Source organism: Natator depressus, chromosome 6 (assembly GCF_965152275.1).
Source record: "Natator depressus isolate rNatDep1 chromosome 6, rNatDep2.hap1, whole genome shotgun sequence".
NCBI lineage: Eukaryota > Metazoa > Chordata > Testudines > Cheloniidae > Natator > Natator depressus.
The window spans coordinates 89416110-89475764 of record NC_134239.1 but is presented as its reverse complement, the minus strand read 5'-3'; the positions used below and the strand labels follow the sequence as shown (position 1 = coordinate 89475764).

Genomic DNA, 59655 nt, shown 5'->3' with positions numbered 1-59655 from the left:
CGCGTCACGCGCCCAGTATGTGTGCCACTCCGTTCTGGAACCTTCCCCCAGCCAAAGAAGGGGAGGAAGAACAAGAAAGGTGCCAGAACCTCCCATATATGGGCAGCGTCGGAAGCATTTACGTCATGGCGTCGCGTCGTAGCGTGTCTGCGGGCCGCGAGCGGAACGTGACAGCGTTGTGCCCTGCACAGCGCCCTGGAAACCAAACAGTAAACAGCTCGCGGGGGAGGGGCGGCTCAGTACGCAGGCGCACGGGGAGCTTGTCGCCGAGGGAGGGCTGCGAAGCCCTCTGGTGAGGAGTCGGGTGCCAGTTGGGAGGGGTTCGGGAGCCAGCTGCCCGGCGCGGCACGTGAGGCGGGGCAGGGCTGGGTGAGCTGCGGGTCTCTGGTCAGCAGCGTCCCCAGCAGCGCGGGGCAGGCCTGGCCTCTGCGAACAACCCTCCGTCCCAGGGAGCAGCGCCCAGGGGCGCGCCCAGGTTTAAACCCCTTTGCGGGCCGCCCCTCCGCGCTGTGACCCGAGGCCAGTGCCAGGGAGCGATCCCTCCGGGCCTGGCGCCCTGTGCCTGGGGTCTGTACCTGCGGGCCCCTGCTAATCCCCTGCTGCCTGTGCCCGGCCGCCACGCACGGAATAAAGGGCAGGCCGCAGCAGCCAGAGGCCGGAGTGGGCAGAGCAGCTCCCCGGCGGCTGCAGCCGCGCACGCCCCCTGCGTTTGCTTAGAAAAGAGAGGGGTGCTTCTCCCGGCGGGGACAGCGGCGCTGCCTGATTACCCTGTGAAGAGCGGTTCCGTGGGAGAAGGAGTGGGGCGGGCTCGAACCTTCCCTCCTCCGGCAGAGTTATTGTGTGTCCATGAACCATCTAGTGTGATCAATGACCCGGTTGCCACTGGGAAAGCTCCCAGTCTCAGGCTGTTATTTGGGAGTTTACCTTTGGGCAGTACTAACTTCTTGTCATGGCCGTAAAGCTGCTGACACTGAAAAGTGCCTTCTCCTGTTGGTTTCTTCTGTAAGGTAAAGCCGGACGCAGAGGAAGAATAAATCTGTCAAATCCTTCTGTTTTTCACAAGCACAAAAGTCACATGAATTTATTGATGAATAGACGATTTCTACCTTTTCCCAAAGTTTGGAATTGACTAATACTGGAAACCTCTGTGATTACCTCAAGCTGCTCAGTAATTACACAAAATAAAAATAGACTTATGGATAATGAATTTTCAAAACTGTATTTAGAAATATCTATCACTCCTCTTTGATGGTGAATGATGCTGATGTCTCTACCATCAGACTCTGCCATTGTACCCATACTCTAGCAGTAGGTCTAGTCTGATGATGTAGGATAGGGCTAAGGAATGGATCTCATTTAAATGCAAGTCTCAAAATTGTAATTTCTCCTACATTCAAATAGAATCTGCATCTGTGCAGTCCTAATCTAGATGCCAGATTGTTAGGATAACTAATTCATATTTGACTGTTAATTCTGATTTAAATATATTTAAAACTCTTTGAACTGTTTTTTTGTGATTTACTGTTTGTAATTAGATATAGTGATTAGACTTTTTCTTATACTGCTATGCAGTTTCCCCCTAAGAATTAACTAGAAGTATTGCAGTCTATCGCATCAATAATTCAAGAGCAAAGAAAGATTCACAATAGGCCAATAATACTCAGTTTTTCAATAATATTCTGTTTTATTTTTACCAATATCTGTGTAATGTGAGTACCAAAATATGATTGATAATTGAGGAATATGTATGTATTCCAAGTGTAGATTTGCATGCTACATAACACCCTCCCATGGAAATATTCAAACAGAAATAGTTCTTCCTCATGCAGTTAATCACATATGCCCATGTAGTCCCATGGAATGGAACAGTAAATAAGATCAGACTATGGCTGTGATCCTGCTGTTGGATCTTTGTGGGCATACTCTTGTTCCCACATAGACCCCCCCTGTAGTTCAAGCATCTGCTTGCAGATCCAATTGTAAGACAGGCACCTACGTCTATACTATAGACCAGAGAATCAGGACAAACAGATTGCTAGGGATTGCTGTCTGGTTTACCTGAATTAGCTACTCATCCTGGGTGAAATCCTGGCTCTACTGAAGTCAATGACAAACCCTTCTCCCCATTTTGCAGGTAGTACATGGCAAATAAATCAGACCCAGGATGTGGCACTATCGCCCTGCCGCCTCCAGGTGAGGGATGGGGGTGGGGGGGAACCTGAGCCTGGGCTTCCTTCCAGTGAAGGATTGGGGGATGGAGAGCCCAAACCCAGGTAGGGGTCTGGCTGTCCCCTTTATTCCTGCCAGGTGTGCATGGCCCTGCTGCCCGAGCCCCAGCCACCCAGAGCTCGCAGCCGGAGCTCTTTTAAAAAACAACCCACATAGCTCCTGCCTCCCTTGGGAGGCCCGTCGCAGAGTTTGAGAACCTTTGATCTATGCTTTGTTAGGTACTTCACCAAAATTCAGCACCTCACCTTTGAGGAGAGTTTAGATTGTAAACTCAGATCCATGGACCTCACCTTGATACTTGCATGTCAAACACCTTGCACAGTATTAGAGCTATATCTATGTGTCACCTCATGGTTTGGTACTGCTGCCCATTACCATAGTGTTGGGGGCACTTTTCATGTAAAATGGCTTGGCAATATGAAAGTACCAGTTTCTAAGTGTTTAATGTCTGAGAGTAGGACCTAGGATCAATGCTTGAGATCTGTGTCATATTCTGATAATGGTAGATTCCTGTTTAATGTTGTAAAGCAGGAAGTTACATAAATATTATCTTCACACAGTGTGGGGCCTTCCTGTTGAGAGGCTGTGAAGCTGCAATATGGATACAAAGTATGGTGCACTCTGTATATGCCTGCCCTTGTATATCAGTTTGGGGGAAGAGGCAGAGCATACTGTGGAAGCCAGAAAAATGAGAGTTAAATTAACTAAACCCAGAATGGCTGTAGTAGCTTCCAACATTTAAAGCATTCCTGCAGGTGCTGCATTCAGTGCATACTGAAAGAACTCCAGCATTTTCAGTACAGGTAACCAAATGCTACTGGGGCCAGGAAGACATTCCTGCCTCAGGAGCTTTCCTAGTGCTCTCTAGAAGAATCACCAGTCACCTTGGGTTGGAAGCTACAGATGATTTAGTTGGTTTCACGCATCACTGCCCAGGACAAATGCAGCAGCTGGGAAGCATGTCAGGCTTCTTTCTCTGCAGAATTTCTAGAGTTACCTAAGGGACATGGGTGGCCCGATTGGGCTTTACACTCAGTTAGAAATAGCAGTCGTTTCTTATGTGAAAGTAACTGCTGGCCTGAGGAATTGATTCCTTGAAAAAACCTTTAACAGGTGACCCTTCTAGCTAAATCTGGGCCTCTTAAGACATTGACATGGCTTCTGAGCCTTCTTTGTTGCCCTTGCTCATTCACCACTGCCATCAGGTTTTTAAACTATCTCATCACTGGATTTTAGGGAGACAGTAGAACAGCCCTCCTACATCTAAGCCCTCTCAGTGCTGAAACCTGCTTAATTCCAAATTACTTTTAATAGGTTGGATATTCCCCCTCAGAAGAGCTGAGTTTCTATACCCAAGCATAGAAGGGGGGTGGGGGAATAGAGAGAGAGAAAGACACCTTAAGTAGAGGAGGAAGTCTATTTTAAAAACAGGCCTACAGCAGTTGGGCTCTTCCACCTCATAGAAAATATATAACCATATCCATCTTAGCAGGTATATAAATAAGGCTAATGGAAAGTGAGGGAGGGAAGAAAGTAAAAGGGAAGTGTTGAAATTGCTTTAATATACAAACATTTACTGCCATTAGAACTGTGGTATAGGAGACACTTATGTTTATGCATTCTAAAAACATGTGATAGGGAGATGCTCAGATTTTGCTACACCAGTATTTGTTACAGAAGAGGGGCATCAGACAGGAGTTAATGGTTTCCTGTAGTATTTAGGTTCTGCAGAAACTAGACTGCCTTGTAAGAGTGAGTTTCCAGCACTCCTGGTTAAAGGAAATATGGTAAGTGTTTACTTAACACAAGCCAGGGTGTGTTGTTTCTGACAGCATGTTGTTTCAAAATACTGACTCAAGTGTCAGCTTCCCTCCTCAATCTGTTTGGAATATTTACTCTGATGCAGTGATGAGGCCACTGTTAAATACATACTGGTATTGCTGATCATTTTTGATGAGGGAATGGGAAAAGGCCATACTTGGGGAGAAAGATGAGGAAAACAGGAAGGAGAAGAAGTTACTGCAGAGAATAAAACATGCTGCAGAGGGAAGAACAATGTCCTTCCAGACAGACAAGATGAGAATCAGTGCAAAAAAAAAAAAAAAAAAAAAAGTCCTTGTATAATTTAAGTTCAGCTACCCCCTAAATCACTCTAGCCTTGACTTTGCTTCTGTCTGAAATTGGTAGGTGTCTACTAGGCATCTTAGATTTTCACTGACCTAGACCACAGTTGAAGGCCAGCAGAATTTATGCCTGTCTGCAAAATGAGGGGACAGGCAGCATATGAAAGGGAGATTAGAGTGTTTGTATATGGAAGTTAGGAAATAGCACATTTAAGCCCAAGGGTAATTTGTATCTTCCCTATTAAGTAGCCAGTGTAACATTTCACAGCACTTGGCTGTTATAGAAGTTCCATTAAAGATCCTAAAGCAGGTATAGCATTCAACTTAAATGCTTTTATTGACAATGTCTCTGAACAATAATAAGCAAACAATGCTTAAGTGTCATCCAAATTCACTTTCCACATGTCAAAAAGACCTCAAGGTAGAAAAAAATAAAATAAAAATATAAATATCTGAGAATCCATCTTAATAAATAAAAGACACAATAAAAACGTTTTCATGGAAAACTTATGTCAGAACATTCAGACCACCTCGACGACGCATGATCAGTACAGTTACAATGAACATTGATGTAGGAGAACTACAGTACATGGATATAGCTATTTATCTCTATCTACTAGAAAATAAGATATAGTCTCTTTTCCCCAATTAAGATGGGTCATTGCTAAAGTCATCAGAACACGATATTGCCAGGAACACAGTAGTTATTGTTAAGTCAGCTGCACTAGATACGAGTTGGAGATACCCAGCACCAGGTTAAATTCCAATCATTAAACCAAGAGATTAATTAATGCTAGTGAATACTAAATAGGGAAGGGGCGTCACCAACCCAGCCATGTTGGACATGCTACAGACTACCAGCTCTCATGGATGGGTCACTGGGGGACAAGACAAACTCCATGCGATTTGCTACATCTCTGGAAGAGGTCTCAGGCCTGGCTGCGGATCGCTCCGCAGGGTCCTTTAGCGCCGGACCGGCCTACGCACGCCCAGGGGGAGAAGGACTCTTTGCCCTCCCCAGGTCTGGGGTGTCGGGCTCCGGGAACCCCCCCAGGAAGAAGGTGGATCTTTTGCGGTGAAAGGCCCCCCACACATAGCAGCAGATGGGAGGCTCAGGATCCGCCGTGTTCGCCCTCGCCCTGCAGTCAGTGCCCTGGGGCTGCAGCCCCTCACAAGGCCAGCAGGGTCGGGGAGCTGAGCGAGTCGGAGGAGGGCTCGTTGCTGCTACTGCCCTTCCTGTGCGCGGCTGCACAGCTGGGGAAGGAGTCGGCCTCAGGGTAGGTGAAGACGAAAGTAGAGGTGTAAGTGCTGGGGCAGGGGGTGCAGGTCACCACCGGGGTGCAGAGCGGCTCGAGCTCCCCGCAAGCCCCGGCCGCCAGGGGCTCCCAGTCCGCCGCGTAGAAGGATGAGGAGCCGGCCAGGTCCATGTCGGGCACGGAGCGGGCAGTCTCCCGGGTCGAGTGCGGGAAGAGGAATTCATCCAAGGGCTCGGGCTTCAGCTCCAGGCTGCTGCTCGCTTTGGAAGGCTCCGGGAGGGGCTCGGGCTGAGCTGCCTCCTGCAGCATGGGCAGGGCGAAGGCGGCCTCCTCGGACTCCGGGGGGCTGGGCACAGGTGCCTCGCCCAGGCCGCTGAGGTCCAGCGAGGAGACAGCGAGCTCCTCGGAGAACTGCAGCTCCTCGGGGATCTTGCAGGCTGGCCGGTGCGCAGCCAGGATGAACTCGAGCTTCTCCTTCTCCTTAAGCAGGTTAGCGATCTCGGTCTGCAGCGTGGACTTCTCCTCCTCCAGCTGATCGGTCTCCTGCGGGCACAGCGAGAGGGGAGTGAGACACGGAGCATCAGCCGTGCCAGGGGCGGACAGGTACTTCGTGCCCGGCTTGAGATAGGGATGGGGTCGGGGTCTGAGGGGGGCGGGGTAAGAGAGGTGGAGGAGAACTTACCGCTTGCAGCGTGTCTGTCAGTTCTCGCCTCCGGTTGCGGCACTTAGCTGCTGCCATCTTGTTCCTTTCCCTTCTGATCCGTCTTTTTTCCTCTTCCTCCGGGGACAGCTGAGGAGAGAGAATGAACACCGTTAATATCCACTGCCACCCCTTGCCGGCGAGCCCTGGCAGCCCCGCCAGCCCCAGACCGAGCTCCCTCTCCGGGTCTCCGCCGCCGGAGCCATATTGAACTTGCTCACAGACTGCGTGTGACTTGCATGTCAAGTTAGGTCCTGGGCAGGAGAACAAAGCGAACTCCGGTCCCTCGGACTGTCCTATTGGAGCTGAGCCGGGTTATCCCTGGCTGTCACTCTCCTCCCTCAATTCAATGCAACTGCCGGGGCAGTGTCTCCTTACAGCTCTCCGAGAGCCACTAAGCAGAACTAGCCCCTCCCCTCCCCCCCCCCCGCCTTTGGGGTGATCGCAGAGAGCTGTGTATTCACCTGTTCGATTTTGCCCCTTCTGCCAATGCTTTGCCCTCTGCCTCCTGTATTTTTGACAATTCCAGCCCTCGAATAGGCGCTGGCTGGAGGAGTAGGGACCCCATAGGGATGGGCCCGGTTCTGGGACGGTGCCACTGAAGAGCTTAAGGTGGGCTGCACCAGCCATTGCAGATCTGGACTTGTGGAGATGGCAGTCACTGTCGGTACGAAGTTGGCACTAGAGACAGCTAGGTCCGTGCAGAAATCCTGAAAACACAAGGGAACTGATATTAGGGAGAGAAGTATAGAACTAGATGAGAGGGAACCCCCTGCCCTGAACCCCCTCAGCAGGCTGTATCCGACATAGTGCCCCAGAGGCTTAGTTCTGTGCTATTTTAAGGCAGGCCTGCAGCCCCCGGAGCCAGGCTGGCTCAGGCGCTGCGCTACCATCGTCAGACTCCACATGAAAAGGGGGTTTGTTATAAATATCCCTGACGTCTGCACTGACGCAGGCGCCGCTCCGGAGTCTCCTCAATGAACTCTCGTTTTATCAATGAAACTGCTTTACACACCCGCTGCAGAGCTGAGCCTAGGCCACAATCCCCTTCCCTGGGCAGGGCCCGGCGCCCCACTGCGGCCTCCCCCACATCACGGGGTAGCTCCTCCCCCCCCCCCCCACGGCAGGGGCCTAGATTGCTGTCTCCTCCCCCAGCCCCGTGCACAGACAGCTGGGAGAAAAGGTGCACCCCATGCAGGACAGACCCTTCCTGACGTGTGTGTGAGGGAAGATTGTCTCTGCACCTGAGCTGCCCCGTCTACCCCTGTGCGATGGTTGGAAGCGCAGACAACTTCCCTCTGCGACTCCCCCACCCCTCAGGCGTCAGGGGCCCATAAGCAATCACCAGCCAGTGTCCCGGGCCCTCACCTGCTGGTTGACAGGCGAGCCCATGCTGGAAAAGGAGTCCGCCGGGGAAGTGTAGTAGGTGAGGCTGTCCCCGGCCGGAGACGCACTGCTGCAGCGCGAGGAAGACGCGTCATAGTCGGTGGTGAAGCCCTGGTACATCATATCGGCTAGGCTAGGGTTGTCCAAACCCCGTCTGGGCGGTGAGGCTGTCCCGGTTGATTGTCTGTGTGTCTATCCGTGCAGACGGGTTGTCTCTGTCCTCAGCCGTATCGCTCGTCTCTTTCCCAGCTCAGTCACTCAGATGCTAGCTCTGCTGCTGGAGTAGAGTGCGGCGCCCCAGCCTTTTAACCGCTCTTTGCCTGAATGGCTCCTTTGTCGTCACTGGCAGACCCAAAGCCTGTGGGGGGGGGCGGCGGTGATACGCCGCCTCTAAGCTTTTCCCATAACTTCCGCCTCCCTTCCCCGCCTTTTACGTACTCCACTGGCCCCAACACCATGTCAAGGTGGTTACACTGAGGGTCTCTGGGAGGGCTGGGTCGTTCAGGGGCGGGGAAGGCTGCTGCTGTCCCCCCCTTCCACAATGGTACAGTCCCAGCTCGGGAACCCACTGACGCAGATATCCTTATATGGGATACATCCTGTGCAAGGGGGTGTGACTGACGGGAACCGCTCCAGGCTGCAGCCAAGTGCGGCGCGCGCGCCTCTGTGTGTGTGTGTGTGTGTGAGAGAGAGAGAGAGAGAGAGAGAGAGAGCAGATTGTACAAGGAGAATCGTGTTAGGTTAGTTACAGAAGTCTCCGCAAAGTTCATTCACCTTTCCAGAGATGACTTTTTCAGCTCAGCTCCTGCCATATGCACCTGCTTCCTCCCACCCCCATGCAAATAGTTCTAAACAAGTTCGGCTGTGGCTATGATCACATGGTATTAAATCCCCCTGCCCCGGGGGACTCAGCTGTCTTAATAGACAAAATACAAAGGAAGGCTGGGAAAGGGGAAATGCGGCACGAAAGCAATGTGAGTGAGCAGGGATATAAGGCCAGTCTTGTTAGTCCCATTGTCTTTATTTTAATGTCACAAGGTAAGCTAGTTGCACCCGATGAAGTGAGCTGTAGTTCACGAAAGCTTATGCTCAAATAAATTGGTTAGTCTCTAAGGTGCCACAAGTAATCCTTTTCTTTTTGCGAATACAGACTAACACGGCTGTTACTCTGAAAGGTAAGCTAGGTAGCTTTCCTGATGCTTTTTGAAGGTGGATGGAAAACAACAATTGTCTTTACTATTATTTGGGGAAGAAGGTTTGTTGTGTTTTGTTGCTTGTTAGGGGACCTTTTAAATTATAGTTTAGAGGTTAAAGAGTTGTTGATCATAAAGAAAAGAATAGTTGAGTTGGGAGAGTTGTTTTGTTTTTGAGGTGACAAGCCCATATTTTGTGTTGTATTTTTATCCAGCATATTTAAGGATCTGATGTTGTTTTAGTTGCAATTTATCTAACATTTCCATTTTGGAGTCCATGTTTGACTTTCTAAATTAATATGTGCATTCCATATAATGAGTCTGTTAATGGTATACAAAGTGTCATAAACTAAGTAGATTTCTTCACATCTGTATAACAGTTTTCTTTGTTGTGTGGTACTGCCATTGCAGGGAGCCTGATACTGTGCCTTTCACTTTTATGACATTTTAAAGTATTTGGAAAAAAGTTACCACATTTTTTGTTAATCTTTAATGCTTTTATATAACAAAACTTGGAACTGGAGGAACTATGTTTAATAAATATCACACTCATTTTCTGCATTTAGTTTTATGAGCACTGTAAAAAGAGTTGTGTTATCTAGTGATTATCTGTGCAGTGGGCCTTATCCAAAACCCATTGAAGTCAACTGTAAGACTCCCATTGACTTTAATGGGCTTTGGATACAACTCATAGCATGGTCCAGGTTTCCAATCCATCCACGAAAATATCATATCTCTTGCAAAGATTTAAATAGCAATTATACATCAGTTTGTATCCAAGCAGACAGTGGTGCAAGTTATACCTGCTATGTGAACATAGAATAACTTAGATCATATCCCTATCGAATTCTTTCTTAAAAACAGTATTTATTATACAACAAAACCCAACAAACTTAACTAAAAAGTAAATCAAAGCTATGATGTGTATCCCAGTTGGTGTTATGGAGCAGTCACTCACTGAAAGAACACCCACATTTCATTGTAAATAAATCCCGATCCTTGGCACAGAATTATTTCTGTCTATACTTTGGGATTGGAATATTACAGAATGTACATGTGGAAAATATAACCTCCCCCACTTCCTGCAGTGAGGAAAATGTTACACTCCTGCAATTATTATTCATGTTGTTATTAAATATGCAGAATGAAAACGGAGTATTGGGTTAATAATAGACACCGGGAGGAGTAGTTAGTTAAAGTCTGTCCAGTGCTGTGAAGGAGTAAAGTGCTACCTGGGAGGTTATTGTTATTTATTGTACATTGAACTTCCCAGAAAAGCTGCATACAAACAGAAGTGCGAGGGAGTTGCTGAGATGTGCCATGGTGTGCAGACAGGGGGCTGCTGGCCTGGGGCACTGCCAAACAGCGGCGGTGTTAGGCAGGGGAGGTTTCTCCTTTCCCAGAGTTTGGGTCTGATATAATCTTTGTGGCAGTGAAGTTCAGAGACACCCACCCACGGCGGGGATATCAGGCAGCCCTGGCTCAGGTCAGGCCAAGCCAGGAGCCAGACCGCAGACTCGCCGAGCACAAGAGCCAAGAGATCGCGGCTATACATAGTAACAGGGAAGCTCTGAGTCTGTTTACAGCAACAAACAGAGCCTCGGGCGCAGTCTCCAAGCAGGGAACGTCACAGAGCCAGGCTGGGATGATCCTGCTGGCAGCAGCTCCTGCTGCCTGAGCTCATGGGCTAAAAGCAGCGCCTGATGCTGCGGCGCGGTCACCTCCATTCTTAGAGATCTGGGCCACGGAGGCGGGGGAACCGGGCCAGCGGCGATGTCAGAGCAGCAGTACTGGTGGCCCCATTACATCGATTCTTCCCGAGGGTGGAGGGGAGCTGCTCTGACCTCTTCTGCAACCCCTGCCCCGGATAATCTTGCTCTGTCCCTGGGGGCTGGGCTCCTCCAATCGTGCCCCAGCGATAGGGTAGCCAGAGACCTGCAGCAACTCTGGATTACTACCCCGGCAGTGTTCGCAGCTGACCTGGCTTCTTTCAGGCAGAGGGAAGAGCTGGAAAAGCCCTTTAGTTTTAGTCCCACTCCCATCTAGTGTATGACAGGGGCTCTGGGCAGAACTGGGCCCGGCAAAGTGGGCTGAACATCGTTGCAGACTGGTCTCTGCTGTGCAAGGAGCTTGATCTTCATTCTTGTCCGTAAAACAGCTGTAGCACCAACAGGCCAGTGAAAAGAAAAGGAGTACTTGTGGTACCTTAGAGACTAACCAATTTATTTGAGCATGAGCTTTCGTGAGCTACAGCTCACTTCATCAGATGCATCCGATGAAGTGAGCTGTAGCTCACGCTCAAATAAATTGGTTAGTCTCTAAGGTGCCACAAGTACTCCTTTTCTTTTTGCAAATACAGACTAACACGGCTGTTACTCTGAGGCCAGTGAAAGATCATCAAACCCAAACCTTGGTCTCATTAGCACAAAACTGAGCAGCCAATGTAAATATTTGCTGCTGGGTCCTTCCTCTATTGGGCTCCCAGCCTGACTCCCCATCTATTGCCAAAGAGAAGTCTATTCTATTCTGATGTTTATATCAGACCAATCCCCATGGTATCTGAATGCCTCTAATGTAGATACTTTGAAATCCAAGTTCAGCTTCTGTGTATTTAGAGGAGTCTTTCTATCAGCCCCACTACTTTCTGAGATGTATCTTTGCTGTAAAGTATCAAGAGATGCTCACTAGACAAAACAAACCATCAAGGAAGGGCCTGGAAGGGGAGGAGGGTTCACTTAGCTGAGATCACAAAATATTTGTTGACAAGACGTGTTTGGTACCTGCAGATGGAAGCTGGTTCTTCCCATCTCTAACAGCTACCGTGTGTACTCTGTTTGTATCAAATGGAAAGTACTCAGAAGCCGCACATATCTAGCATGTGCCTGTGAAGACAAGGAAACAGGGAAACCGAAAACACATGACGTGGGTTTGTTGTTTCCTCCTAGTGTGGTGCACGTACATTTATACCGCAGCATGTGAGAGACAAAGGAGAAAGGCAACTCCTGTCAACAAGCACCACCATGGAGACAAAATACAGTCATAGCATAAAACCACACGGCTGGGGCTGAGCTCCCTGCCTGCATGGCCAAGATTGTTGTTTCTGCTATGACAGCCTCAGCTGACCACCACACAATCTGCATTAGCATAGCAGTGTCTAGAGGCTCCCCAAATGAGATGGGGCCACAACTGTGCTAGGTGCTGTACATACACATAGCTGGAGACAGTCCCTGCCCTAAAGAGCTTACATGGCCACACAGACGATTGATGGTAGAACCAACCAGGAGTAGAACACACCTATCCTGAGGGCCAGTCCAGTGCCCTGTCCTCTGAACCAAACTGCCTCTTTACACAGCTGGAACAACAAACACTTTTTTGCCATCTCTGTGGATGGGACAACACAGCACCAGGCTGTCCATGTGGCCAGCCATCTTTAGCTTGGCCATCATTTACATCTACATTTATACAAGATAAAGACCTAGAGGCTATAAAAGGTGGAAACAGCCCCCAATGGGAGCCTGTACCATGCACACCCAAAGTGAAGGGCGGAAGGAGTGAGGAGAGTAGTGGTTCAAAGGGCCTGCAGGGGAGGATAAGACCAGATCCTAATTTAAACTGCTGCAGCTGAATCCCATCTCCTCAGACTACGAAGTGCAGCATTTAGCACTGGAACTTTTATTGTGTGGTCTGTTTTCAATCCTTTTCTTATTTTTAATTCATATGTGACTTTGTTAAGGCCTTAAAGGCCATAGCACAAAAGCACATGAAGAATGTAGTACAATGTAATGCACAGTGTAAGTCAGCCTCTGGGGCTGGAGACAGTTAAGCCTAGTTTTTGCTGCTCACTGGGGGAAAGTTCACCCCAGTATGTAGTGTTTCTCCTGGCACCTGACAGGAACAGCCCTGGTGCTATTCCTCTGTCAACTAAAACTAACCACACAGAATGGAACCATGTTTCACTTTCCACATCAGTATGGTGACACTAATGTGCCTGTAGCTAAACATGAGCTGTTGATTTTGGGGGTGTTCCAGGCTGTCACTGTGTGACAAGGGGACACTTTGCTTGCTGGAACTGCCAGATTTAAAATACTCTGCAGGACTAAAACGTGCAGACTGAGAAACCAGTTACTGAATTACCAAGCTCCCTCCCTATCTGATTGGAAGATCCTATGGTGCTACAGATTGTAACAGTGGTAACCTACATGGAAAGCTTATCAGGGCTGGGACCATGTCTTTTATTTTTCTTTCAAATACAGGGCACACCTATGGCACTGTCTAAATAATAATTAATAATAATAGCAGCTGCATATGATTGATTCTTTAGGGAGTAAAATGCTGCACGTGGACACAGCTTGGCATCTTTTGATTAAACATCTAAATGGTACTGGTCAATTACCCACAATTACACTGTGTAAACCTACCTCCCATTCCCACCCTCCCCTTTGCCTGTTGTCATCCTCCTCTGTGCCATACTGTATCTTCACTAACTTAGAATTTAAGCTCCTGAGGCAAGCATCATGGACCCAATTCTCCATTCCTGTAAAGCTGTGCTTGGCAGAGGAATGTCAGGAAGCAAGTCCTATTGGGTGCCGGGAAGTGGGTGGGCTGTTTAACCTACCCTGGAGTTTCCTGTATTCTCTATCCTGCTGTGGGCTAGCCTTAGACCTCTAACCTACACTTAGCTACCATGACCCCTGGGTGCTGTTCTACAGCCAATGGTGGCTGGAACACAGTGTGCTCTAGTCATACCTCCTTCTTCCCCTGACACATCGCCTGCCATGGGGGCTGCAAGGGGAGGTAGTGTAGAGACATTCTGATGGCTCTGTGCCATCTGGTTAGCTCCTTATGCAGCGGACTTCCATTCTTTCTGCTCGATCTTTGGCCCTTTTATGCCACCAGTGGTGATGCAAGGCAGCTGGAGCAGAATGGACAATCTGGCCTCATATCTTTTATTTGTCTCTAGTGTGACACGCACACTCATGGTGCTGCAGATAATAATCACGCCCTAAGGAATTAGAATCAACCCAGCAGTAAGACAGGTCTAAAATATCCAAAATAAAATGCTCCCAAAACTTATAGAATCAGCACCAGAGAGATTAGACAGAGAGAGAAAGAAGGTGCTCATGTAGTCCAGTGACAGGCAGCAGTATAAAACCCTAAAATACATAGATAACTTTCTTTTCAGCTAAACAAACAAGGTAGTGATCCAAAGGTGGGAAACTACAGCTGCACCCTCTTCTCTGGAACCACAAGAGGAACATACAACAAAATCTTGTGGACTCAAATAGCAAGACTTAGCCGTTATTTCATTCAAAGGTCTCAAAGCACTTTATGGCACTGGCTGTGAGGTGATGGGACTGGACATTCCCACTGCATGTGCTTGCCAGAAGATCTTCAAGACCGTGAGCTTTTATTTAAACCCCCAATCAAGAGATCTTACAAGACCCGCCAAAGCACAGCCTATGCACTTCTATAATGAAGTCCCATAGCTTCCATGATCTTTAGGCAGCAGTAGGGTACTTGTGCAGTAGGGCCAGGCTACTAGAATAATGCTACATTGTATGCTGAACTCTGTACTCTCAGAAAGCCATCCATTTATATTAGATGTGAGGGAAGCAACACCCTGCTTTATTTGTTGCCAATTAGGTGTGGCTCTCTAGCAACAATATGGCAAAATGTTCTTAAGCTATAAAGGTAAGAAATCTTGAAATCAAGAAGAGACTGAGGCAGCTCAGCTTGGTTGAGGGGATCTTCCTGCAAGAGGGGAACAAAGTGGCAGAAGCCAAAGAAAGGGACAGGATGTCAAAGATTTTTGACACTCGTTTGGCAATTTTGTTGGGTTGTGTTTTTGTTTTTTTTTGGGGGGGGGGGGGGGACTTTTGTTTTGCCTCATCCAAAACTAGCTCTTCAGCAATATCAAAATCTAGAAAAGAAATTTACTGATACAAAGGGGAAACTGGAACTCAATCGACCTAACCCTAGACTATGGCTACTGATCCTCCCCAGCCTTAAATTGCCCAGCAGGGTTGAGGCTCTTATCCTTCCAATGAAACATGAAAAAAGAAATCCTGAATGCTGAGACTACAAAGTGCCCTGGAGAACTGCTCCAGAGAAGAATCACAGTCCTTTCAGGAGGCACAAAGGGCCACAAAGCTGAAGATCTCCTGGGGGGAAAAAAATTCCAAGGTTTTGGCCCTGACTAGGGAAACAACCCTACTACACTTGAATAAGCCCCAACCCCTTTTCACACCTCCTTTCTATTTAGATACCAAGTTACTGAACTGGCTGCACAGGAGGAAGAATTTAGTGTTTAATCCAGACAAAAACCTCTTTTTTGAATTCTGCCATCACTCAGCTCACATGGTAGTGACCAAGCCATAAGGACTTGGAGAGATTCAGTTTCATTCATTCCAGGTTACAGTATGGACCTTCAGTGGGGATTACACAAATTTGTTGGAGCTAAAAAGAAATGGGGAGATTTGGTGTTTGCTGCTTGTTCCAGATGAACTGCAGATCACACTGGACAGCAAGACTGAATAGTACAGACCCAAAGGCAGTCATCAGCTGTGTGGAAAGATGCTGCCACTGCAGTAATAATAGCCTCAGCAAAGCAACAAGAGAATAAAGGATGAGACAGAGCTGCAGCTAGAGTGAATATCCCTCCTCTAGGAATGAACAGTGGAAAATCACCATGAGAAAACTGAAATTTGTTAAAAAGTATTTATGAACTGAAATAAATATGGATGAAACTTTTAAAATAGTTTATGGCTAACTGTATTGTGAAGAAATATACTTATGCAAGAGACTGTGTGATGCAGCCATCCCAGCCCCTTGGCTTTGGTATTCACTGGACAATGCAGGGTGCTGACCCTGGCACTTTTGTTTTGTTTGGGGGTGGGGGCATCTTTTGTTTTGCCTCATCCAAAATTAGCTCTTCAGCGATATCAAAATCTAGAAAAGCCATTTACTGATATGAAGTGGCAACTGGAACCCAACTGACCTAACCCTAGACTGTGGCTACTGACCCTCCCCAATCTTAAATTTTCCAGAGGAGTTGAGGCTTTTATCCTCCCAATGAAACATATAGAATTTGATAGTCAAATGGCCAACCAGCTGCTCCCAGTCCAGGTCTGCCATCACTCTGCAGTGCAAAGCATGTGCTCACACAGGAAATACCCCAGAATACCAATACAGCATCTCTGATTGCAAACCCCAAACCAGGGGAAGCTCAAAGCAGCCAGCCTTGGGTACACTACTTCATAGAATCGTAAGAAGGGAAGGGACTTTGAGAGGTCTAATAGTCCAGTCCCCTCCATTCAAGGCAGGACTAAGTATTAGATCATCCCTGACAGGTGTTCATCTCATCTTCCCCACTGTAAACAAGATATAGAACAGAGTCTCAAACTGCCCTAAAGGCTACTTATCTCCATTGGTCCTTAGCTTCTTCAATGACAACAAAGCAGGAAACACATGCCTCACAAATTAGATAGGAGGCCCATAGGATCACCCAAGGATGAATAGTCTTTTCCTACTCAGTTAACTTAAAAGAGAAGACCATCCACACAATAAAAGAACCAAAGAGCACAGACCTAGAAACTCAAGATATTGCACAACCTGCCCCCCAACCCAGACACAGAGGCTAATCTCCTGACAGTAAACCAAGGATTACACTTATTTGACATCATGGGCCATACAAAAATCTGTCTTCAGTGATCCCACAGCCTTCGTGATGGGGAGGAGAGGGAATTAACAGGGGTGTAAAACATGGCCTCAAATCTGCAAACTACCAAACTACCAAAACAATGATAAAAACAAGCAGATCTGTGTGCCTTCTCCACTGCAAGGAATCACCCAAAGTACAAGCCTCTACAAGACTGCATCAGATCTAGACCCCACCACCATTGTAGAGCTAAGGACAGATGCAACTCTAAGGACTTTTCTGACACAAAGGACCAATTTCTTCTGTGTTCCTGATACCCAAGCTGCATCCAGTCCTGTCTGTGTTCAGCCCCATGCCTGCAATGTCTCTATGAACACATTCACCTTTGCAGTTAGTATAGCAAAGAATAAAAATGTATGAAAAAAGAAAGAAAATCCTATCGTAAGAGTCTTGGATGGCACCAGGCACCAGGACGGGGACAACAGAGCCTTTCTCGTCTACTTCATCATTTCCAAGCCAGTCTCTTGTTGGGTATACAGAATGGCTGGACTAGTTGGTAGCAATTTAAATTCTTTACTGCTTCATGGCTACTTTGTAGCTCATCTGAATGTGAAATGATTGGGGGTCTGACTCCTGTTTCTACCTGACAGCTGTTCATCTCACCCACAAACTTACCCCACATTACTGACACTAACTGGCCCCTTTTTGGAAAGTCTCAGTAGAGGGCCAAGGACTGAATGGGCATGGACCCTAGAGACTGAACTCCTCTCTCACTTTTGAGATGGCCCCTCCACAGCCAAGGTGAGGCACAGTGGTAGGGCAACGTGTAGGAAAGCTTGCTTTTTCACTGCTACAGGGCTGCCAGCGCTCCAGATTCTTTTGCGAGTAACAGGTTTTTGGCTGGGCAGGACCCTACTCTTGCAATGACAGAAGATCCAGCTCCCTAGTGAATGGGAGCCCAAGTGAATTTGAGTTGTCTGCCCGCATCCTGAGGGCTGAACAACTAATCTGAACTGCTGCAGGGAGAGTTCTTTGTCTTCTCCTCAGCAACCCCAAGCCATTCTCATGGGAGGGGAGGAGAGAGTTGAAGAGCCCAGTAGCTCAGGGGGACTCTGCTTGCTCCTCCTCTGTGAGCAATGGGGACAGGACAATTCCTCTGCTCCTCCCCCTCCCTGCAGCACCTGGCCTAGGAAGGGGCAGAGGGCAGCTGAAGAGCCCCTGAAGCTGCCTCCTCTCCAGCCTGGAAGGGTGTGAGGGGACCCCCACTGCAGCCTTCCCCTAGGCCTGGAAGAGGGGACTGAAGAGCCCCAGGAGGAGCAGAGGTGAGACTGGGGAGCAGAACTGTGGTGGGACTGAACAGCTGAGAGTTTGGGGGGCTGTACTGATGGCAGACTGGGCAAGTGTGAGAACAGGGATGGGCAGAACAAATGTGGGGTCAGAACTCATGACAGGCTGGAGGGGCTGAAGGGACAGAACTGATGTGGGGCATGGAGGGCAGGATTTATTTGAAGGTTGAGGGGCAGAATAAATTACTAGATGGGGGGAGAGGTGTGGGGGGTGACAGCTCCTTCAGCAGGTGCCAAAATCACCTTACCCAATATGATTTGGAGAATAGGTGACATTAATTTTCAACCTACATTGGGGATGGGGAGGGGGAGTTCAAAAACCAAAAGATAGACCAAAACCACAATATAATCTTAAAAAAAAAAAAAAATCAGGATTTCTGGGGTCCGAGTCAAAATGTTTGGTCTCCTGAGGTTGGCAATACTGCTGCCTGGTTTGGGGATAAACAGCCCATCAGATTCCAGGGTTGTGAATCTGGTACCTAATACACCGGCATGAAGTACACCATCATCCTGCTAACTTCTGTGGGGAGACAAAAGCCTAAACTTTCTACGTTTTGTGACTAAACAGGCACTGGCAAGGAGCAGCTAGGAAAACCGGAGGGCTCCCCACAGCTACCTACTGTTACGCAGATATACCCTGGCAGTTTTGTTACCCTTGTGTTTGAGCATCTTCTTACTATTTCACCGAAGGGTGTCGTATGTAGTTTCTACTGAAAACTAAGATCATCATGGTTATTGCAAGATGTTTGAATAGAAACTAGTTTAAGAGGGCTGTAAAATGTAGAACACAGTATTATGTTGCAAAACTGTTAAAGTGAGACTTGTCACCAGAAGTGAGATGGGGTCATAGGCCTAACTCAATAAGCGCTGAAAACAATGGACATTTGTGGAGATGGCACTTTATTATGTCTGGCCAGGTGGAGGCTTGAGCATTTGCAAAGATAAATGAACCCCAGGAGAGCTCTCCAAAGAGTGGGGCCCACTGGGCTGAGACAACAGTCTGAACCTATAAAAGCAGAAGAAATGGCACGAGTTGTTATCCATTATTCGGCAAGACTCTGACAACAAGGGTATCTCATGAAAGGTGGATCCCAGCCTTCTGAACTGGACAAGCACAGTAAGAATTGGCCATTTTGTGAGAAATACCTTATTAGATGGGAAAGTAATTGGTTAATAAATATAAACTATAGATCATGTTTTATGTTTTTCTTTTACCTGTAACCTTATGTTTCCATATCCTGTTACTTGCTTTTGTTTGAATCTTGGTCTCAAACTCTGTTAAATAAACTTCACTTTGGTTTTACCATAGACACATCTAACTGCCTTGTGCTCAGGAGAGTGTTAAACTGAAGTGAAAGAAGTGAACTGGGGCACACTACTTCCATGGAGATAGCAGAATGGTGTATATTGCAGGTATCCAGAAGATAAGGGACTGGGCACTCAAGTCTAACAAAGTAGGGCGAAAAATGCTAGCCTGATGGAAGAATGAGCGGGGCTTACAGAGCCCAGAGCAGAGCCTGTGTTGCCAGTAACCGGTAGCAGTGAGCGTTTCCCCTTCTGAGCTCAGACAGGGCTCCCCCTGCAGCAAGGTAGTGATTCACCCCAGACACCTCAGGTAACCCCCAAAAGTGTCACACCTACCCTCTTAAACTGTTTGCTGTGGTGATTTTTTGTAAATAAAGATTCTGCAATTCTTTTCAGTAGAAAAATCCTGCTTCTACCAGATATCCTACAGCCAGTGCTGTGGAGTGTCCTATGCAGGTTGAGAGTGGAGGCAGAGGGATATGAACTGGGGATTGGAATCAAGAGACTGGAGCTAACTGGAAAATAAGCCAAGAGGGAAGAAGGGGGTCCTCACCCAACGGGGTGGCAAAACCAACTTCCTGTGTGTGTTTATTGTCTAAATATACATCCCCTGCCGGCTGACTGCACTCTGAGGTGGGAGCTACTAGGATTCACACACATGTTGTTCTCTAGCTCTCCCATGTGCTGGGTGTTCCTAGTGATTTAATTTCAGGTGAAGGACATTTGCATATAAAAATCAAGGCCAAGTCTTATGCATGGTGTGCCAAATTAAACCTGCTCTGCCACTCCACCCTCTAGTTGAGAGCTCACCCAGTGGAGCAGATGCCAGCCTACTCCTTCCCACTTTTGCTGGCTGCCTTCCAAGCTGAATCAAACACAGGTCAGTGCCCATCCCTGGGCTTGGCTGGAAATATTAGGCTCCCCCTTTCTACAGAGTGGGAGACACAGGGGCAGGGCACAGGAAACACAACCCCCCCCCCCCAAAAAAAACCAAACCTGACCTGCCCCAATAAATGGTATTAGTCCCTCTAGACTGGAGTATTATCTGCACGTGTCTCCCACTGAAGTCAATACTGATTATTGTTACTACACAAGGGGCAAAGGAAATAATGAAAGGCTGCTGCTGAGAGGAAGTATGGACTGAGTCAGAAAAAAAAAAGGAGCGGTGAATGGCAACCAGGTTAGGAGTAGGCAACAAGGAGAAAGAGAAAAGTCTTTGCTGTACTAGACAGCTCCAGTGCCTACAATTCATGAGAAAAATGGTATTGCTTCCTCACTAGGGAATGAGCATGTGCACGGCCACACATTAACCCATTGGTCACGCACACACACAAGGCACATGTACAGGAGCATGAACATTCACGTGCATGGATGCACACTCATGCACACACACATACAGGTACATTGACAACCACTTAGCACACAGGTGCACGGCCAACCACACTCAAGCACAAGCACACACATAGGTACATGGCCAACCCCACTCAACACACACACACACACAGAGGCAGGCATGCATGAGCACCCCCCCCACACACACACACACACAGGTGCATGGCCAACCACAATCAAAGCCCATGAGCCCACATACACACACAGACAGGTGCAGGGCCAGCAACGCTCAGTGCACAGGCACACACACCTGTATACATGCACACCCCCAGGGGGTTTGGGGCACAGGCGTGTATGAACAGGAGACGGTGGAGTCTCCGGGGACCCCTTGAGGCCCACAGCTGACAGAGGCCAGGGCTGAGGAGTAAGGGGGGGGGCGACTGTCTCGTTCTTTGCTCCTAGAAGAGGAAAGACCGATGCGGGGCGGGGCCCAGCGCCCTCTCCCTCCGGGACCCCAGTCAGGTCCGGGTAAGGCATCCCCGGAGTCCGCCACCCTCTGCACACACGGCCCGGACACTTGGGGTTCTCGGAGCAAACCCCACCGCACCCGGCCGGTCTGCTAGGACCCCGACCTTCCAGAGGGAGGACCCCGCGCAGGCCCGGCCCCTCCCGGCCAATCCTCGCGCTGTTGCTGGGGCCAGCCGGCCGCCTGACGTTGCCCTGGAGACGACGAAACGTTGAAAACATACAAAGATGTTGACGTAGGTGCGTAGTTCTCATGGCAACTGGCCAGGCGACGTCATCGCCCTTTACCTCCTCCTTCAGCGCTCGCGGGCGACGCAGACACGGCGTCAACTGTGGCGGGGAGGGGAGGAGATAAAGCCCAGTCCCTGGGGGAACAGGAGTGGGTGGAGCCTAGTTACCATAGCAGCGTGAGGAGGGTAGGGCCTAGTCACTATGGCAGCGGGAGTGGCTGTTGTTTGTTTGCTTGTAGCTGTGATTAGATGGGCGGGGAGACACGGGTGTGTCTGTTCCACAGCTCTGGACTCTGTCTGGTGTGGGCTGTAGGGTGACCAACATCAAGTGTGAAAAATCGGGACGGGGGGGGAATAGGAGCCTATATAAGAAAAAGACCCCAAAATCAGGACTGTCCCTATAAAATCAGGACACCTGGTCACCCTAATCGGGCCCTTGCTACAGTGTCAAATCTGCTCCCCCCTGCCTCCCTTCCCCAGGGGTGGGGGAGCTCCTGGCTGCGTGCCCGCAAAACCAGGGGGGACCCACTTCAGGCCGATGCCAAAGCAGGGGACCTCTGATCCTGAGGTGTCTAAAAAGACTCAAGTACTGGAAAAAGTAACTGGAAAATTCCAGACCTTTCTGGGCTTTTTCTTCACCGAGAAGAAGCCAAAAGGCCCATCTCTCTCCTGGCTTTTAAGTCCCTTGAGAAGGTCCTGACCCTTGAAGAATGTCTGGGGCAGGGCCTGTCCCCTGTGATAACCCCTGATAGCCCCCTATTCCCCAACCGGGGAGACAGGACTGAAGTTGGGCCAGAGCTGGATAGCTGGATCCTCAAGTACCTGAGCCTATTCCTGCACAGCTTTTGTCCATCAGCCACCCCTACCCACAACATGCTTCCTGTTTGCAGGGTTCTGTGTGCTGGGGGTGTTTATTTTTTCTTCTCACATCAGCTTCCTGCTGTGCAATATGCAATAGATAAATCCCTTGTGTGTGACATACAGGGCAGGGAGATTTTCCCATCTGATAAGGCTGGGGAGACCCACCTACAGGTAGTTCCCCATATGATGCCATCAGGTGGGTGGGTCACACAGGCCAGGAGGTTTCCTAAAAATGAAAAGAGCGTATCGGCATGACAAGCTGTGCAAGTACAGCTGATAGATGAGAAAGGACAAAACCTAGGAACTCTGTCCAGAGGCACATACGTTTCATCAGACACCTGCAGGGTGAGAATACCCAGCACCTCATCCTGCTGAGGCCAGCAAACTAGAAGTCAGCTTCTTTCCCACCCCCTCCAACAGACAGGCTGTTATTATCATTAGTTGTTTTACGTCAGCACTGTTTGACTTGGCAGGCAAAGGGCAGCAGGTTCAGTTCACATTGGTTTTTAAGGGCTGGTTCTGCACCACACCCATGAACAGAGCTTACGTCTGGGGATACCCTCACCCCAGAGCCCTGGGCAGGCAAAGGGCGGGATGGGAATTACCATTTACTTTTCATGGACAAGCCACAAGCTGTCTGCATGTCATAGGTAATAAATGAATGTATGCCAGAAAGCATTCTGCAGCTCCCTGTGTGTCTCAGGGATAGCAACACGTGGGAAGGTGTGTAGTCACCATGGCATATGATTACCTTCAAGTGAGGAAGGTGCTGAGAGGAGGCTAGAGTGCCAGAAGCAGGAATCACACTCTTGACTCTGACCAGTTGAACTACAGAGAACGTTTGAAGTCCTCTGCCAGGAGTGTGATGAAGGCAAAGATATTTTCCTCTTCTCCCCACAGTGCCCCCAATGTCCTGGCTTTTCCAGTTACTTTGCTGATAAGTCTGCACTCAGATTCAAAATCATTTGGCTGCATCTGCAGCATCAAATCTATGTCAGAAGAGGATGAGGAGTGGGTTGTGGAGTATATTTCCCCTAATGCACATTGGAAAACATAATCCCAACTATACATATAATATGATGGGGTCTAAATTAGCTGTTACCACTCGAGAGAGAGAGCGTGGAGTCATTGTGGATAGTTCTCTGAAAACATTCATTCAATGTGCAGCAGCAGTCAAAAAAGCTAACAGAATGGTGGGAATCATTAAGAAAGGGATAGATAATAAAACAGAAAATATCATATTGCCTTTATACAAATCCATGGTACGCTTACATCTTGAATACTGTGTGCAGATGTGGTCGCCCCATCTCAAAAAAGATATATTGGAATTGGAAAAGGTTCAGAAAAGGGCAACAAAAATGATTGGGGTATGGAATGTTTGCAATATGAGGAGAGATTAATAAGACGGGGACTTTTCAGCTTGGAAAAGAGATGACTAAGGAGGTCTATAAAATAATGACTGGTGTGGAGAAAGTAAATAAGGAAGTGTTATATAAGTTCATGGAGGATAAGTCCATCAATGGCTATTAGCCAGGATGGGCAGGGATGATGTCCCTAGCCTCTGTTTGCCAGAAGCTGGGAATGGGCAACAGGGAATGGATCACTTGATGATTACCTGTTCTGTTCATACCCTCTGGGGCACCTGGCATTGGCCACTGTCGGAAGCATACTGGGCTAGATGGACCTTTGTTCTGACCCAGTAATGGCCATTCTTATGTTTAGTAGAAGGGGGAACATTTCACCTCATGTGTAAGGGGGTACTTTTCTCTTGAGGGCTGGGGATTGGCTGCCTCCAGAGTGTCAGATCCACGTTGGAGTTGGGGAGATAAACACAGTCTTCTCTAGCTGAGGCTTATGTCTCTCTGGCATGGGCCCTGCCCGAGGAGATTTTGGCAATTTTTGACGCCTCAAGTAATGGGGGAGCATTGAGTTACAACCTGTGAGATGGACCTTGTCCCTCTCATCTCATATATCCTAATGAGGGAGCTGAGTCCACTGGTGGGACTGTTCTCTCCTTTCAGCATTTCTCACTGAAGTAACAAACCATCTTGGTGGTGGGAATCTTGCCATTTATTCCCAGGCTCCCCTTCTTTTTTTCAAGGCAGGCTGTGGAGAAGGTTAAGGCCATCCTGGCAATAGTCTGAATCCTCAGGTTTGCTACTGCTGGCCGTGAGGTGATATTCCTGTTGACAGATACAGACAAGGGTGGATGGAGCTGAGTTTGTGTGGCTCCACACTTTTCTCCCTCAGGGATCCCTGAGAGTGATGTTGAGTAATTGCTTATCTGCCCCAAGCGTTTTCTCATTCAGTATACCACAGGGCTCTGTCATGTTGCCCTTTCTAATTGATGTGTATATTAGGCTGCTGGACATAGTGCTGAGAGATCATTAGGGCTGCAGTGGCGTCACTATGCAGCTGTGTGCCTCCTTTGCAACCCACCTGGACAGTCTGTCCCTAGACTTTTCCCTAAGTCTAGCTGAGATTGGAATGTGGATCACAATGAGCTGACCGGGGCTCAGTCCTCACAAGATGCTACTGGTTGGTTCAGGAGTGATGTCTGCTTAGCCTCAAGATGCTAATGGTTTTTTTTCTAAATGAAGTTGCTTGTCCAAACCCACACAAGGGTTGTGGACCTTTGAAAAGTCCCAAGATTAATTGTTTTTTTTATGTGCAAAGGGGCAGCTTCTGACAGAGGAGGAAGGGGTGAACTGAGGTCAGTTGGAGTTGGCCAAGCAGAAGGAGTGAGTCGGGGGTGTAAGAAGAGACAGTGGGGGGCAAGGTGCGGTTTCCAGATGGAAGAATTATTGTTATGGAGTTTAGAGAACAGAGGGTACACTGGGCATTCAGACCATGAGGAGAAGCAGGAAGTGGGAGGGAGGCTCTGAGAATGCATGTGCCCAGAGGAAGTGGGAGGGAGGCTCTGAGAATGCATGTGCCCAGAGGAGGCATGTGCCCAGAGGAAGCTCTGAGAATGCATGTGCCTTTCTTGGAGCTGAACCACAGACTGTGTGCCAGCTCTTTCAGAAGGGGTGTGTCTTCTTCTACACCGAGGAACCCAAGTGCTATATGTGGCTGTTGAAGGTCAGGAGGTGGGAGCCCTGTCAGGAATTGGGGTGTATGGGTGTATGAGAGAGGAAATGTGATTGTGTTTGTGTGTGGTGAGGGGAGAAGATGATCTGAGCAGACTGGGATTGGGATGTGAGCCTCCTAGGGAGCTACGCAGTAGGAAGCTACAGTGGTGAAGCAGCAGATTCAGGGCGTAGGGCTCGAGGAAGACTTGGCGAGGAGAAAGGGAGCTCAGAAATGAGAGAAGAGAGACACACGACTCAGAGCTTTGCTCCTGCCAAGGAGACGGCTACCCATCCTGGGAATGAAGGCAAGTGCTGGAGCATTTGAGATGAGAGATGGCATCAGGGTAGGGTGCAGGGCTGGATTTAATGTGGGGAAGGGAAAGGGGAGAGTACATAAGAACATAAGAATGGCCATACTGGGTCAGACCAAAGGTCCATCCAGTCCAGTATCCTGTCTACCAACAGTGGCCAATGCCAGATGCCCCAGAGGGAGTGAACCTAACAGGTAATGATCTAGTGATCTCTCTCCTGCCATCCATCTCCACCCTCTGACAAACAGATGCTAGGGATACCATTCCTTACCCATCCTGGCTAATAGCCATTAATGGACTTAACCTCCATGAATTTATCCAGTTCTCTTTTAAACCCTGTTATAGTCCTAGCCTTCACAAGCTCCTCAGGCAAGGATTTCCACAGGTTGACTGTGCGCTGAGTGAAGAAGAACTTCCTTTTGTTTTAAACCTGCTACTCATTAATTTCATTTGGTGGCCCCTAGTTCTTATATTATGGGAACAAGTAAATAACTTTTCCTTATTCACTTTCTCCACACCACTCATGATTTTATATACTTCTATCATATCCCCCCTTAGTCTCCTCTTTTCCAAGCTGAAAAGTCCTAGCCTCTTTAATCTCTCCTCATATGGGACCAGTTCCAAACCCCTAAACATTTTAATTGCCCTTTTCTGAACCTTTTCTAATGCCAGTATATCTTTTTTGAGATGAAGGGACCACATCTGTACTCAATATTCAAGATGTGAGCGTACCGTGGATTTATATAAGGGCAATAAGATATTCTCCTTCTTATTCTCTATCCCTTTTTTAATGATTCCTAACATCCCTTTTGCTTTTTTGACTGCCGCTGCACACTGCGTGGACGTCTTCAGAGAACTATCCATGATGACTCCAAGATCTTTCTCCTGATTAGTTGTAGCTAAATTAGCCCCCATCATATTGTATGTATAGTTGGGGTTATTTTTTCCAATGTGCATTACTTTACATTTATCCACATTAAATTTCATTTGCCATTTTGTTGCCCAATCACTTAGTTTTGTGAGATCTTTTTGAAGCTCTTCACAGTCTGCTTTGGTCTTAACTATCTTGAGCAGTTTAGTATCATCTGCAAACTTTGCCACCTCCCTGTTTACCCCTTTCTACAGATCATTTATGAATAAGTTGAATAGGATTGGTCCTAGGACTGATCCTTGGGGAACACCACTAGTTACCCCTCTCCATTCTGAAAATTTACCATTTATTCCTACCCTTTGTTCTCTGTCTTTTAACCAGTTCTCAATCCATGAAAGGATCTTCCCTCTTATCCCATGACAACTTAATTTACATAAGAGCCTTTGGTGAGGGACCTTGTCAAAGGCTTTCTGGAAATCTAAGTACAGTGTCTACTGGATGCCCTTTGTCCGCATGTTTGTTGACCCCCTCAAAGAACTCTAATAGATTAGTAAGACATGATCTCCCTTTACAGAAGCCATGTTGACTTTTGCGCAACCATTTATGTTCTTCTATGTGTCTGACAATTTTATTCTTTACTATTGTTTCAACTAATTTGCCCAGTACTGATGTTAGACTTACCGGTCTGTTATTGCCAGGATCACCTCTAGAGCCCTTCTTAAATATTGGCGTTACATTAGCTATCTTCCAGTCATTGGGTACAGTAGCTGATTTAAAGGACAGGTTACAAACCATAGTTAATAGTTCCGCAATTTCACATTTGAGTTCTTTCAGAACTCTTGGATGAATGCCATCTGGTCCCGGTGACTTGTTACTGTTAAGTTTCTCAATTCATTCCAAAACCTCCTCTAGTGACATTTCAATCTGTTTCAGAGTAACAGCCGTGTTAGTCTGTATTCGCAAAAAGAAAAGGAGTACTTGTGGCACCTTAGAGACTAACCAGTTTATTTGAGCATGAGCTTTCGTGAGCTACAGCTCACTTCATCGGATGCATGAAGTGAGCTGTAGCTCATGAAAGCTCATGCTCAAATAAACTGGTTAGTCTCTAAGGTGCCACAAGTACTCCTTTTCTTATTTCAATCTGTGACAATTCCTCAGATTTGTCACCTACAAAAGACAGCTCAGGTTTGGGAATCTCCCTAACATCCTCAGCCGTGAAGACTGAAGCAAAGAATTCATTTAGTTTCTCTGCGATTACTTTATCGTCTTTAAGTGTTCCTTTTGTACTTGATTGTCCAGGGGCCCCACTGGTTGTTTAGCAGGCTTCCTGCTTCTGATGTACTTAAAAAACATTTTGTTATTACCTTTTGAGTTTTTGGCTAGCTGTTCTTCAGATTCCTTTTTGGCTTTTCTTATTACATTTTTACATTTTATTTGGTAGTGTTTACGCTCCTTTCTATTTACCTCACTAGGATTTGACTTACACTTTTTAAAAGATGCCTTTTTATCTCTCACTGCTTCTTTCACATGATTGTCAAGCCACGGTGGCTCTTTTTTAGTTCTTTTACTGTGTTTTTTAATTTGCGGTATACATTTAAGTTGGGCCTCTATTATGGTGTCTTTGAAAAGTGTCCATGCAGCTTGCAGGGATTTCACTCTAATCACTGTACCTTTTAACTTCTGTTTAACTAACCTCCTCATTTTTGCATAGTTCCCCTTTCTGAAATTAAATGCCACAATGTTGGGCTGTTGAGGTGTTCTTCCCTAGTCGGTTGTGCCCCACTGTTTGAAAACCGTTGCCTCCTGCCAGGAGCCAGCAGATCAGAAGCTGGTGGGAGCCACCTGGCCCACTCAGGCCCATGGCTCTCCGCGTCATGGGAGCCAGGTAGGGTGACCAGATGTCCTGATTTTATGGGGACAGTCCCGATTTTTGGATCTTTTTCTTATATAGGCTCCTATTACCCCCCACGCTCATCCTGATTATTCACATTTGCTGTCTGGTCACCCTAGAGCCAGGGCACTGGCTGGCTGCCCAGCAGCTCTCCTTGCCCTGTTCCCTGAGCTGAACTGCCTCTGCATGGCTGAGCACTCTCCAGGCAGGCTGGGGGGCACAGCGCTGTGCCCCTAACACAGTCTTGCCTCTTCCCCAAAGGAGCCCCATACCCTGGAGCTGGCCCCTGACCGTACAGCCCGGCTGCCATGAGGTGCTCCCCAAGGCGCTCACTCACGACTGCCCTGGAGCTCTTGGCTGGGGAGCAGCTGGCCGTGCAGACGCAGTCCGGCTCAGGGAGCAGGGCAGGGAGGGCTGCTGGGCAGTCAGCCAGCACCCCGGCTCCCACAGTGGGGAGAGCCAGGGGCCTGAGCAGGCCAGGTGGCTCCCATCAGTTCCATCCAATCCACTGGCTCCTGGCAAGAGGCGATGGTTTTCAAACAACATGGCATGTCCCGGCATGCTGCACAGTTTGAAAACCTCTGTGCTAAATGGAAGGCAGAAATCTGGGAGGAAATGTGACCCTGAATGACCCGCCCTGTGTTGCCGCTGCTCCTTGAGGCACACGACCCCCCAAACCCTCCTACATCACCTCTGGGGGGCATGTGATCCCCACCTGCCCCCACCTGCATTGCCTCTGCCCCTCCAAATATAGAAGTCAAGCTACATCTAGGGTTGCCAACCCTCCAGGATTGGCCTGGAGTCTCCAGGAATTAAAGATTAATCTAATTAAAGATTATGTCATGTGATGAAATCTCCAGGAATACATCCAACTCAAATTGGTAACCTTAACTACACCTATGCTAATGGGATGTATTAGGGGCTTCCAACCCAGCCTGAGAGCACCCTGCCCTGCTCCCATGTCTCTGCTCTTCCTCCCTTCTCTTTACTCTGATCCCCATCTTCCTTTCCCCATTCCCTGGTCTGCTGCCATCACTTTTTCCTTCATCTCTCCTTCCTGCTCCCCTCATTTTATCTCTTCTCTCTCCACCTGCCATTTTTTCTTATATAATTTCGGTCTCCAATATTTCTCTTTCTTCTGTCTCTCATAAAGGGGTGATAATCTAAGTGTCTTCTCTCTTCAAAATTTCCCTTTGAGTTATAGGAGAGAGGGGAAGGTGATGCTGTGGGTGCTGTCCCTTTAAGAATAGTCAGGCCATATTGTGTTGCCTCATGCACCTTTAAATATCTTGTGAAGGAACAGATGGTTCTTCCAGGGAACTTACTGGAACCCTTGCTAGGACAGGATTGGACTGTACCAGGGGTGGAACCTGAGCAGCACCCATGTTCATATATAGTTGATGAACGGGATCCAAGCTTCATGAGCATATGCATACAGATGCACTTGTAAAGTATATGTCTCATTTCCATATAGCAGCTAGTCCACATAGAGGATAACGGCTTGCTACTGCTGCCAGTTAATGGAGTTACTTCTTTAGCTTAAGTGGTAGTGTAGAGGTCTGTTCTTTGGTGCTTCAGGTCCTGGATTCAATCCCTGCTGACAATCTGTGGGTGGTGCTGTTATACATGCACTCATTTATGCCTGGCACATGGCCACACACTCCCATATGGTGGTGTTAAAAGATCGAAAGCTCCACAAACACATGCTACACACACAAACAAAATGCACATGCAAGAAACGGACAGGACTCAGAGTCCCTCTGCAAATGCTCACGTGCTTTCTACATAATGCACTAATGACATCCAAGCCCCATATACACATACATAGTTACAACGCACCTGCATGACACAGGCTCCATGAATGCACACACACCTTAGCCTCCAGGAGCTAAGGGTGTAAAAATCTGAGCTGATGACATGCTGTGTCTGAGGGAGAGAGCTCCAAAGCAATGCAGGTCATGGCAGAATGCTTTATATAACCCAAAGCCACAGAGAAAACCAAAATAGCTGCCTCCCTGCTGCTCAGTTAGTCTCCTCCATCAAACATGGATAAAATTAGAGCAGGCAGTGACGTTCACCTACGTCTACACAGGGACTCCAGGGAGACAGAGGGAGACAGGCTCAGGGCTCTGCCATCAGCTGCACAGGCTGCCAGAGCTTTCAAACAGAATCTGTCACTAGGGATAGTGTGTGAGCTGAGGGGCAGGGGTGGAGAAGAGAGTGAGGGGAGGGGGCTGGGAGCACGGTTGTTAGATGCTCATAGAGAATGTTCCAAACCAAGCCCCTGCCTTTTGGAAAAGAAGCCTGCATATTCACACACAAGCTGGCATTTCCCAGCTAATCACCCACTGCTCTGAACTCCAGCAAGCCTGCTTCGGAGACACCTGGTGAGCCTTGGAGCAGGTGAAGCTCAGACGGTGTGCCTCAAGGGGTGATCCCTTGAGCAGATGAGCCTCAGAGCAGGCGTGCTTCAGCGGGGTGACCTGTAGAGCAGTTGTGCTGCAGAGGTGATTCTTGCAGTAGTTGTGTCTTGGAGGGATGCCCCACAGAGCTGGTGGTGACACCCCACCTCCACCCTCCAGATCCTTGTAACTTTGTGGGAACACAAATTACATGTTTCTTTGAAAGTGGCAGAAAAACAGAATCAGAAAATGCTGTATGTGGAGGCTGAACCCCCTCAAACAGAGCTGAGGCCAATGGTCACACTTACAGTCCCACGGTAGGCACCTACACCCATATTGAGGCACCTCGGTGAGCTTTGGCTCAGTTTTCAGAGGTGCTGAACACAACTCTCATTGCTTGCAATGGGAGATGGAAACGCTCAATACATCTAAAAATTAGGTCAAATCTTATTTTAGGTGCCTAAACCTGATGTAGGTGTCTAACCTCAGGCTCCAAGTCTGAACATTTTGGCCTCAGCTTTAGTTGTCAGGTCTAGTGGTCTGAGCACAGGGGATAGGAAGCCAGGCAATAAGTTATAACCCCAGCTCTGATGCTTACTTGCTCTGTGACCCTGGGCAAGTCCTTTCCCCTGTGTGTGTCTTAGTTTTCCTTTCCTTACCTGAGGATAATGCTTTTCACCCATGTTCTGGTGCTGAGATGGGAGTTTGTGAAGACTGATGGAGTTAATATTTGTAAAGCACTTTGAAAAGGACAAAAGCCCTAGGGAAAATCTAAGTGCTAATTATTAGTTACAGAGACGCAAAAAAGGGATGTAAGGTTTAAAAATGCTTTTCTGGTCTGAGACACGTGTATCCATTAATGAAAATAATTTATGCCTCCATCCGCGGGGGTTCTGCCATCCACCCCCACCTTGTGACAGTGCTGGAAGCCTCTGGCCTTGGAGAGATGGCTCAGAACTCAGTTGGTTGCTCTAGGCAAGAATCAGAGGTATAAATAGCAGCACAGCAAGAATAAAGCTAGGCAATCACAGCAGCAGCTTCTCACTCTGGACTTGAAAAGTCAAAGAGAAGGAAAGAAATCTCTGTTCATCTCCCCATGAGTCCCTGAGGCTTAGTGGCCCAGAAAAGGAAAGGTGAGAAATAGCCAACTGAGGCTTGACTGGTGAGTGCTCCACATCCATCAGAGCTCAACCCTGTCCTGAAGCCACCCTGGCTGCCTGGAAATGGGAGAGAAGGAAAATGTTTCCACTTTGCCAAAGGCAGAGGGAGTCACACACTTCTTCTGGGGGCCATTCATTAGTGAGGATCCATCTCTCCCTATCATGTCCTTAACTAACCTATGTATGGTATTTTAAGGCACCATCCCCTTGGAATCCAAGTGTCAAACCATGATGAAGATTAATCATTTTGCAAATAATGAGAGTTCAAAAGAGTTCAGTTTGCAAATAAGCACCTTCATGCTTTCCCCCATGCTGCCCCTCACACTTCGGAGGAGTTCCCTGTAAACACCCACAAAGAAACCTCATTATCCACCTTCAAATCCCTCCTTATAACTCCCCTTTGCTGTGATATCTACAAAATATTTGACAATGGTTAGGGCACTGGTGTACTGACACCACGGCCGGCCATGCTGATTAATATTGTCTCATTGTTTCCTTGTACTCCCCTGTTGGTATCCATCTGTTGTCTCTTGTCTCATACTTAGATTGTGAGCTCTCTGGGGCAGGGACGGTCTTTCTGTTATGAGTTTGTAAAGTGCCTAGCTCAGTGGGGTCCTGGTTCATGACTAGGGCTCCTACGCTCTATGGCAGTTGTGGGCAGCATGCAGCCTGTCAGGGTAATCCGCTGGCGGACCACCAGACAGTCTGTTTACATTTGCATGGCTGTCCACAGCTCCCAGTGGCCAGGGTTCACTGTTCCCGGCCAATGGAAGCTGCAGGAAGCAGCACGGGCCGCAGGGACATGCTGACCATAGCTTCTCACAGCTCCCATCGGCCGGGAACGGTGAACTGCGGCCACTGGGAGCTGCAGGCGGCTGTGCAAATGTAAACAAACTGTCTGGTGGCCCGCCAGTGGATTATTCTGATGGGTCGCATGCGGCCTGCAGATTGCCTATCACTACTCTATGGTAATACAAATAATAAATAATAGTAATAGTAATAATAAGCATGAAAGAGTATCAGCTGTTACTTCTCTCTGTTCTCTCCTGTGTACGGGTTGGCTGTTCATCAGTAGGTATTTGAAGTTAAATATGTTGTTGTTATGTGTTCCCAGGGGCAATACTCATGGGAAGCTTTCTCCAAAAGTTGTGTCTGGGAATTAAAGGACTTTAAATAATTTCACTCTGAGGTCCAGATCTTTCTGTTGTTGTAGGAAACTGCATGATGCCCTGAGGCAACGTAACTGCTGCCACCTACAGTAACTAGAGGTGCTGCAGCCTAACATAATGTGATTCCATTAACAATGAGCCCAGTGCAGGGCATCTGCCTGAATGCTATTCTGCATTTGAATAAAGCTGAGTTACAGGAGCCAGCAGACTGGGGAGGGAAGGTTCTGAACCATCCAGTTACCCAGGTTATTCAGGTTACCATGCTGTTAGGGACTCGTATACTGCATTTCCCCATTTTATTAAAATCCCCACTTCCATTACAGGGGGGAAATCCTTTCAGAAGGAGGGTAACGGCTCCTCACATCCCAGCTGTGCACCATCTCCATCAAATCTCTTGTGTCCTATCCACACTGCCTGGTTATACTGCGTCCTCACCATGCAGCACCATCATTGCTTTATATGAAGGGACCTAGTCAAGGGAAGCTGAAAGCAGGTAAGAGGCTTTGAACTACCTGCTGCAACTGAGGTGAGGGTAGCACAGCTCCAAAGACCTGTAACCTTTGTGCCTCCAGCAGCAAGCTTGAGAGGACTAGAAAACACCCTGGACTCCCAGAACCTCTGCTCCTTGGTCCATCTCCTGGGGGATTAACTGCACAATAACGGTTAGTGCTGGAAGAAGTAATGATTGAATGGAGACTATTATGAACACTTATTATGGAGAGCAGCATAATTACTATCTATTCCTAGTGGGAACTAAATTTCAGGCTGGGATTCCTCTGGGATTGTCCAAGGGGGTTGTGCACGTCAATGGTATCTGTGCTGGTCAGATGGACAGGGGGCAGAGTTAATCTGCAACCACTGCTACAGTTTAGTGGCTGGGAGTCTCCCCGAGAATGCCCTTGGGGAGCAGGGTACACATATGAGCTTTGCACTGGGGCCAGGCTCCCTCAGGACATTTAATTCATTAGGAAGATCTCAGGAATGAATACTCTTCCCTTGAACAGTGGAAAGGAGCCCTGGCACTCCTGTGGTCTAATGGGGATTTTGGCAACAGGAGTGCCTCAAACGTTGCTCATTCACAATTGTCCCTACACCCAGAAATAACCTGCACTGACAGCTGGAGCTCCCTGCACAAAGAGGAAGCAGAGGCTTCCAGCGAGGTCAGAGGGAAGAGCACCCTGTCTAGTCTGACATCCAAGGGGATTTCAGCCTTAACAGCCCCCTAGAATTCCCCCAGCCCCAAAGCTGCCTTGCTGACTCAGAGCTGACTCAGGTACAAAGCTGGCCCCGAAATGAACTTCATCACCCTCCCCAGTACGCAGGCAACAGGCACCTGTTCCCCATGCCCAGCTGACATTAAGGAGGGTCTCTGGAGCCTTTCCATTTCCACTGCAGAGCAAAACTACCTTCCATGCTGCTCCTATTTCTTCATACTTAATCAGCTCCTCTTAGTCCCACGGCAGGGCAAACGTGCCTCCACTGCTTCACCTGCTTATCCATGCCTACACCCTTGTTTCCATCCTTACTGCAGCTACAAGGCTACTGCTGCTTTCGTCTCTGCATCCATATCAGACATTAATGAGTGTGAAACTGTTAACCGCATTCTTCTCAACACTGCTTTAGACCTTGCCAGGGCCATTTGTCTTTGATGGCTACAATTAGGGATGCCTTTTTGCCACTTACTGACATGGATAAAATCAGTGTCTCTGAGACTTCTATTTCTCTCTTCCAGGTCCTAAACCCAGCCCAGTTGCTGAGCCTGTCCCTGCCTAGGGAACTCCAGAATGCAGAAGTTGCACATTTGCACAGTCGCAACATCTGCTGTGGTCTGGATGAGACATCAAGCCCAAGAGAAGTCTTTCTTTAGAAAGGTTATTAATACTCCCTCTCTCCACGTGCCATGCTGACTTTCTGCCAGGGACAAGTGCACCCCTCATGTGCCTATGGAGAAAAGGGACTTCCCAGTGCTCATTCACTGCTTCCCATTCCTGCTTTCTTGCACATTGATCTCTGCAGAGGGTATGAATGTGTCCTGCTGATTCAGTCCACACTAGGCCAACTTCCCCTTTTCCTAAGGGGGAATATTGATAATCTAACACTCAAGTCACCACAGAATGCAGCTTGCAAATGACATCCAACAAACATGCCATTTAATTTCCTCCTCTACCGCCAAGCATCCTACAGCTGGGTAGTATGCAACTGCCCTGCTGTTAAATGTACTGGGTATTTCTGCAGCCCACCAGTTAGATGCTGCCCACTCTTAGGAGGTTGTTAGAGAGCTGTTCCTAATATAGGTCTGCAAATAACCAGCAAGGCTTTTTTGGGTAGCACAGATGTGGCTGCAATCTGGATAGATCCATTCAGCGTGGCCTTCTATGTAAAGCTCAGCTTGGTACTATTTACTGCATCTGTGTTCGTCCCTGGCATGCAGATTCCTTTGAATATACTGTGTCCTTGCACTCCATATACAGTAAGTTTAATACATCTTGTTCCCAGAGTGATATGGGGATATTATTTTGAAGGCATAAGTAGTGACTTCATATTTACAAAGTTTTGTATTTAAAGTAGGGATTCAACTTCTTTATTATATATGAAAAATGGCATGTACCCTCCCCAAAATTACAGCGTTCACTCTTTGGGTACAGAATAAAGTTTCTGAGAATTGATAAAGTGCCTCTGTTAATTAGCAGAGGAAATAAAATTAATTAAAAATAGGTCCTTTAAGAAATATGGACAATAAAGTGACACACCTGTTCCGAGCTAAAGAATTGGGCACTCTGGACATTTTGTTTAGTATTCTGGAATTTGGTGGATTTTTCCTCTACCTCCTGTGCATATTCCTGCAATCAGTGCCTTTCTCTGCATCATTCTAGGAGCATGGCAATACTGCACAAAAATAGGGTAGGAGATGCCCTGAGAAATGATGAAAGCCAACAGTCTGGGTGTTACTGGGCTAGTCAAAAGCAAGGATTGTTCCAACACAATGGCATTAAATGCACTTGCTGTAGTCTTTCAGGCTGTGATCCTAAAAACAAAACTGAAGGGGTTTCCTGCCTCCTTGGTCAACTCCTGTGAAAAAAAATTAAAAATCTAATGTGCTTTTAAAAATCAGTTTAGTCTAATTTGGCTCCACAAACACTGTCATATCTTAATCAGAATTGCATGATATCATATCATTACATAGCATAAGGTTTCCGCTGAAGAAGAACAAGGAGTCTGGTGGCACCTTAAAGACTAACAGATTTATTTGGGCATAAGCTTTCATGGGTAAAACACGACTTCTTCAGATGCAAGTGGTGTTTTACCCACGAAAGCTTATGCCCAAATAAATCTGTTAGTCTTTAAGGTGCCACCAGACTCCTTGTTGTTTTTGTGGATACAGACTAACATGGCTACCCCCTGATGCTGAAGAAGAAACTTTCAGCTATGTATAATAATGGAAAAAAATATTAATCCTAAAAAAATTTTTTTTAAAAAGACTATCCAGTGTAATCCATCCACAAGATTTCAGTGATTTTTAACTATAAAGGAAGTTGGAAGAGCCTGTGACAAGGCAAAGTTAAGGTTGTATTGACCTATCTGCAATCCTATAGTGAACAAACTGTGTTTTACAATATGGTGTTACATTGTTACTTAATATGGTATGCAACAGATAATTTTAAAAAAATTAATAGCCCACTAATAAGAACTAATCTTTCCTGCTTAATTTAAATAGGCCTACTCCAACCTCAGACTAAAGGCAATCGAGGAATCTCATACAGTTCTTTTGCAATGGTATCTGTTTTTATTGTTGTAGATCTCATTTGCAGATACCTTATCTTAAATTGTTGCATTCATGCGGCCAGAATACAACACCTCAGGCTTCGTTTTTACATTTCTCATTTTGGGTTATGTTTAGTGTTCTCATCCCCCATGCTGTGCGGTATTATAACATAATGTCCTTTGTACAGAATCTCATCATATGCAGCAATTACATCTCTATAGTTCCAAAAGGACTCTGAGATTGGAGGTGCCTGGACTTTTTCTATTGGCCATCCATCTAGAATTACTTGTCTCAGACTTTTACAATATTGGATGATTTTGTGTTTCTTGTTTGAGCTTGTCAAATTTAGTCTAAAAAATGGATAGTACTTGAGTCATGGTTACTTCAAACTCTTCTTCCTACAGCACCTTGCTTTCAGTATTTATACATTCTCTTGAAAGCAGATCCACTATAATTAGATTTGGAACAATTAGATTTTTATTGGTAAATGTCAGTAAACATCAGTTTCAGCATACACATATAAAACCATGGAAAAATGTTTCCATCAATAACAACAGAAATGTACAGAGAGGCAAAGTAAGAAGAAAGCTACTTGAGAACATAGAGTTTGATTTAGGGATATTTACTTGGTATATTTTGATGTGATGTTGGCAATTTGTGTTTTAATAGTTATAAGCTTCAACTTTTTGAATCTCAACATTTACTGTCATTAAATAATTATTGTCTGCACCTCCCCATAATTTCCTGGACATATGAAAATTTAAAAAGACATTGAAAAAATGCTAAAACCCCATAATTTTGTGCAACTGTGAACGTTTAAATCCATAATAAAAAAGCTTAAAAACAAACATTGATATTATTCATCAAAATTATAAAAAAATATAAATCTAATTCTGCCAAGCTCAACTTGCAGTGGGGGAGGTTTAGGTTGGATATTAGGAAAAACTTTTTCACTAGGAGGGTGGTGAAACACTGGAATGCGTTACCTAGGGAGGTGGTAGAATCTCCTTCCTTGGAAGTTTTTAAGGTCAGGCTTGACAAAGCCTTGGCTGGGATGATTTGATTGGGGATTGGTCCTGCTTTGAGCAGGGGGTTGGACTAGATGACCTCCTGAGGTCCCTTCCAACCCTGATATTCTATGATTCTATGAACTATTGTGCCCTCAGCAAGCCTGAATTCCACATTTAATGATTATTTTTGCAATTTCATTATCATTTTCTGAAGCCTAGGCAATGGGTTACACTGCAATGGTTTATGTTCTGTTTCTGTCTCAGCTGTAAACCCTTCTAACTACCAGAAATAATTGCTAACATGTATTCGTCAGCCTGAACATAGATCTGTTGTGTTTTAGTCAATGTTTTAGAAACATCTGTCACTGAACAATTGTGTTGCAGGACAGCATCCAACCCACATGTGTGTGCATCAATTTCAGTCTTAGGTCCTTTGCTAATCTCAAAATATCTCACTACAGGTGTTTTGGTGACAACTTTTTTGAACTCCTAAAAGCTCTTGTCAATCATCCTAGTGCCATGCTGTAATGTCCTCAAGCAGCATTTTGAGTGGATCACTCATTTGTGACCTCTGTAAGGTCTCCTTGTGGGGGAATTCTTTGTCACTGACCATATGTCCTACAGAACAAATCTCATTCAGTCCAATCTAGCACTTCATCTTGTTCAATTTTCTTTTTACATTTCTGTTTAAGGGCATAAAACTATGCAGTTTCACATTGTGATGATGATCATTTTCATCCCATAGTAGATTAAAATTACTTAATTCCATTCCATACAGCTCCTCCAAGACATGGGATGTAATGCTTCAGCACACCTCCTATGCTGAGACAGTCCCAAAAGGAAGTTACTTAAACATGCAGCTAACAAAAGGGAAGGTGGAGGTACAAAATTTTGCACTTTCTGAAGACCTGCCAAAACCCTTAATTTGCATCTGAAAATGTTCTTGCAGTTGTTCTCATGGGATAGCTCCTGCTTTCAATAGCCTACTTCAAATCTTTTGGATCTTTAATCTGTTTGGTTATGTAACAGTGATCATACTGTTAACATTCAATGAGGCAGAACAAAGTAGGCAAATATTGCCAAAGTTTAAAAAAACCTCAAACCTTCAGGAATCTGTCAGAGCTAGGTAAAATCAGCTCAGAACTGGGATATACACATTGTTCAGGATTTCATGGCCCTGTGCCCATTTGCCAGCAGTGGTCGTTCCTGATTCAGCAGCAGGCAGCTACACAGCACAATGCCATTTCTGCCATCTTGGTGGAATAGGTCTCATAACTGGAATATAGGTATGTGGGGGAACAGCTTGGTCAGGAAGGACTGCCAGGATAAAAAGGGAGGAAGTGGTACACTATACATCAAGAATGTATATACTTGTTCTGAGGTCCAGAAGGATGTGAGAGGCAGACCAGTTGAAAGTCTCTGGGTAATGATAAAGGGGGAAAAAATAGGGATGACAACATGGTAGAGGTCTACTACAGCTCACCAAATCAGGAAGAGGACGTGGATGAGGCATTTCTAGAACAAATAACAGAAATATCCAAAACACAAGAGCTAATAGTAATGGAGGACTTTAACTATCCACATATCCATTAAAAAAGTAATATGGCAAAACACAAAATTTCCAGTAAGTTCTTTGAATGTATTGGGGACAATTTTTTGTTTCAGAAAGTGGAAGAAGTAACCAGCGGGACAGCCATTCTAGACTTGTTTTTTACCAAAAAGGAGGAATTGGTAGCCAATCTGAAGGTGGAAGGCAATTTGGGTGAAAGTGATCATAAAATGATAGATTTCATGATGGTAAAGAAAGGAAGAAGTGAGAGCAGCAGCAGAATAAGGACAATGGAATTCAAAATAGCAGATTTTAACAAACTGAGAGAGCTGGTAGTTAAGGTCCCATGGGAAGAAAATCTAAGGGATAAAGAAGTTCAGAAGAGCTGGCAGTTTCTCAAGGAGACAATATTAAAGGCAAAACTGCAAATTATCCTGATACAAAGGAAAAATAGGAAGACTAGCAAAATGTTAATATGGATGCATCAGCTCTTTAATGACCTGAAAAACAAAAAGGGAATCCTTCAACAACATGGATGAATTACTTAGGAGGAATACAAAAGAATGGTACAAGCATGCAGGGACAAAATCAGAAAGGCTAAGTAAAATGAGTTTCACTTAGCAAGGGACAAAAGGAAATAATAAGAGGTTTTTTAAATACATTTGGAGCAATAGAAAGATGAAGGAAAGTGTAGGCGGGAAGGAGAGCTAATAACTGATGACTTGAAGAAGGCTGAGGGGTTTAATGCCTATTTGGTTTCAGTTTTCACTGAAAAGGTTAACGGTGACCAGTTGTGCAGCACAATTAATATTAACAACAGGGGGAAGGAATGCAAGTCAAACCAGGAAAAGGACAGGTTAAAGAATATTTAGATAAGTTAGATATAGCATTAACAGGAGTGTCATATGTAAGGTCTGAGCTACACTAGAAAATTAGATTGACCAAGCTATGTTACTCAGGAGTGTAAAAAATCCCCACCCCCAAGGGACATAGTTAAGCTGATTTAAGTCCCTATGTAGACAGTGCTAGGTCAACAGATGAATTCTTCTGTCAGCCTAGCTACTGCCTCTCGGTGAGGTGAATTTACTACAATGATGAAAGAACCCCTCCCATCGGTGTAGTGTCTACACCGGTGGTGGGCAAACTTTTGGGCCTGAGGGCCACATCTGGGTACAGAAATTGTATGGCGGGCCATGAATGCTCATGAAATTGGGGGGGGGTGCGGGAGGGGGTGAGGGCTCTGGCTGGGGGTGTGGGCTCTGGGGTGGGGCTGGGGATGAGGGTTTGGGGTGCAGGAGGATGCTCCGGGCTGGGACCAAGGGGTTTGGAGGGAAGGAGGGGGGATCAGGGCTGGGGCAGGGAGTTGGGGCTTGGGAGGGGGTCAGGGATGCAGCCTCTGGGTGGTGCTTACCTCAAGCAGCTCCCAGAAACAGCGGCATGTCCCTCCTCAGGCTCCTACGCAGAGACGCAGCCAGGCAGCTCCGCACGCTGCCCCATCCGCAGGCACTGCCCCTGCAGCTCCCATTGGCCGTGGTTCCTGGCCAATAGGAGCTGCGGGGGTGGCGCCTGTGGCGGGGGCAGTGTGTGGAGCCCCTTGGCTGCCCCTATGTGTAGGAGCTGGAGGTGGGGCATGCCGCTGCTTCTGGGAGCCACTCAGAGCAGGGCAAGTCCCTGACCCCACTCCCCAGCTGGAGCGGGGAAAGCCCCAGATCCTGCTCCCCAGCTGGAGCTTGAGATTCAAATGTCTGAAGGGCCGGATGTGGCCCCCGGCCTGTAGTTTGCCCATCCCTGGTCTACACTGAAGTACTACAGGTGATCTAAATGTAGATATAGCCTGAGACACAGGAGGTAATTGTCCTGCTCTACTTGGCATTGGCGCAGTGCTTAATTTGTGTCAGGGCTTGCCAGGTCTGAGCACTGGCACCTCTGAGCTTGGCAGTTCATAGCCCCGGTACCTCTGGGCTTGCTGCATCAGTTATGAATGTAAAAAAATTGCTTGAGCCCTGGCACCTAATTGCTTGTACCTTGGCACCTCTCTCATTAAAATTAAGCAGTGTTGGTGAGGCCTCAGCTGGAGTACTGTCCAGTTCTGGGTGCCACACGTTAGGAAAGATACGGACAAATTGTTGAGAGTCCATAGGACAGAAACCTAAAAGATAAATTTGAGAGTAACAGCCGTGTTAATCTGTATTCGCAAAAAGAAAAGGAGTACTTGTGGCACCTTAGAGACTAACCAATTTATTTGAGCATAAGCTTTCGTGAGCTACACCTCACTTCATCGGATGCATACTGTGGAAAGTATAGAAGATTTTTTTATACACACAAAGCATGAAAAAATGGGTGTTTACCACTACAAAAGGTTTTCTCTCCCCCCACCCCACTCTCCTGCTGGTAATAGCTTATCTAAAGTGATCACTCTCCTTACAATTACCAGCAGGAGAGTGGGGTGGGGGGAGAGAAAACCTTTTGTAGTGGTAAACACCCATTTTTTCATGCTTTGTGTGTATAAAAAAATCTTCTATACTTTCCACAGTATGCATCCGATGAAGTGAGGTGTAGCTCACGAAAGCTTATGCTCAAATAAATTGGTTAGTCTCTAAGGTGCCACAAGTACTCCTTTTCTTTTTTCTAAAAGATAAAAGGTTTAAAAAACCTGACCTATGAGGAAAGGTTAAAAACATAGGCATGTTTAGTCTTAAGAAAAGATGACATGGGGGAGGACCTGATAGTCTTCAAATATGTTAAGGACTGTTATAAAGAGGGCTGTGATCAATTGGGTTCTCAACAGCCATGATACATGGGAGAAGTAATGAGCTTCATCTGCAGCAAGGAAGATTTAGATTAAATATTAGGAAAAACTTTCTAACTACAAGGGCAGTTTAAAAGCTCTGGAACAGGTTTCCAAGGGAGGTCGTTGAACCCCCATCACTGGAGGTTTTTAAGAACAGGTTGGCCAGACACCTGTCAGGGATGGTCTAGATTTGACTTGGTCCTGCCACAGTGCACGGGCGGGACTTGCTGAGCGCTCCAGGGCTCTTCCAGCCCCACATTTCTCTCTTTCTCCCCTAGGCGCAGTCAGTTGTTGTTTGCGGGGCTCATTGCTCTTTTTTACCACCTGGTAAGCTTCAACTTTTAACATTACCACACAGCTAATGCCGCCCTCCACCACAAAGTCTCCAGTCCCATCCTCCCCAGAGGCTCTCCCTAATGCCCTGCTTCCTTTCCCCTGCTTTCTCCCATACCCGCCCCTGCTCTCCTCCGCCGAGCCCTCAGCCTCATGGCTTTGTCCTCCCGCCGGCTCCCCCTGAACCATTATCCCCTCACCGCTCCATTCCCCCCATGCCATGGTGGCCCCCTCCCCCTCACGCAGACGGGCCGGCGGAGGGTCACATGGTGCTCGGGGGCGGGGAGCGCGGCCTGTGGGCCCCGGATCCGCCGCCATGCCGTTGCCTGTTCCCGGCTGCCCTCGGCTCGGCCCGGCCCTGGCCCTGGCCCTGCTCCTGCTGGGCCCGGCGCGGCCCATCTCCTTCCAGCTGCCGGGCAAGGCCCGCAAGTGCCTGCGCGAGGAGATCCACCGCGACACGCTGGTCACCGGCGAGTACGAAATCGGGGCCCCGCCGGGGGCGGCCAGCGGCCCGTCCGCCAATCTCAAGGTGCGGGGGGCGGCCGGGGCCCAGTCGGACCGAGGGCGGGGGGCGAGGTCCTCGGTCCCCGTGGGCAGAGTCCCGGAGGGGGAGCGGTTCCCCGGTTCAGGCCGGGCCTGCTCGGGTCGGGGAGCGGCGTGACTCGGCCCTGAGCTGGGCTCCGCGGGACCCACGGAAGGAAGTGCCCCCCACCCGATTGCCACGGCCACGCCGGGAGGGGACCAGGCACAGGGCCCATTGCGGTTCAGTCTGTGCACATAGCACGCTGGAGGGATGGGTCACAGCATTCGGGCCACATCGGGGTTCACTCTGTGCTCATGTCATGTTGGGGGGGGATGGATCACAGCCATAGAGCCACGTTGGGGTTCACTCTGTGCACATGGCACACTGGGGGATGGGCCACAGCCATAGAGCCACATTGGGGTCCACTCTGTGCACATCGCATGTTTAGGGGGAGGGGTCACAGCCATAGAGCCCCCAGTCTGCCATGTGCACAGAGTGAAGTCCAGTGTGGATGTGTCACAGCCATAGAGCCACGTCGAGGTTCACTCTGTGCACATGGCATGCTGGGGGGATGTGTCACAGCCATAGAGCCACATTGGGGTTCACTTTGTGTATGTGGCATGCTGCGGGATGGGTGACAGCCATGGGGGCATATCGAGGTTCACTCTGTGCACATGGCACACTGGGAGGATTGGTCACAGCCACAAGGCCACGTCCAGCTTGATCTCTGTGCACTGGGAGGAGAGTGGCAGCGGAAGTGATGCTGGGGTTTGCTCTTCACATTGCACAGTAGGACTACAGATTGGGACAGGGTTACAGTAACAGGGCCACGCCAGGGCTTGCTCTCTACGTGTGTCACAGTGTGGCGGGATTGAGGAGATGGTCATGGAGATAGCATTATGTGGAGACTCTATTCCTTTCTTGCTGTTGCCAGGACTGTTAGTGGCAGGTTTACTGAGGGGAGGGTGGCAGTTTGGTGCACTGGTGCTTAGAGGGCATTCTGTGCAAGGAAGAAAGCACAGAAGTGGGAGCACAAGAAGGACACGAGAGGACGTGAAAGGGTTGTTGGAGCTGAGGTTAAGGTCAAGCAGTGTGTGCATGAATAATACACCATCCATGTGACAAACTGCCATTCTAATGCAGCTTTGACAGCCTTGCTTGCATCCCACCCAATAACATGTCCTCTCTGGTGGCCACTTCTAACTTCACTATCACCGCCCACCCACACGAGCAGTGGTGTCACCTTTTGAATCAGTTTGCCAGAGACACGCTTCTTCTTTCTTCTTAAATGTGGAATTTTCCCCCCTAATTGTCCCTGCCTGAGGTCCAGAAGGCTTGAGGATTTGTGATAATCTTAAGTCTAATATCTTATGAATCCTCAGGGCCAGAATAAGAAGTATTATCCTACTGGAAAGGGAAGATTCCCAGCTTCACAGTGAGAGAGACAACATCTGCCTCGAACCCAGGATGGTCCCAGGATATCAGCCCTTATGCTACTTTTATGTCTAGAAAGGCTCTTTTATATATTTTTTAATTTTATTAAATGTTAGGCTATGTCTACATTTAAACTGCTGCAAACTGCACCGCTCTAGCACTTCAGTGTAGATGCTCACTACAGTGATGGGAGGGGTTCTCAAGTCGCTTTAATTAATCCACCTCCCCGGGAGGCGGTAGCAAGGTCCACAGTTCAGCTTAACTACGTCACTCAGAGATGTGGATTTTTCACACTCCTGAGTGATGTAGCTGGATCAGCCTAACTTTTTAGTGTAGATCTGGCCTAAGCTCGCTCGCTCTCTCTGCCTCAGCTCTGTACATTCATTGCATTCTGGATTCATTGTAAGAAGGATGGATGCACAGTGGTTTAAGAACTCAAATATTTCTGCAGTTGTTTTTCTGATAACACGTGGCACATATAAAGCTCATGGTGGTGTGGTGGATTATAGAGCCCTGTACAAGCAGAGTTTGTGCTTTGCAGTCTTTTCAGAACTGTGCTCTCCCCTCTGTTCTCACTCAGTGATCCAGTGTCCCCTGGTTCTTCTGAGACTTCTGTCTGCCACAGAAAGCCAGGTCCCTGATGCAGGATTACTCTTGTGCCAGGGTTGCAGTCTGGCTTTGCTGCTTTATGGGGCACTGAGGTTAGTATCACTGGCAGAGGGAAATGTGATTTATTTTATTAGAATGTTTAGCAAGCTTGAGTTGAAAGTCATCCACACCTCCTTGCAGCACTTCAGCCATTTGTTGCCCCCTTCCCTTGTCATGCAGGGGTGCTGTGGCCAACACTTGTGTTCTCAGGATGTTAGGCTCCTTTTCTATTGGGTGTGTTTTTGCAGTGGGGGTAGGAGGGTTTGTTTAGGACAGGATATCTCCAGGTGGCACCTTCCCCACAGCCCAGAAGGTCAGGTTGTCAGAGCAGGCTCCCAGCACTAGGTCACCAGGGTATAGGAGGTTGGTAGTTACTGTGTGTTGTATTGAAGATGGTTCCTGTCACCGAGCTGGGCCCTGTGTGTTTGTGAAATCCCAACACTAACAGAAGTACCCTCTGTTCCTGAGGAATCTGCACAATGTGCCAGCTGGCTGCAGAGTGGATGCTCTTGGGTGGATGACGTCCCGCTTGGGCCTGGTCACATGGGGCTATCTCATTGTTTAAGCCGGCAGTGTGGGGAATTGATGGGCTGTTTGTCAAGACAGAGAACAATGCTTTTCTGTAGGGGATGGCATTACTGTAAATAACGTTTGAACATTAAGAAGAATTCCTTTCAGGTTAGCCTGTCCTTCCACAAGAGTGTTGGTTGGGCTATAAGCTGCTTCCCCCCCCACACGCCCAGCTTGATGGGTAATGTGTCTGGCTGAGTCTGAATAACGGGTATCCAATACTGATGGAAGCAGACAGCAGAGCTGCCACTGTCTGAAATGCTACTTCTGGGGACTCTACTTCTTCTTAGCGTATGCGCAACGTGCCTCAGGTGGCACATGATCAGGATTCATCACCGAATTTGGTCCGCTGGTCGGATCATTAGGTTCCCTGGCCCTGGCTTGGGACTGATGCAGGGAGTGCAATTTGAACGCTTATCTATCCCCCATCCCCGGCATTCTGCTGCTAGTGTTAGAGACAGGGCAAAAACGGATCAGGCCTGCATACTGCAAACTGTTTTTGTGGAAAGATAGCACTCAGAGCTTCCCCCAGAGCACAGCAGTGAGAATCCCAGTCAACTTTAAAAGGCAGTACTCCAAATACAAGATACCCTTTAAAGTAGGTCCTTTTCTTTGTTTCCTTCATGGGACTCCAATGTGCAAACTCAATACAGTATCATCCTGAATAATTTGAATTTGGTTAACCATAGTTGCTCTGTGAATGATATGCAGGGTAGGCTAACCAAGAAGCTGACCGAATGTACCTTGTAGTCTCTCTGCTGCTTGGATTAAGATGAAGCTCTGCATAGGAACTGCAGTACCAAAGCAGTGAGTCACTTAGTCCAGCCTCCTGTCTCTGACACTGAAAAGTACCACATAGTTCCAAGGAAGGTGCAAGAAAAACGCCATAATAGACAATTATGGAATCACCTGCCCACAGAGGAAGTTTCTTCCGAACCTCCTGCCAGCTATGGCTTATACTCTTTAGCATGAGAGTTTATGTCCCTTATTATTTTTAACTTGTCTAATGAACCTGGTTGTTCTCATTATCCATATAAATATCTCAACCTTTTTTGAATCCTGCTAAGTTCTTGGCCTCAATTATATCCTCTGGCAGGAAGTTAATTAGGTGTTGTGTTAATAGAAAAAGTATTTCCTTTCCGTTGTAAATATGTTGCCTTTCCATTTCATTGACTGTTTTGTTGTCTCTGTTGTGTTTTCTTATCTCCTCTGTAAGTAGTCCTGAAGGTCTCAATGTCTTCATTTAGAATACTTTCTAGACCTCTAATCATCTCAGCACCCCTTTATTTCTGCTATGTCTTTTGAGATGGGAGAATCATAAGGGCATACCATTGATTTATACAGTGGCATTAAAACCTTCACTATATCAGTTGGCATATTTGTTTGCTGGTTTGTTTTTTTTTTAACACTGCTGCACATTGAGAAGAAGTTTTAATTAAGCTATACACGGTGATGTCTTTCCTGAATGGCACCTGCCATGGTGCTGTCAATTAATGTAACTTTGTTAGAACAGTCTCTAGATTTGATTAATCTAAATAATTTTGTGATAGCAGCACAAAATAGCAGTTACTCCTTCTGCATATATAGTCTGTCTGATCTGCAGTCCTGCCTCTGAGCTGTGCTGTGAGGTGTCACTTCTACAAACCTTGGCACCCAAACATTGCCCAGCTCAGGGCATATTGGCATTTGGAGCTAATGCTGCACATATGCCCTTTCTGCAGTTCTGCTGCTGGAGAGTCTGTTCTGTTTGTCCCTCGATACCTCTTGCTGTAGGAACCAGAGAATCTCTGTGTTTTGCGGAGCATTGCTTTGGGAATTTACAATCCTAAGGAGAAGCTAAGGAGGCAATGAACAAGGATTCAGGGAATTTGACAACTTAAATTAGTCTGTGTCCAGGATGTTTTAACTAAAAATCCAGTGACATCAGATCCTAGAAGCCTGCTGTTTTTGCCAGCGTGGGGGAGAAGAGGAATTGAAATGGGGCAGGTGGAAGCAAAATGCAGCAAATCCTAAAGAGGGCCCAGAAGAGCCTGTTAAGTTTGTCCATGTGTCATTGAGGGACTGTGCTCCTGCCTGCGACTGTTCTTGAGCCACTCTTGCTGTCTGTCTCTCCTACAGATAACTGACTCAGCTGGACACATCCTCTACTCCAAGGAGGATGCCATGAAGGGCAAGTTCGCCTTCACCACTGAAGACTATGATATGTTCGAGGCTTGCTTCGAGAGCAAGCTCCCTGTGGGTGAGTGCAGAAAGCTGCTCCCAGCCCTCCCTCTTCCTTGCTCTTGGTGCAGTATGTTGGGGTGAGGGGTCAGGATGAAGCAATTTCAATGTCCAGTTTGCAAAGCACTTTGGGATTCTTCATGCTGAGAGGAATGGGATCCTCTGAGGTGAGGAGTTTCGTGTTACTGGTGCAGAACAGCTGTTGCTTGCATTAGGGGGTGAAAAGATCCTTGCAGCTCACCTGCATGATCACTATGGGATCCTTCAGGCCTGGGCACAAGAGGAATGGGGTCACCGACAGGGAATTGTGATGGTGACTGTAGGAGCAGGTGGGCATCCCAGAAGTGCTGTTCCCATGCTGCCTCTCCTCGCATCCCAATTCTGGCAGCATAGAGTAGGCTGATACCCTTTTGTCCTCCCTATTTGTCCACTTCCTCCTCCTCCTCTTTGGTGGTAGAGTGTGGTCTCTTTCTTGGGTGCACCATGTTGCAGCAGCCCTGTGCTGGGCTTGAAGCCCTTTCCCAGTGGGGTTGCAGCACCCTGCGATAGTTGCCTCTGGTTGCATAGGGTGTCTCTTCCTTTGAGTGATACTTTGACAGAGGGAAGAGGAAGTGAGCCGGACGTCAGTCCTTGTCGTTGTGCTGCAGGGACAGTTGCCTAACGAGCACTGGGGCTGCCATTTCCTGTGGGTGACGCATTTGCCACTCTCTCTGCTGAGTAGCTGCGATCAAGTTAAGAACAAACACCCTGAAATCCGCAGGCATGTGGGTTCCATCCCCCGTCTGGGGAGGGCTGGGCTGATCCCTGCTGTAGCCTTACTTTGACTTGGCGTGCTCACCTCTTCTCACAGTCACTGCAATGGTTCCTCTTTTGTGATCCCATTCCTCTTATGCCTTATCCTACAGGATTCCAGAGCGCTTTGCGGACTGGCCGTAGAGATTGCTTCACTCCCACCCCCGACCTAAATGGAGGCACTTTGGTGTGGGATGGCGGAGCTATTCTGCGCCGGATTTAGGACTAGCTGAAATGGCAGACAATAACCTGGCTTGGGATTTGGTCAGGCTGTAGGTTGTAACACTCTGATTCTTGTGCAATGCTGAAGATCCTGTGCCACGTTGCATAAGAATCGGGGTGTTATAACCAACATCCTGACCAAATTAGGGCTTTGATTTTATTTCTCATTCGAAAGATGGCTCCTCCAGGAGCACAGTCCTGCCTAGGGGTATTGGGGGCAATACTGACTCATCTGGGAGACTGCCCCCAATGAGTCACCACACCATTGGCTTTTCCTGAGAAGTCTCCCAGCAGAATCACATACCCATTCTTCGCTTTCATAATCACAGTCTGGGGTGGCATGGCTTCTTGCTCATGCAGCAGCTAGCAAGGGTTCCTAGCATGGTCCCAGCCCCTCACAGCTCTTCTTCGATGGTCTTAAATACCTGCTTCCAGACTCCCTTATGTCACTGTGGGTTTCTTTTAGAGATTTCCATAGTGATGGGTGCAGAGTATAGCCAGATGCAGCCTCCACTCAGAAATTTATCAGTGAGTGAGGTGACTCCAGAGTTGGGTGGCCATGAGCCACTCAACTGAGCTTGTTGTCCTGGAGTCCTCTCTGGGGGGCTTGTACTTGAGGGTGCCTGGCTCTGCATGAGAATTGGAAATCACTGTTCTCTGTGCCCCCAGAGCCTGGTGCCTGAGACCTTACAAACAGTGCATGTTGCAAGTTGGGCAACCACCTGCGTCTTCCCCACGCCTGGGTACAAGGGAGTGTTAAAGCTAGTTGGCTGCACTGTGGTGAATGGGGGGGGGGCCTGATCCAGGGCTTTGGGGGCTTGAGTCTCTTGGAGAGGAAGGTCCTGGCTCCTCTGGAATGTTAGCTCTGGGGAAATTTAATTTTGCTGAGCTAATTCAGTTGGATAATTCGCCTGGCAGCCCTGTTAAGGGGTTTCCTACTGGACCCCTTTGGCATCTGTGAGCAGAGCAGCCCCAGCTGGGCCTGCAGCCAGGGAGGAACTCATCACTAGCAGAGCTCTGGCTTCCCTGGGAGGGCAAGCTGGGCAGCAGGAACTGTTGGTGGAGAAAACGCAGAGCCGTTGGGCCAGGTGGGTTCTGAACAACTAGGATTTCTCAACCCCCAGCCACAGGAATGGGGAAGAGGAAGTGAAAGGTGGCAGATCAGTTCCTTGTACAGGGCCCCAGGATCTGGAACAGGGCAGCTTGCCAGACATGGGGATCTCTCCTAGCATCTCCTCTGAGAGTGGGTGGTGTACATCAGGCTGTTTCCCTCCTCCTTTATCCATTTGCCCTGGTCTGACAATTGCTGCGTTACAAGGCTCAGGTCAGAATTGCTGTTAAGGCCAGTGTGGAGAACTGGCCACATTCTCCACCCCTGGCAATGGAATAGCAGGAGCTGGATTCTCGGGGGGACTGGAGCATCACTTTACCGCCAAAGCCTGGGGCAGCACCTTCCCTCTCTGCCTGGCACCCCGCCTTAGGAGCACAGAGACCCTGTCTGTCTGGAGCAGCCTGTTCTCTTCCTACCTTCCTTTTGGGGAGAACAGACCTTTAACAGTTTCGTCTGAGGACACAGGTTAACTTGCATGTTTCCCCTCTGAGCTGGCACATTAGTAGTCGTGTGGACCCCAGTGAAGTTGCCCCAGGCCCAGCTACTCTCTCCCCACTTGGGGGTAGCTCCAGCAGCTCTTCTGAAGTGGCCTGTGAAAGGCCCCATCTTCACAAAGGGCTTTGCAGGAGCTGGGCAGAGTGAATCAGGACTCCCAGTCGCTAAAACCCCAGGATCACTGATTTTGCTTCACGTCTTGACACCACCAATTCCTCAGCTACAAGAGGGAGCAGGGAGTTTATTGAAGGTCATTGGGACCCAAAGGAAACCACCCTGTGCCCCAGGCCCAGCAGCCTCCCAGGGGATCACCATCTGGAAGCCCCTGAAAATATTAACCACTCACAAAGTGCCTGCTCTCCACCCCTAGTGCACTCACTAGCTCTCACACTCTTCCTGCTACTTGGTGGCTCTCCCCTTATCTCATGCTTCAGGGTTTGTTGTCCTGTCCACCAGGCTTCTTGCTCTCCTCACCTCAGCCTGAGGGTCCCAAAACCCCACCCAAACTTCTGTAATTTACATAATATGTAAAAAATCCCCCGCTGATCTGTGTGCGTTGAAGGCCTTTGTGTGACTGTTGGCTGTAGCTGCCCACCCTCCCTCTCAGCCTCCTAATTTGTCTGCATGACATAAACAAAACGTGTGGCAAATTGCTGAAATGTGAAACCACCAGGGTTTGCTGCGTATCATGGTGTCACTGGCAGATTGTAATGGTTTTTAATTCTGTTTTAAGGATTTTTCCTCTCTCTGTGAATTATATTGACCAGATTTTTAAACAACTAGACAAAAAAAATTCCATCCTGTGCAACCATAAGGACCTTCCTCCCTCCCCAAGTTTGAATCCTGGGCCTTCAGATCCACAGCAGAGACATCTCTTGCTTGAGCTAAAGGAATACCTTATACTCAGTGTGGAACAGCCGCTAGAAGAGGGTGCAAGACACACACGTTGCCAGTGGGTTATACAGCTTTTTGGTAGACAGCAGTAGAATGTTGGAGAGTAGGAATCTTGGATTTTGTTCTCGGCTTTCGGAGGGAAGTGTTATCTAATGGTTAGAGCAGTGGTTGGTTAGAGACAGGATAGCCAAACACATCGCTTTGACACATTCATTCTGAAAGCTTGTGTAGCTGAGGGGAATAAAACTTGTGCCTGTTATATTAGAAATCTGGGATATTTTCCCAGCTCTGCTTGAAGTGACCTTGTGTAACTCTGCATTTAACTTATTTGTAAATTGGGGGAATGATATGTGAGTATCTCCTAGGGAACCCTTGACTGTGCTTCATGATAAGGATTCTGAAGTGCACAATCAGTAGAGGTGAGATTAGAACTGGTAGTGTCCAGGCACTTTCATTTAGGCTACAGGGTATTTGGACAGGGAGGGTCTCTCATCTGCGAACACTTCCTAGTTGGGTGATGTGGTGGAACAGGCAGCTTGATGTGGCTGAAATATGAGATGCTCTGGAAAATCCCATATACTTGTGATCTTTTTCCCCTGTCCTCTCCCAGATATGGTCGTTGGCTGTAGCCCCTGTTGGCTTTAGGCTCCCCTAGCTTATTTTTTGGCTGTCCCCCTTCATATTTGCAACGCCCTGCACCCTGGGGTGGCTGTTGTCTGTAGCTCTTGCTCTACTCGTGTGTGTCTCTAGCCTGTCTGCTGAGTGGAGGTGGCTGTGTCTCCTCTGCCTTGGGAAGCCCAATTCAAAGTCTGGGCACATTTTAACAGTCTTGGTTCCTGGCAGCGGCTTGTGTCCTGCGTGCTTAGTGCTCTTAGCTACAGCTTGTTCTCATTGTCTCTGGGAGCCCTGCCATCAGCCCGGGTTCATTCAGAAGGTCCTGTGATTTTAAGCAGGACTGTGCTGCCTCTGCAGCTGGCTGGAGACTCCCCGGGGGAGGAGTGTTGTGAATCTCTCTCCAATGAGGGTGTTGGTGAGTTCCTGGCAGCCTGAGAGCTGCACACAATGAATCCTTTCAATGCACTTCCAGGAACGGGGCGGATGCTGGACCAGCTTGTGATCCTGGACATGAAGCATGGAGTGGAAGCAAAGAACTATGAGGAGGTATGTCCCTTGTCTGCTGCCGGTACCTCCGAGCTCCTTCCTAGCAATCACATGATGCTGTGTTTGGATCTGGGGCTTGCGATAGGAAACTGCTTTCCCAGCTGTGATGACAGCCTATCTGCAGCTGGGAGCTTCCATTAGCGTCTCATGCGGTAGAGATCTAAAAAAACCCTGCTGCTCTAATTCTGGGTGGGCTAAGGCCCAAGAGGTAAGTTTCTCAGCCAGCCAGCATGACTTGGTTTTTGGGTTTAGGTACTGGAGTCAATAACAGGCTGACACCGGTAGTTTCCACTGCCCCAGCAGCAGAGGGCAATGCAAGGAAAAGGCAAATCCTCCTAAATGTGAAGCTTTATCATTTCCATTCATAGCCACGAGAGGTGCTGATCCGCAGCCTCCCCGGAGGGGGCAGCTGCCTTTCCAGGGACAATTGCAGTGTTTCTCACAGTCAGAAGAGCTTCCAATACAAGTCTGCAGGTTGGCTTGAAGTGCTGAGGCATGCTGAGCAGTACGCGGGGAGGGGGATTGTGCCTTGCTGTTCGTGCCGCAGGTGGGGCCCCTGTTGTTGGGCCTGGACATGGGATACCAGTTACCTGGGACAGTCGCTAGCTGGTTTGGGGAGGGAGAGGGAAGTGAAGTATGGTAGCTCTCTTGTAAACTGTTACCCAGGTTTTTTCTAAGCTTGTATTTTCTGGCTTTTGACCCCTGCAGGGCTGGTGCTTGGGAAGATCAGTTGTAAACTGGGGAAAGCTCTTGTATGTGTTCAGTGAGAATAATAACTGAAAGCCACATGAAAGGATCTACCTGGGAAGCAGGAATGGTTCAGGGAGTAGAGTGGGCAGCAAATTAGGCAGGAGTTTGCAGTGTTAGATGGCAGCAAAAAGGGTTCGTGCAGTTCTGAGGTAGGTAGGTAAAGACCTCACTTCCTGGAGCGGGGAGGGGACAGGCCCTCTCTGTGCTTTGGGCTGGCTGCACTTGGGACACTACAGCCAGTTCTGGGCTTCTACCATCTGGATATTAACAAATTATACTGAGCTCAGAGAACAGCAAAACGGGGATTGGTGCTAAATGTGTTTAGGTGGGACTATAACAGGACTATAATTGTGTGTATTTGAAAGATTAAGTATTATTCCCATTTTACAGATGAAGAGCGGAGGCGCAGAGAGGGGAAGGGACTTTCCAAAGGTCATTTAGGAAGCCTGTAGCTGAGCTAAGAAAAGAATCTTGATCTCCAAAGTCTCAGCCCAGTACCTCAAGCACAAGACCATTGTTTTCCCTGCTAGGAAGTGAGTTAGGCCATGAACCTGATGCGCACAGCTGGGCTGAGGCCGCACCCACAGAGAAAGCCAAGGGAGTTGTTCTCCAAGAATCTTTTTGTCAAGTTACCCTGCAGGCTCCCCTTCTCCCACAAGCAGAAGTCACTGCCCCTCCTTTCTATCCACACTGAGGTGGACAGTGCTCATTCGTTTTATCTACCTACACATCAGGTTCTGCTCCCAGAGCTTAGGCATCGAGAAATAGACTCAGGCTAAGAGTCTGCCCCAGTGTTTCCACCCCATGGTGTATGCTAGGCAGAGTGTGGGTGGGCAGGCATTCCTAATCATCCCCACTGGCAAAGCTTAGCATTAGGGCGAGAGGGAGCCGTGCAACTGTCTGGTGTTTACTCAGTGTACAGAATCCTCGTGCCACCCTGTGTCCCCCACTTGTTTTAGGAGAGTAATCAAAGGAAAAGAGACAAGGAGAGGTGCTAGCAGCTGGAGTGGCAGAGGAGAAGGCTCTTGCTCAGTCCCACACGGTGAGGCTGAAAGAGAACATGAGGCAGCATTCCTATAATATTAGTAGGAGTGTTGTAAGCAAGACATGAGAAAAAATTCTTCCACTCGACTTAGCATTGCTGTGGCCTCAGCTGGAGTATTGGGCGCAGTTCTGGGCACCACACTTTAGGAAAGATGTGGACAAATTGGAGAAGTCCAGAGAAGAGCAACAAAAATTATTAAAGATCTAAAAAACATGACCTAAGAGGAAAGATTGAAAAATAAATGTTTTTGTTTAGTCTGGAGAAGAGAAGACTGAGGGGGAATATAAGTCTTCAAGTACATCAAAGGTTTTTATAAAGAGGAGGGTGAGAAATTGTTCTCCTTATCCACTGAGAACAAGAGAAGAAATAACGAGTTTAAATTGCAGCAAGGGAGATTTAGGTTAGACATTAGGAAAACTCTCTAACTGTAAGGGTAGCTAAACATTGAAACAAATTACTTAGTGATGCTGTGGAATCCCCATCATTGGTGGCCTTTAAGAATAGGTTCGACAAACACCTGTCACAGATGGTCTAGGTAGCACTTAGTCCTGCCATGAGTGCAGGGAACTGGACTAGAAGACCTCTTGAGGTCCCTTCCAGTCCTATGATTCTAATATGTGAAAACAGGGCCTCCAGACATGGGAAACCCCCTGATTCAGCAGCTCCTATGCCCTATGGACTTTCCTTGGCCTAGAGAAAGGACCAATGAAGATGCTGGGTGTCCAATACCCACACACATTTTTGGGGCCCCTTCTGCAGAAGAGGTCTGTCCTTTCTTGGTACTGCACATTACCTCCAAGTAGTCACAACACAGAGAGGAAGGGCTTGGTCATAGCTGGCAGAGGAAGGATTGCCCCCTAGTGCACAGTCTATGAATTACATAGAGCTGGATTCAAAGGACTGTGCTACTGCCCCTCATGTTGAAATATGGTGCCAGTCGAGGCCTTCTGCAAAACTTCAGCTTTCAGTATCCCTCTAACTGTGAATCAAGTTAAATTCTTACCCCAAAGACAAGTGGCTGATTACGTCTTAGTGGAGAGAGAAAGAAGGATGGATGGGCAGGGTTGGGGGTGAGGGTCGTTCACACAGATGCAAGTTCCTATTATAGATGGGTTGCACCAGTGTAAAAAATGATTGGCACTTGTGTGGCTTACCCCAATTTCAAACCAGGTAAGCTGCACCTGTACAAGTCATTTTCATACTAGTGCAGCACAGCTAGGTAAGGAGTTTGCACCTGTGTAACTGTGCCACTGCAAAAATCCCACTGTAGACAAGCCCTCAGAACATCCATGCTTGTTAATCATGGAATAGTGGCATCGTGGCGGATAGGTGGGTACCCTGGAAGCCCTGGGTATATTTGTAGGGGATTAACCCCCTTCAGTCCTGCAAGTATGCAAAGGGGTGTTGAGGGCTTGGTCCAGTGAGAAGCTTATGCTTTTCCCAGCAGAGCCTTTCCATTCACCATCCTTCAGTTCTGGATGTGGAGAACATAATCATAGAGGAAGTCATCTGAGTCTCACTTCCAGACTTGTTTCATCAGGTGCCTGACCAGAGATTTAGTCACTGAGGGTATGTCTACACTGCAGTAAAAAGCCTGTGGCACCCAGTCTCAGAGCCTGGGTCAGTTGTCTCAGGGCTCAGGCTGTGGGGCTAAAAATTGCGGTGGAGAGGTTCATGCTTGGACTAGAGCTGGGGCTCTGAGACCCACCTTCCTTGTGGGGTTTTAGACCCCGGGCTCTAACCCAAGCCTGAAACTCTCCATTGCAATTTTTAGCCCCGCAACCCATGCCAGAGTCACCAGGGCTCTTGACACCTGGTGCCGCGGGATTTTTATTGCAGTGTAAACGTACCCAAAGCTACTGGGAAAGGTTGTGTGCTGCGGGCCCCTGTATGGGAAGGGGGATTAATTGAGGTGGCGGCATGGTATGCGTAAAGCCCTTTACTGAAATGATCAATTCGCTGCTAATTGGTCTGATTCTAAATATCTTTTTAAATCCACTCTCTCTTGCTGCTACTTTTTTTTAAAAGCCACTGTTTTTGAATCCCCAGCTTTGAGCTCCCCCTGTTGGCTGCACAAAAAGCAGCTTGAGCAGAATACTCTGTGCTGTCTGTTTTACTCCTTGGGGAATTCTTCACCTCTGCACAAGCACAGAATGATTGTTCCCTGCAGATTTTACCTTTTTGCCTGCAGAGTAGTTGATTCATGCACCGGTCCCAGGCAGCAATCCTGCATGGTTGCATCTGGTTTGGGCGTCGGGAGCAGCCGGGGGGAGACACAAAACACCACGTCAGGGGGCTGGACGGGAGTGCAAGATTCTGTCCCTCTTGCTCATTATCATGGTGTGCCCAGAGCGAGGGAGCAGCAGGGCTGGGGATGCCCCGGCCAGTGACTCCAACCATGTGCTGGGCTCCGGCTGGGAGGGGAGAGAAAGGACTTCCTTTTCCCTTGCACAGGCCTTCCTGGGGCCAGGATTGGGTCAGACCCACATCCAGACACCCCCCCCCCCCACACACACACACACAGACACACCCCGCCACCCCCCCATCCAGATCCCCCTTGCACCAAGCCCCACCTTTCATCCAGACTCCCACCCCCATACCCAGACCATCCCCTGCTGAGCCCCTCACACTTGAACCCCCACCCTGCCGAGCCCTCTGCACCTGGACCTCCACCCTACTGAGCCCCAACCAACTACACCCAGACCCCCACCCCACCAAGTCCCACTCCCCCAGCACTCAGACCTCCCTGCTGAGCTCCCTGCACCTAGTCCCCCTCCTGCCAAGCCCCATGCTTCCTCCCCCAGACATTCCTTGCTGAGCCCCAACCACCTTCCCCCCCCCCCCCCGAGTCCTATTCTCCCTGCACCTGGAACCCCCCACCGAGCCCCTGTGTATCGAGATCACACCTGGAATCGCACCTGGAATTGTTCTGACAAGAGACTCAAAACAGCTTAGATCACCTTTAATACAAATCATTTTCTCTCTTTGAAAGGACACTCTCAAGGCAAATTTTTGTCATTTTTAAAATAATTTCTTTTTTTTATATAATATCCCCTTGAAAGCTTGAAATTGAACTTTATTTCACTGCTGAATGCCTTTTCTTTCCCAGTCCTGTGACCACTAGTTTGTTATCATAGGGTTGCTCATAAAATGCTGAGCTGGAGATATGGATTTCTTTTGAGAGACCATTTTTCTTTTTTTTTAAGTGCATACTTGCTCCTAGATGCATGAAAAATGAAGGGTGGGCAAATATGGGGTATGTCAAAGTTCCTTCAAATGAAAATATATAACAGGAATCATTCAACGAAAATGTGTGTTTATAACTGAGCTTTTATTTTTAACAGTGCTGTAATCATTTTTTCTTTAATTTTTTTTTTTTAAATATTTGTAAAATCTATCCCCACCCCTTGAGCCGGCCACACTCAGATTGCTCCCCACAGAACACTCTCACCCCACACCTGGCTCCCCCACACTAACCCTTCCACACTTGGATCCTGGCAGGCTGAGCCTGCTTGTCCCACACCTGGATTGGGGGGGCAGGTTGGGTGTGCGTGAGAGAGTGTCCCTCTCGCTTTCTAATGCATGCACGTGGCCCAGAGGGACGGGGCCCTGGGGTGGGGCAGGCCTGGCCCTTGTGCTGTGTAAGGGTTGGGTGCAGCCCCACTGCCAAGTCCATGTCCCGGGGGGTGGCAGGGCGATCCCCCACCTCTGCAGCCAGTGGCATGCACTCCCTGCTGCCATGCTGGAGCCTCCACTCCCATTGCACTTCTAATCTATTGTCTGCAACAATTTCAGTTCTAGTCCAGTGACATGCTGAGTACTACACTAGATATTAGCTATGCCATTCACTAACGCCCCAATCTGGCAAAGCATTTGTTTCAATGGGGATACTCACTCTGTGCAGTGTTCCTCACACAGTGACTCAATTACTTGCAGAAACAAATAGTATTCATGAGGGAATTCTGTGCCAAAAATAAAAAATTCTGCAAAATTCTGCATATTTTATTTGTCAAAATAACACACTATAATCATGCCATTTTCAATTATTTTGGTAATGTATTTCAAAATACCTGTCAGCAAGTATGTCTGTAACAATACAGAAAACAAAAAAGATTCAGGAACATTTTTTTGACAAATAGATTCCTTACTAGGTATATTAGCACTTCTATATGGCTCCACAGAGCAGATGGCAATACTAATAATGGTGAATTCAGAGCAGGAACCTGTTACTGCTACACTAAGGTGGAGAATTTAAATGTAGCAATGGCAAGAAATGTAATCTGCTTTCAAGCCAGAGCTGATTGATTTAAATCACTGATTTTAATCATTATTTAAATTAGCAGGAAACCTTGATTTAAATAATCAATTTTAATCATGTTTTTCATTTTTTTACTTTTTAGTTATTTTCCTAAAGAAAGGTTGATTCTCATTGATTGATAACCATTAAAACATGTTGGTTTTCCAATATAGATTTTACACTAAATTTGGTACTTCTTTTTGCTAACCAGGAAGGATACATTGTATCTATACATGTGTTTAAGCAATTATTATGTAGCTGAACTTCTATTTATTTGGATTCTTGATTTTTACATTTTTATTATGTCAGAAAATGAATGATGCATTTCTTATTTCCTGGATGATAATTTTTTATTTCTAGTTTCTGTCTAGCTCTATTTGTATTCAAATTCAGTGAAAAATGTACACACGGTGTATTATTTATTTATTTAACTAACATTATTTTAAATGTGCTGAATACAGAAGAAAAAAGTTTATCAAAATATGTTTTGCATTTAAATCTAACTAATTTGTTAAACACAGGAAATATTATCCGTAGTTAATGAATTGAGGTAATTTTTTCTGGTCACCGCGTCCTTCAGGATTTTAGAACTAGTAGATCTCATCCTCTCATGCCTATAGATGAAAGAGGGGAAACTAGTTTTTCTGCTCTTTTGACTCCTATTGCTTTCTTAACTTTTAATGAGTTAGTCATTAACTTGAACTAGGTGAATGAACTGAAATGAAGAAAATATTCTCTCTGCACCTGCAGAAGAGGCTACTGCAGTCAAAAGCTGACTCCAGGTGCTTAGCCAGTAACTTCAATAAGTTCAGTGGTTTGATTTTTTTTTAAAAAGTTGGCATATTATTTATTTAATTTAAATTATTTGAATAGATTATAATAACTTTAGGCCTTAATGTAGGTTATCATAATTTCAAATTTAATTTTAAATAGGTGTATTTTTAAAAATAAACCTGTATTTACATTTTTTAAAAAATCATATTTAAATTTTAAAAATCTAAAACATTTTTATTTAAAAAAAAACCCACA

The 59655-nt window shown here is 47.4% G+C and overlaps 2 protein-coding genes and 1 long non-coding RNA gene across 3 annotated transcripts in view; 2 read left to right on the top strand and 1 right to left on the bottom strand.

The window, feature by feature from the left end:
* Positions 1–4718: 4718 nt before the first annotated feature.
* Positions 4719–8004, bottom strand: FOS (Fos proto-oncogene, AP-1 transcription factor subunit). The gene is made up of 4 exons (XM_074955969.1): positions 7677–8004; positions 6773–7018; positions 6291–6398; positions 4719–6151 (listed from the first exon to the last, which is right to left on the bottom strand). The coding sequence occupies exons 1-4, from the start codon at positions 7815–7817 to the stop codon at positions 5522–5524; spliced, it is 1125 nt and encodes a 374-aa protein (XP_074812070.1). The 5' UTR covers positions 7818–8004; the 3' UTR covers positions 4719–5521.
* LOC141989380 (uncharacterized) lies at positions 5975–35485 on the top strand. Its single transcript, XR_012639974.1, has 3 exons — positions 5975–6097; positions 33342–33511; positions 34751–35485. It is a non-coding gene; the product is annotated as an uncharacterized LOC141989380 (long non-coding RNA).
* Positions 35486–42730: 7245 nt separating this feature from the next.
* Positions 42731–59655, top strand: part of TMED10 (transmembrane p24 trafficking protein 10) — an 18416-nt gene continuing 1491 nt past the window's right edge. The window contains exons 1-3 of the mRNA XM_074955970.1: positions 42731–42993; positions 47758–47878; positions 52461–52534. Coding sequence (XP_074812071.1) covers positions 42781–42993; positions 47758–47878; positions 52461–52534 — 408 coding nt within the window. The 5' untranslated portion in view covers positions 42731–42780. The remainder of the gene's footprint in view (positions 42994–47757; positions 47879–52460; positions 52535–59655) is intronic.

What these genes read in the sequence shown, in the direction of transcription:
- FOS (XM_074955969.1), bottom strand. Translation starts at nt 7,817, where the DNA reads ATGATGTACCAGGGCTTCACCACCGACTATGACGCGTCTTCCTCGCGC. An exon ending in GCTCGCCTGTCAACCAGCAG is followed by an intron (nt 7,019 to 7,676) that starts GTGAGGGCCCGG and finishes TTGTGTTTTCAG; the next exon opens with GATTTCTGCACGGACCTAGC. An exon ending in GAAGGGGCAAAATCGAACAG is followed by an intron (nt 6,399 to 6,772) that starts GTGAATACACAG and finishes CTCTCTCCTCAG; the next exon opens with CTGTCCCCGGAGGAAGAGGA.